Source organism: Lissotriton vulgaris, chromosome 2_1, assembly GCF_964263255.1.
Source record: "Lissotriton vulgaris chromosome 2_1, aLisVul1.2, whole genome shotgun sequence".
Taxonomy (NCBI): domain Eukaryota; kingdom Metazoa; phylum Chordata; class Amphibia; order Caudata; family Salamandridae; genus Lissotriton; species Lissotriton vulgaris.
In genome coordinates this window covers 1636473825-1636545913 of record NC_141687.1, presented here as the reverse complement: position 1 = coordinate 1636545913, position 72089 = coordinate 1636473825, and positions in this window count along the sequence as shown.

Here is a 72089-nt window from a genome sequence, read left to right as displayed (position 1 = left end):
ACCAAAAGCATGGGAACTGTCTTGGACAAGGCAGCTCCTGAACTTAAGCAGAATAAATCTTGGCTTCAACCTTCTAAAGGTTTTCGCAAATGCTCCAGCTGTCGAGCCTGTAAATTTGGATTAAATGCCACTAATTACTCTACTCCTTTTTGCACAGACGAAAGACCAATTAACGGGAGTCGGTTACAGTCAAACCTGACTACAATCACACCACATTACTAGCACAAAGAGAAGCTTGGTGGATCAAACATTTGCAAACACTGGTACCAGGTGAGCTTAATGATAGAATTGAACTTCAATGTTTCTTATGATTTCTTAGAGTACTGTAACAGTGTTGCTCAAGCAGTCGTATCCACATCAGCTCAGTTGTAAATGGGTTTATTTCAATGTCAACATCTGCATAATGCACGCATTCTCACTGTTTTGCATACTGTTCTATTTTTGACTTTGCCATCTGTATCTCAACTATTTCTTTTTGGTCACCACACATTTTATTTTTGTTATTTCCTTTCCAATACTGGGTCTTGTTTTCAATTCCACAACCACACTATAGTTTTATTCGTTGGTTATTCTAGCACAGGACACACTCCCTTCGGGTTTTCCATCTAGTCATTCACGGGTTCCATTCAGGCCACTTTGAGACACTACAATTAGTATCAGTACGCATCTAGTGAAGTTCCTTCTCCTTTCCGACGTGGCGGGCTTATCCAGTCCGCTTTCTATGTCTACCAATGAGACGCGTGTTACATTCCCATGTTCAAACGAAGTTGCTGTTCACTCGAAGTTAGACATTATTACAACATGGCGGACTCATCCAGTCAGTTTTCCATGTTTTCGGTAACCAGTTTCTCTACGCATCGAGTGATGTTACTTTACTTCTACGACATGACGTTCTCATCTAGTCCGCTTTCTATGTCTCCCGATGAGATGCGAGTTCATTAAAAACGGGCGTTTGAAATAGTTCACGATCGCGACTCTGGCTAACCGGACTTGTTGTACGAAGACACACTTCCCCTGCTGTCGGTGAGTTCCTATCTTTGTAGCATAAATCTGAGTTACACGGTGTACAAATAGTCGCCATGCAACGTCGTATATAAATGTTTACATCGTTGATCGTCTCTATTACAGATTACGATCACAGGCAAACTAATACATTGCCCTATGTGGACGTCCTCTTCAACTCCTTGGTGAGTTATCAATTCATGTTACATAGCTTGGTAACCAACAGATGTATTAACTTGTGATGAAACAACGCGTTGCCTTCATACTTATAGCATACATTATATTTATTACAGAAGACGTTCAGAAATTAGCCACAGTAGCATTGTTAGCAGGATTGAAATACTTGTCTAGAAGAGGAAGCGGTTTGTCTCTACGGTGAGTTTTAATTCAGTTGAGTTATTCCCAATACGATGGATACTAGTCTGATTTTTTTAGTTAAAACAATTAAGAAAGGGTTACTTGATATTTTAGGCTGACGAAATAATATCGAGCCTTGGACTAACACATTCAATTGGGATCTTTCCCGGAGCTACGTTCATCGCTGTAAGTTCTCAATTAGTAGACTCAGCTCTCACATTAATTGCTAACTGCAACCCTGTACCACGTAGTGTTGACATTGGTGTCTGTTTTTATTTTGGATAACCACAAAACGCATTGAGTTAGACTTCCAACAGGATTCCATATCTACCTGTCTCTTCACAACCTTACTTGGAAGTGAGTGCAATTTCGCTAGGAAGGCGCGTTGTGCTAATTGGTTTTTGAGTTGTAATATCTACGGTGGTGGTTCTGTTTTTTTCACACAAATAATTGACAATGAACAAGCATTCAACCCACACCGAGAAACCTTAGGTGGAGGTCTTTTTAAACGCACCAATTTTCCTTCTTCTTTTTTTTTACATTCAATTTATGTTTTGACCTAGAAGTAGGAACATCAGGCATTTATTGAGAACATCAAATGATGTTTCCTTCATGTATTTTGAATTGCCATTTTGCTAACTTCTATGTTATTAATAATATCATGTATATATGAACTGAGCCCCTCATGTAAAGCGTTGACAAAGTGTGTTATTTTTATTATTTCCACAGTGCCGCTGAAGAAGGGATTTTCCCGAAATGCATTGGGCTTGTTTAAACTATTTTCGGGTTGTGACAACAATACAATGGATTTATGATTGATTGACAGTAATGTTCATTTAATTCATGTGTAATAGTTGCATTACAATGAATTTGTTTTAGCACTAGCAAATGTTTTTGTTATTAATGGTTTTTATGTGTTAGTTTAAAATGCAAATGAACACATATTACAGAATCAACATTTATTCAAAAAGGGTAACTTTGATTGATTAATGGTGACTTATAACCAGTAATAGTTTAGCGTATTCATATTGACATACTGTACATTTAGTTGTGCGTTTTGTATACTAGTGGTTTTTCCACCAGAAGTTTATCCAATTACAACAGAGCAGGACTTATATCAACTGGTACTGTGCAAACCTCATAAATACTGTTTTGGCGCTGAGGAAGGCTGAAAAGCCGAAATTCATTCGCGGTGAATAAAAGTGTTTCCCTGGCTTTCCTCTGTGTGGCCTCTGCTCCGTCCGTGAGGAGGGAGTTGTTGCTGATATATATATATGGGACCAGCTGCGCGCTCACAAATGGGAGGGCCGACGGAGGTATAAAGGAGGGTGAAAACTCATTTCTGTTGTAAAGGTATCTGAAGAAGGCTAACAGTGCCGGAATGCATTATGCCGATTTTTCCATTAAACACAGACTTCCTCTGAATCCCCGCTGTGTCCTTCGATTCTTTGAAGTGAAGTAACCTGTATGTGATATATATATATATATATATATATATCTTGCCACAAGGTTGCCCTTTAGGATGTCACGCACCTCAGGGTTTCCGCACACTGAATCTCAGGAGGCAACACCGACAGCATGCCACACGCGTTCACTGAGCCATACGCGTTTCGAGCTTCTTGAGCTCTTGATCACTGGCAGGGAATGAGGCAAGAAGCGGTACTTTGCAGGGCGTGTTTGCACACCTGTCACCTCAGGCCCCGGCCCCTTCCTTCACTACTGAGCAAAATATTCCTCTAAAATCAGTCAAATTACGAATTCCGATTTACTCACCTGTTATCACGAGAGATGCCAGTGCTGAATCTTTGAGTCCAGGACGGACCCTGAAAAGTAAATGTAACTATACTTACAGTACCTTGATTTTCCTTCCATAGGCTAACATTGACTGGTTTGACTTGGAAATTTTACTAAGTTTGGAGTTTTGGAAATTTAAAAAATTCCTTAAAAATCAGCCGAACTACGGATTTCGATTTACTCACCTGTTATCATGAGAGACCTCAGTGCTGCATCTTTCAGCCCACTACTGATCCTCAAAAGTAATTCTAATCATAGTTACAGTAACTTGAATTTTATTCCATAGGCTAACATTGACTGGTTTCACTTGGAAAATTTTCGAACTGTGGAGTTTTGGAAGTTTAAAAATTTCTTCAAAAATCAGCCGAACTACGAATTTCGATTTACTCACCTGTTATCAGGAGAGACCTCAGTGCTGCATCTTTCAGCCCACTACTGATCCTGAAAAGTAATTCTAATCATAGTTACAGTAACTTGAATTTCCTTCCATAGACTAACATTGACTGGTTTCACTTGGAAATTCTTCTAAGTGTGGAGTTTTGGAACTTTAATAAATTTCTCTAAAAGTAGCCGAACTACGAATTCTGATGTACTCACCTGTTGTCTGGAGAGACCTCAGTGCTGCATCTTTCAGCTCACTACTGTTCCTGAAAAGTAAATTTAACTGTACTTACCAGTAACTTGAATTTCCTTCTACAGGATATCATTGCCTGCTATATAAAATATATATATAAATTAAAAAAATATAAAATAAAATTAAAAAAATTACAATTTCAATATTTTTAAAAACACTTTTTTTCAATTTATATTAAAAATATGTAATGTAATTTAGAAAATAAAATATCTAAAAATAAATACTTTAAAACAATTTAGTAAATTAGTACAAAAAATATAACAATTAATACATTTAAAAATTAGCATTTACAAAACCTTACAGCCACGTTATAGTTAGGAATTAGCATTTAAAAATCCTTAGAAATTCACTGAAAAAACCATAGGTGTCAGCCACATTATAGTTAGGAATTAACATTTAAAAAACCTTAGAAATTCACTGAAAAACCATAGGTTTCACACATGTTATAGTTAGCTGGACATTTCACTCATACAAAACAATTGAAATTCTCCCGTTATAGGGCCTCATTAGGATGGCGGACGGGCCGGCGTCCATCCGCCACCCCCGAGGTGGAGGGACCATCCGCAGGGGCAGCGGCGGTCCCTCCGGTGCAATTAGGATGTGACCGCCACCCTGGCGGTCACATCCTGGATCTTTAACCTTGCAGCGGGTGCTGCTTGAAGCAGCACCTGCCGCAAGGTTAAAAAAGCATGTTTTACATTTACATGCAGAAAGCGGCAGGCAACGCGCGGTGCCTGCCGCTTTGTGCATGTAAATGCAGGGGGGTACCATAGGTACCCCCCATGTGCACCACCCACCCCCCTTCACCCTGGGGGCCCGCAACGGGCCCCCAAAGAAAAGACTGTATGCATTGCTGCCGCGGAAAGGCATGTCCCTATGCAAATCCTAATATGGCTGGCGATGTCTGATAGACACCGCCACCATATTAGAGCTTATCCGCCGCGGTGGGAAGGCGACTGGGCGGTCTTTCCGTCCGCCGATGACCCCCCAGCATCCTAATCCGGTGGGGGGTCTTTAGAATCACCGCAGTGGTGAATCTGCATCTTCCGGGCCGGCGGAAGCCACCGCCGGCCCGGAGGATGCGGATTTACCGCAATCCTAATCGGCCCCCTAGTTAGTTCAGCTAACTATAACTCGTGCACCCGAAATGCACTGCTGATGACGTCACATATTACATCACTCATGACATGGTCAGTGACATCACTCATGGCATCTCAAATTACATCACTGATGACATCATCCAGTGAATGTGTGTTTTTCTGAAAAAAAAATATTTTTTATGTATGTATATCTAAAGGTGGATGGAAGAATAAATGGGTAAATAAGGGTCTGAATGGATTTTAGTTTGTAAAAATGATTGCATAACTGACTCATTAAGTGTATCTTAGTGAATACATGTATTAGCGAGTAATGTTTAAATATGTAAATATCTGTATCAGTGTCTCACTTTGTCTATAAGTAGCTGCATGGGTTGGTGAGCAGCTACATGAGTGTCTATATGGGTTATTAGTTTATTTTTTTAGTATCAGTATGAGTGTCTGTATGGCTCGGTGGGGGATATTACTTCGCGTATAAATGCATGAATGTGTGACTCACTGCTTGTATGTGTTTTGAAGACAGCATGTGTGCAGGACTGTATGGGTGGATGAGTGTGTGTATGGGTGTGTTAGTGAGTGAATGACTCTCAATAATATCTTTATAAGTAACTACATATGTTTTAATCTAGTATATGTGAGTATTGATATATATAAGTGATTATACGTGAGAGTGAGAGATTGGACGAGTTCCTGTATAAATAAGTATGTGTTTCTATAAGTGATTGTTTAAGAGAGTAAGTATGTGTATGTTTCTGTAAAAGTAAGTGTAGTGGTGTGTGTATAGCTGTATATGCAAATAAATGGATGTTTGATAGTTTATTTGCATGTGTGAGTATGTCTGTGAGTAACTCTATGGATGAGTGTCGGTGTGTAACAGGATGTATAGGTGTATGAGTACATATGATGAGTGGGTACATGTATGAGTGACCATATAGAACTGTTGGTGAATGAGTGGATGTGTATGTAGATTGTGCAATTACTGATAGGTTGTTGTAACTGGTATTGGTATCTCAATTTTTTTGAAAACTTTAGTTTCTATTTTTGAATGTGAGTATCAAGGGTTATATTACTTTGAGAGAGGTCTGCGACGCTTTCACAAGGATGATGTCATCAGTGATGTCATTTGAGATGTCATCAGTGATGTCATGAGTGATGTCACTGACCATGTCATGAGTGATGTATTATGTGACGTCATCAGCAATGCATTGCGGGGGGGCGAGTTATAGTTAGCTGAACTAACTATAACGGGGGAATGTCAATGGTTTTGTATGAGTGAAATGTCCAGCTAACTGTAACATGTGAGAAACCTATGGTTTTTACAGTGAATTCCTAAGGTTTTTTAAATGCTAATTCCTAACTATAACATGGCTGAAACCTATGGTTTTTTTCAGTGAGTTTCTAAGGTTTTTTAAATGCTAATTCCTAACTATAACGTGGTTGGAACCTAGGGTTTTTTCAGTTAAGTTCAAAAGTTTTGTAAATGATAATTTTTAAATGTATTATTTGTTATATTTTTATACTAATTTACTACATTGTTTTAAAGTATTTATTTTTAGATATTTTATTTTTTAAATTACATTACATATTTTTAATATATATATATATATATATATATATATATATATATATTACCTACTGGCGATAGCCAGTAGGTATATATAGTTAGGATTTTTTCTATGTCTAATAACTTTGGCGTTTGTGGACGGAATCGGCTGAAATTTTCAGGAAAATGGCACATTTTGTTTCTGAGCAGCCCCTGAAAATTTGGGGGCGTTTCGTCAAGGGGGGGCCGAGAAAAAAGGGGGGTCCCAAAGCGCATTTTTCCCATTCATTGTTCCATAGGGCGTTTGGCCTCACTTTTAGCTCGAACGGCTGAATGGATTTGCACGAAACTTGGCAAAATTGTAGGGACTGTTAGCCCGATGTGCCTTTGCTAGGTCTCAAGATATGTGCTCCAGTGGATTTTGAGAAATTAACGTTTTAAAAAACAGATATATCTGTGACAGCGTCCCGGGTAGCGCTCCGGTTCGCGAACTTTTCGCGTAACGGAACTTTGCGAAGCGAAGCTGATTGGCTCTCCGGTGTCTGTCAACATTCTAAACAGTCCGGAACGGCCGCCATCTTGTCTCTCGGTAGGATCGAGAGACAAGAGGAGGAGAAAAACGAAGGGGGAATTTAATGAAAGGGGGCAAGGTAGACCCTTCTTGACCCCCTAGGAATGATGTTGGGGTTATTAAAGGGTCCCGTGGGGCAAATAAAAAATAAATTAAAAAAAAATTGATTTTTTGCGGTAGAAGCGCTTCCCGGTTCGCGAACCGGGTCGCGAAACGGGAATTCGCCATTTTGTGTTTCGTTTTAATTAAATTACAAGATGGAGGAAAAACAATGTTAGAAGTGGGTATAAGGGAGTACGGGTGACGTATCCTGACCCCGTATGTTTTCTGAGGGTGGCTGAGGATGCTCATATATGTTGATACTTGTCTTCCAGCGGCTGCGCATGAGCGTTTTTTTTTTTTTTGCTGCGTGACGTCTGTTAACGTTCGTTTCGAAGGAAATCAGGAAGTGTTGACCGCCATTTTGACACTGCGAGTAAATATATTGTTAAAAATAATTGTTATAAATTAATCCGTATTGATGAACATTGTCTGCGCCATCTTGCTTTTTTTCCAATGCCACACTTTTGTCGTGCACGGCAGCTATTTTAGATGCCTTGACCAGACCCACTCTCTGCACGCCGCCGATCCTCAGCATGGCTCCCCACCCTCGCAAGCATCTCCCCCACGCACTGGTCACCCCCGCTCTCTCTCTCATGCATGGGCCATAAACCTCCCCCCATCTGCGCTGCTCTTCCCTGAGAATCACACCCGTGCCCGCCCGACACCTCCCTTTCACCCTATTCACTACCGCACCCTCTGACACTCCTCTTCCTCTGTGTCCGATTGTCCAGGCCGGTCCCAGGCAATCACCTAGCCCTGCGGAAGTAGTTTATGGCCCCAACTGTAAAGAATCACCCCTCTTCAAAGGAGTTACAGTGGATCAAGGCCCCCACCCCATAAGATCCGTCACACCACACGCCTTCCTACTATCTGATAACGATCCTGTATTGTGATTGGGGAGGGGATTCTCACTGTGAGGGTGTGTGGGACCGAGCCTGAAGCGGAAGATTCCAGGGATGCCTTTTTGTACATCAAAGTCTTCACAATTATGTGTCACATTAAAAATATATAGCACTCCAACAAAGTAGTAGGATTATAACACTTTAATAACTTATAAATATATACAACGCTCCAACAAAGTAAACACGTTAAAATAAAAATTTAAAACAAAGCAACAATGGGCTGCTGTGAGATGGCGTCAGTAGCGGTCTGTTGTGCAAATAGTCCGAAGGCAGCACAACGCGCTGAGATCTGGACGGCACCCAGGTGATGTCCTTTACTTGCCGCACTGGTCTTGGCATCCTACAATGCTGCGCCGAAAAACGGCGTGGGGCGCCCCGGGAGGGTAGGGGGGGGCGTGAACGGGCCTCCCCAGGTGGAGGCTCCTCTGCTGCAATGGGGTGCCCCTTTAGTGTTTCAGTTGCCATTCAGCGGTTTTCCGCCCGCTTTTGCTGCACTGTGCCTCGTCAGTAGTGGTCTGTTGTGCGAATAGTCCGAAGGCAGCGCAACGCACTGAGATCTGGACGGCACCCAGGTGATGTCCTTTACTTGCAGCACTGGTCTTGGCATCCTACAATGCTGCGCCGAAAAACGGCGTGGGGCGCCCGGGGGGGGGGGGGAAGGGGGGGTGGGAGGCTTAGTGAACGGGCCTCTCCAGGTGGAGGCTCCTCTGCTGCAATGGGGCACCCCTTTAGCGTTTCAGTTGCCATTCAGCGGTTTTCCGCCCCCTTTTGCTGCACTGTGCCTCATCCGCCATTCAGCTGTTTACCGCCCGCTCTTGCGGCTACAGCGTCTCGCCCACCATCCAGTTGAGTTGCGCCCGCTCTTGTGGCTACAGCGTCTCGCTCACCATCTAGTTGAATTGCGCCCACTCTTGCGGTGCAGCGATAGGCGGCTGCCACAGAACTCTTAAAATGGCGGCCGGCTCTTCGGATTTGGGCCTGGTCCACTAAAATGGCCCTGGGACACCTTGGAACTCGGACGCTTGTCTGCTAGGGCTTGGGCTCCATTCTCGAAAGCGTCCCCTCAGCCTTGAAGATTCTACAAAAGTCTTGGGGGCCCCCGAATCCTGCAGGCTTCCGGTGGGGAGCGGCTGCCATGATTGCTTGCGGAATGGCCACGACGGAGCTACGAGATGGTGGTGCTCTCATGCTGATGCCAGCTTCAGTCTGAAACATCCAGAAACACTGTAGACTATCAATTCGATGACCTCCGGTGGAGCCTCAACGTGACTCGGTAGGGAAGAACTTGCCCTCCCCTCTTTTGACTGATGGTTCTTGTTGCCTGTCCCCTCTGTTGTCATCTAACGGAACCTTTTTGGATTGCCGAGTGAGAAAAAAAAAGGTGGGGCTTTCATCGTTTGGGAAAAAAAAATGTTTTAATCCAATGAAAAGTGTTATTTTTAGGTCATATGATCAAGCATTTCATCATTAGGAAACCAAAAGTAAAATGAACCAATGAAAAGTTTTATAAACAAGTCACATGACCTGTTATGCGGCTTTGGGCTATAAAAAGCCTACAAAATCCGTTGGCCTGTGAGGCGGCGTCAGTAGCGGACCGATGTGCGAATAGGCCGATGGCAGCACAACGCGCCGAGATCCGGATGGCACCGAGGTGGTATCCAGCAAGTTGCCGCACTGGTGTGGCCATCCTACAATGCTGCGCCGAAAGACGGCGTGGGGTGCCTGGGGGGGGGGGGGGGAGCCGGCGCGAACTGGCCTCTCTCGCCTCCCCAGGTGGAGGCACCTGATGTGCAGTGCGGCGCCCCTTATCGTTTCACTCGCCGTCCAGCAGAGTTGCGCCCGCACTTGCTGCTACAGTAGGCCGAAGGCAGCACAACGCGCCGAGATACGGATGGCACCGAGGTGGTGTCCAGCAAGTTTCACTGGTGTGGCCATCCTACAATGCTGCGCCGAAAGACGGCGTGGGGTGCCCGGGGGGGGGGGGGGGGAGGTGAGGCGGCATAAACGGGCCTCTCCCGCCTCCCCAGGTGAAGGCACCTCATCTGCAGTGGGGCGCCTCTTAGCGTTTCACTCGCCTTCCAGCTGAGTTCTGCCCGCTCTTGCGGCACAGTGCCTCACCCTCCATCCAGCTGAGTTCCGCCCGCTCTTGCGGTACAGCGTCTCGCCCGCCATCCAGCTGAGTTTCGCCCGCTCTTGCGGTACAGTGACTCGAACGCGCCGAGATCCGGATGGCACCAAGGTGGTGTCCAGCAAGTTTCACTGGTGTGACCATCCTACAATGCTGCACCGAAAGACGGCGTGGGGTGCCCGGGGGGGAGGGGGAAGGCGGCGCAAACAGGCCTCTCCCTCCTCCCCAGGTGGAGGCACCTCATCTGCAGTGGGGCGCCTCTTAGCATTTCACTCGCCTTCCAGCTGAGTTCCGCCCGCTCTTGCGGTACAGTGACTCACCCGCCATCTAGCTGAATTGCGGCTACTCTTGTGGTGCAGCGATAGCCGGCTGCAACAGGACTCTCAAAATGGTGGCCAGCTCTTTGGATTTGGGCCTGGTCCACTAAAATGGCCCTGTGACACCTTGGAACTCGGACGCTTGCCTGCTAGGGCATGGGCCCCATTCACGAAAGCGTCCCCTCTTTTGACTGATTGTTCTTGTTGCCTATTTCTTCTGTTGTCATTTAACGGAACCTTTTTGGACTGCCGAAAGGGGTTCTGGTCCGACCGCTGGTTGGTGGAGACATTTTGACTATATCCTGGACCTGCCCGACCTCTGCCAAAATGGCGCCGGTATAAATGGACTCGTAACTCCGTGTTTTGTACTGGTTGCCCAACTTTGATATCACTAGATACGTATGCAGTTTTGAAGCACATGGCGGGCGGGGACGAGAATTGATTGAACATTTGGACATCCCTATTGATATTAAGTTCTGATGTGTTATTGATTACGGTTCTATTGAAAGTTCGAATTAACGTCACCCATGGTACTTGCCCGCAAATGTATATCTAGATAATTTTATTGTAACTGGCCCTGTCGTACTTTAATTATAAAATGTACGTCCACCGATTCCGCAAATGTTAGACACCTTAGTTCTTGCAACCAAATGGGTCGCCCGTTACGTTCTTTTACAGTGTAAATGTCCCCTCATCATATACGATTCCAGTTTGCTCCGTGGCCGGCCCACGTGGTTATAGGCCCGTATTTGTATACTGACATTTTCACAATAAAGGTTTTTAAAACAAAACATGGTAGTAGTACCTTTTTTGGTAAAGTTTTGAATAATAGCCACTGTTTTCGAATCAGTAAAAGGCAAGTGAAATAAAGCAGTCCAATTACATGACGGTTAAAAGGTATAATACGCAGGAACGCAGTAAGGATAAATGGTCAAGGGCTGTTGTGTTTTCCACTCCTGCAACATAAAGTGATCGATAAGAATCCTTTGCTTTACAAGTCAGAGTGAGAAAAAAAAGGTGGGGCTTTCATCATTTGGGAAAAAAAAATATTCGAAAGCAATGAAAAGTGTTATTTTTAGGTCATATGACCAAGCCTTTCATCATTAGAATAACAAAAGTAAAATGAACCAATGAAAAGTTTTATTAACGAGTCACATGACCTGTTATGCTTACGTTACGCGCTGCGCGCCGCACTCTGGATCGTTTCCGGGAAGCTGCGCCTCGCGCACCGGAGCACTTCCGGCGCGTCATATGAAGCATTACGCGACAACGCAGGTCCAGAATATAGTCAAAATGTCTCCACCAACCAGCGGTCGGAACACAACCTGTTTCAGCAGTCCAAAAAGTTCTGTTAAATGACAAGAGAAGGGACAGGCAACAAGAACTATCAATCAAAGAGGGGAGGGCAAGTTCTTCTCTACCGGGTCACGTTGGGGCTCCACCGGAACTGATCGAATTGGTAGTCTACAGTGTTTCTGGATGTTTCAGACTGAAGCTGGCGTTAGCATGAGAGCACCACCATCTCGTGGCTACGTTGTGGCCATTCCGCGAGCAATCATGGCAGTCGCTCCCCACCGGTAATCTACGGGAGTCGGGGGTCCCGGTGACTGTTGTAGAATCTTCAAGGCTGAGGGGACTCTTTTGGGAATGGGGCCCATGCCCTAGCAGTCAAGCGTCCGAGTTCCACGGTTGCCCAGAGCCATCTTTGCAGGCCAGGCCCAAGTCTGTGGAGCCGACCGCCATTTCGTGAGCTCCGTAGCAGCCGCCTGTCGCTGTACCGCAAGATTGGGTGCAATTCCGTTGGATGGCGGGTGAGACGTTGTAATAGCAAGAGCAGGCGCAATTCAGCTGGCCGAGCGAGGCACTGTGTCGCAAGAGCGGGCGCAAGTCAGCTGGTCGAGTGAAGCGCTGGGGTGTAGCAGAGAAACCTCAACCTGGGGAGGTGGGGGAGGCTCGTTCGCGCCGCCTCTCCCTTCTACTGCACCCCACACCGTCTCCTGGCGCAGGTATATGTGATGGTCGGACCAGGGCACCGCAGGACGTGTCTTCAGGTCAAACGGATTGTGGGACAAGGTGTGGAGCAGGCGCAATTATCTCGGGGGCCTCCGTCAAGCGGTTCAGGGAGGCACCGCATCACATTGTTTTCCAATGCAGTCAGGTCCACAAACAGCCCCCACTTGCTTTGAGAATAGTGAAGCTGCAGCAGGTGCAAATAAGCTTCAGACAGTGTTACAAGCGCTGCTCCGAACCCTCAACTATGGCACCCAACATCCAGGACTTATGCCATTTGTGCAAGGCAGTGACATCGAAGCATCTCAGGGACCAAGCAACATACCATATCCAGAGTCCTTCCCACAACCTCTGCCTTCCTTCTTACCTAGTTATTGTTCTTTCACTCCCACTCCAGGCTTTTAGTCTGTGGATGGAAAACCATGAACCTACACTAACCTATGAAAATCTTACTATTGATGGTTTATTTTGAGCCCAAAATACAAAGGCTTGTTTGGATCGATGTTGCAGCAGGCTGCCATGTAAATAGTTATTTAATAAAATGTTTTACCCTGTTACTTTGCTGGTGTGTTGTATATATTTATAATATTTGCATAGTGTTTGTCGTTATTTTGGGTGGAGTGGGCGGCGGAGCCGAGCTGTCTTGCAGCCATCAGGGTGTCGAGCTCAGTTCCTCTCACTAGTTTCGTATTTGTCATGAGGGGTTGTTCATAATGTTTCTATTTTAGCGAGGTCAAAAAGAGATCCCATTAGTGGCCTACTGATTTTGCTTGATTCCTTTTGTTTTTTAACGATTTTTCACTATCTGCAAAGACTAAACAGAGTATTGCGACTCTGTGCTTGTTTGTAAATAGAGAATGAACCAAAGAGAACCAATTCCAAAACAATAAATGCTAGGATAACAATCAATCAAATGGAGAGGGAAGCAGGCACGACGGATTACAAAGGGGGCAAAGGCCTGTGTTACCTACCCTTCACTATCTGCAAAGAGAGAATATTCCTAAAAGAAAAGAGATGGGGGGGGGCAGCGTTCAAAGCACATCAGCGTGCATAAATACGAAAATGTTTTTACCTACCACGTACTTGACATTTCACAGCTTTTGATATTTGCTATTAAAAAACCATTGAAATTCACTGAAAAAACCATGGGTTATAGACCATATATAGTTAGGGATTAGCATTTACAAAACCTTAATTTACTCGCACAAAACCATTGAAATTCGCATATATAGTTAGTTGCACTAACTATATATCGCGCACCCGCAATCCACTGCTGATGATGTCATTTGAGATGTCATCAGTGATGTCATTTGAGATGTCATCAGTGATGTCATCAGTGATGTCATCAGTGAAGTCATCAGTGATGTCACTGACCATGTCATGAATGATATAATATGTGACATCGTCAGCAGTGGATTGCGGGTGCGCGATATATAGTTAGTGCAACTAACTATATATGCGAATTTCAATGGTTTTGTGCGAGTAAATTAAGGTTTTGTAAATGCTAATCCCTAACTATATATGGTCTATAACCTATGGTTTTTTCAGTGAATATATATATATTACCTACTGGCGGTCGCCAGTAGGTAGTTATAGTTAGGGCCTAGTTTCCATAGGAAATCCTCAACATTCTATTTGGAATAACTTTGGCCCTGGTGGATGAGTCTTTGCGAATTTCTCAAAGAAGATGGCTCGGTCCGCTGCGCTCCTTCCCTGAAAGTTTGGGGGGGATTGGTCAAGTGGGGGCTGAGATATAAGGGGGGTCCCAAAACGTGTTTTCTCCATGTTATTTTCCATAGGACCTTTAGACTCGGCTACAGGTCGAACGGCTGAATGGACTTATAAGAAATTTGCCAAAACTGTAGAGTCTTGTTCGCAGATTACGCTTTTTTTGGAATGGTGTAAATCCGTTCAGTAGTTGTTGAGAAAATTAAAGTTAAAGTCAATTATATATCTATAGGCGCGCACACGTGCGCGCACCCAAGCGGCTGCGCGTGAGCGGAATTTTTTTTTGCTGCGTGACGTCTGTTAACGTTCGATTCGAAGGAAATCAGGAAGTTTTGTCCGCCATTTTGTCACTGCGAGTAAATATACTGTTCATTTCAAAGCGTTGAAACATGGAAAGGGGAGAAGGTAGAGATTGTCTTGCTGCGTAGGTTTTCTCGGGGTGTGCAGTAAGGCCCTTGAACGCGAAAAGATATATTTTTTTTCGGGAAAAAAATAACGGGGTGCGCGCACCCGGTCGTGCACACCTATTCACAAGAGTGTGAAAATGGAGATAAATCAGAAGTTTAAGTGCTTAGATATAAGGTGGCTCTGAAAAGAGCCCTTGTGTTAATTGAGTGTTTTCTGCATTTATAAGTAAGTACCGATGCAGAGCCTGATGTTGCAGAGGAAGATTCTGTTTCCCTCATTCGTGAAATGAACACCGTCTCTCCTATAGACGTCTTGCATGTGGTATCGCAAGTTGTTGTGGTAAATAGAACCCATGCTATAATCTCTGAGGAACGCAGAAACAGATTTATTTACATGTCTCCTTGCTTTCTCAAATTGTGCACAATGTTGATTGGACCAATTCCATTTCTGTCTTTGGCATACATTGGAATATACCAAGGCAGATCGAGGAAAAAGTGTCATCAATTGTCGAAAGGTGTCTTTTAGAAGCATTTCCAGACCTACCCCAGTGATTGTGCCTAGATCGTTCCCACCACAGTGCACAATTATAAGGTCTGGTTCTGGGAGATGCATAAAAGTTTTCACCAATGGAATCAATTGGTGACATTTCAATCCTCTTTTGGAAATCCATGTTATGTGTACATTTGGTAAGCTGAGGTTGCAAATTCGTCTGCTTACTGCATATTTTTCACTCCAGTGAATATAACTGTGTCCTATTAGCCAGACCTTCATTTTCAAGGGATTTGTAGTCGTCCTCCGATCGGTTGTGGAAGTGGAATGGTAGTAAGAAGTTGACATTCTAAATAAAGAAAAAGGAAGAGGCTGGGTGTGGTTTAAAAAATAAAAATGATTGGTTGATTGTAACAAGTGGAGATTGAACAGTACGTTCCATGTTAATGTTTATGTTAAACGAAAAGTACTATTGGGTGTGAAAAAACAAGATATGTAACAGAGCTGTGTATTGGCAGGAGTTTCTGGAGGGAAAATAGTGTTCTTAGTTTGTTGTAGAACGTTAAGACATGAACTTTTGACCTGTGCCTTCAGCAAGGTGCAGAATGAGGTGTAACCATGGAAACAGCCGGAGATGGCAGTTGGTGATGGGTTCACTCTTTGGTGCCTCTGCATCTGAGTCTGTTCTCTGGTGGCTGGCGGAGAACTGTTTGTTATTGTGGAGATGAAAGGGTGATAAGGAGAGAAATACGACAAAGCGTCTGGCCTGTAGAAGCGTGGGAGCAGTGATTAACTCTGAGTAAAGCGGAACTGTGTCGGTGCTTAGTAACAGTAAAAAAAAAATGTTAACAGTGGTATAACTGTCTTTACGGTGCGCGACCTACTAAGAAAGAGTTCACGGGCCGTAATTGGCTTGGAGGTTCTAGTATCAGTAAGTGAGCTCGAGAAAAGAAAACATTCAGGACTTTATTTATGAAGGCCTTGCGCCACCGGTGCGTTACTTTTTCCCATTTTAAAAAATGAGGCCCCGGCGGCGGAAGGTCTTTATAAATAAGGTCTTCAGTGTCTACAGTTAAGGTTATGCAGTGGAACCCATGAATAGTTTTTCAAAATGAAATCATTTCAGTTGAGATTATGGATTAAAAGAGAAACCGTGAATATTTGAAATGTTTATTTAGAAATGTACTGTTTTAAAGGCAAATCATTATGTAATATGAGTACAGAAATTGCAAAAAACACAGTAATTGGTATTGTCAGTAGTACATGGAATACAAACGCTATAGTTGAAGAAAAATGAATATAGTTGGAAAAAAACATTGTACACTCTTATAAGGAAGTATATTATATTTTAATAAATGGAAGAAGGTCTCTGGCCTTTCAGTTTAGGAACGATATATGAAAATGCAAGTGGTTATACATCATTACTTTATGAATCAGCTGTCAAACAACACGAAATCATAATGTCCATTGTTAGTAAAGCAAATAGGTCTGTTCTTCAAAAGAAAATATGGCAAAGAAAGTGAAGAATATAGAAAACGAAAAGGAAATGAGGACGTCAATGGCTTGTATAAGAGTTATTGAAGCATTGTTTAGGCAAAATAGGTAGATTCTGCTTGTAACAGGAAATCAGTTTTATCATTTGAAAGTATGTCAGCTATCCAATGGAAAAGAGTAAAGCAGTACTGATGATCTGTTATAATCGGAGCCTCTTTTACCATCAGAGGGCAGGTCGGTGGGTTTTCGATGTAGCTCGCTGTTAGGAAAGAGTTAACCGTCCATTGTGTAGGCAAAGTATGCAGCAAGTGCCTCTAACATGAAATCATTGTTATCATCTGAGAACATGTCAGCCATCCAATTGAGAAGATGAAAGGAGCATTCATGATCTGTCATTATTGGAGCGCCTTTTACCATCATAGGGCAGCTCGGTGGGTTTTCGATGTAGCTCTCTGTTAGGAAATCTTGCGCCGCTGCGAATATATGACAATGACCCAGAACTCCTTGTATCGCTGCAAAGGCCATAAACCCTCCGTTGTAACAAAGCTGTTCATGATCAAGTAACGGATTCATGAGGTGATTGTAATTCGGTTCAGGAGGTACCAAATTGCAGAGACATAAATCCAGGGCCCACGTGAAATCACAGCTCAGGTAATGAAATACAGGCTGCACACAGGTGAAATACGAATATCGAAATGATAATCGATATGAAGTATTCAAAGTTGAGAGTGGTATGGTGCCGTAGTACAGAAGCATTCTCTGTCGAAATAGTTCTAAGTGGTCCGGCTCGTTTGCGAAGGCAGGAGGGACATCCATTTTGAATTTCCCAAGATGGTAAAGGAAACGGCGCAGCACCGCTGGTTGTATAGCAACTCCACAGAATTAGGTCGCCGGCTATGCAGTGGAGAGGAGCAGAATGACTTGATACATTTTCTAGGAGTCTAGTCACTTATATTTTGCTTAGTGGTTATCAAAAAAGTAGCTTTTTTTGAACTGGAGGATGCGTTAAAAAATAAGGGAGTGATTTGAGGGAGTTGTAAAGCAAGGTCAATTTTTTTTACATCAATGATGTTTTCTGTGAATGTTAGCTTAGTGAAAGATATGTGTGTGAGCAGATGCAACGTTCAGTTTTAAATGTGACAATGGCGGTCTAGTTCATGTCTTCCCATTCAAGGTCGGTATTCGCTGCCAAATATAAAGATCAAGAAACGCATGCGTGGGGTACATAGTCTGCATTCTTAAAGGAAAGCAAATGAAGGGTTATTTTTACCGCGTTACCATTGTCGTTTAAAAAGTTATAGTGATTTCTATTATATGTTAAGAAAGTGTCACTGATGAAGACTGAAAATAAATCCTTATAAATGATAGGGACTGGTGTATTTTAGAAAAGGTGTGTAACATTACATGAATTGTGGAAAAAAAATAATGTAATTGAAAGTGTATAGTTTGAAAATGAAAAGTAGAGGTTTATAGTTCACGTTTTGAAAACAGTTTTAGAGGGTCAGATGAAAGTGTATGGTTTGAAAATGAAAAGTAGAGGTTTATAGTTCACGTTTTGAAAGCAGTTCTAGAGGGTCAGATGCATGATAGATTTATAAAAAATAGAACATGTTTTTAAATAGTATTATGGAAAAAATATGTGCCTTTATGTACTATTTACATTATCTGCCTGTTGCGTATTCTTTGAGTTTTAGTAATCCTGTGTCTTATAAGTTTTCTAGGGGCGGTTTGAGGTTCATGTTGGGTTTGGGCAGGGAGGGTAGGTTGGGGGTTTGTAATAGTGGGTCCGGGTGGGGTGGAGTGCGGAGTTTAGTGAAAAGTGAGGGGGGCGGGGAGTTACGGTGTTTGGTAATGGAGCAGAGTCAGAGGACGCCACATTTGTGTTATGGGGTGCCACGGAAATATGTATTTATTCTCAGAGATTTATTATATTAAGGATATATATCAACATGGTGGCTCTTGTCGTTTTGTGGTTCTGTGCATGTTTATAATGCTGGCCCTGTAGTTTTTGTTTATGGACCTTATTACGACACACAGGGGAGCTACGTTGCACAGTTGGAGATCAGAGACTTAGGAAATAAAACTTCATAATTGTAAGGGCTCTAAGCGATAGAAATCGCCCGTTGTCGGTGTAAAAAATATCACCGCTATTGGTGGTATTTTCTACGGTGTTAGTGCTCGAAGGAGAATAGTAACATATATGTGAAAGCAAATTGTGTAACAGGCTCAGCATTTCACATTATCGCGTGAAAACAAAAGTTGCTTTTACATAGCAATAAGTCTCTTATAATTAAGGGACGGAGTGTATATAGTGCTATTTAGTACTCTGCTATGTGATTGATGTCGAATATTTCATAAGAGGAGGCTTTAAAAGTTTTTCGATAAACTAGTTTTCTAGGGAAGTGGGTGGAGTGTTCCGTGTAAATTGCAGAATAGAAACTAGTAAGAACCAATTGGAAGTGTTGTTTTAAAGTCACATGACTGCACATGCGTGTCTCGACGCCTGTACGCGATAGGTGGGTGCGCGCACCCGGTCGCGCACTATAAGAAAGCGGCGAGAAAATATCAGCTAATATGCTCTTGAAGCTTGTTTTGGTACAAAGAGTTAGTTCTGAAAAGAATTTTTTTTTTTTTTTTTGGGAAACAAGTGTTATGATGCTTTTGATTTCTTAAAGTTGCTACGACATTTTTCAGTATGTTATACTATCCAAATAAAGTGAAGAAATTTAACTTTTCTTGGAGCATTTATGACTCTCAATTTTGTGTTTAATTAGAGTAAAGCGTTGCTCTCCGTATACAAGAAGTTCTCCACAGTTGTTGCATTTTATGTGCACCTTCGCCAGACATGGTTTCAAGTCCATTTCAGCACTCGATGGAGATACAGGTCGTCCACCGGAAGATGTGCTGATTACTTCTGATGGTAATACCGTGGCCTCCGTTTTTCTTGTCAAAGGTGGTCGCTCATTTTCTTCAGATTCGGAAGATGAATGCGGAACGGTAGCCATCGTACCGAAGTCTTCGGGAAGATGTTCGACGTTGTTGTCTCTTGAGAGTAGAAAAGAAAGTGATGGAAGTGGGTGGAGTGCTGCGTGTAAATTCCAGAATAGAAACTACCAAGAACCAATTAGAAGTTTCGTTTAGAAGTCACATGACTTCACATGGAAGTGTCAGGTCCTGTACGCGATAGGAGGGTGCGCGCACCCGGTCTCGCACTAAAATAAAGCGGCGAAAAAACATCTTATAATATGCTCTTGGAGCATGTTTTGGTGGAAAGAGTTCTGAAAAAAACTTTTTTTTTTTTTTTTTTTTTTGGAAACAAGTGTTTTGATGCTTTTGATTTCTTAAAGTTGCTACGACATTTTTCAGTATGTCATACTATCCAAATAAAGTGAAGAAATTTAACTTTTCTTGGAGCATTTATGACTCTCAATTGTGTGTTTAATTAGAGTAAAGCTTTGCTCTCCGTATACAAGAAGTTCTCCACAGTTCGTGCATTTCATGTGCACGTTCGCCAGATATGGTCTCAAGTCCATCTCAGCACTCGATGGAGATACAGGTCGTCCACCGGAAGATGTGCTGATTACTTCTGATGGTAATAGCGTGGCCTCCGTTTTTCTTGTCAAAGGTGGTCGCTCATTTCCTTCAGATTCGGAAGATGAATGCGGAACGGTAGCCATTGTACCGAAGTCTTCGGGAAGATGTTCGACGTTGGTCTCTCTTGAGAGTAGAAAAGAAAGTGATGGAAGTGGGTGGAGTGCTGCGTGTAAATTCCAGAATAGAAACTACCAAGAACCAATTAGAAGTGTTGTTTAGAAGTCACATGACTTCACATGCAAGTGTCAGGTCCTGTACGCGATAGGAGGGTGCGCGCACCCGGTCTCGCACTAAAATAAAGCGGAGAAAAAATATCTCATAATATGCTCTTGAAGCACGTTTTGGTAGAAAGAGTTAGTTCTGAAAATAACTTTTTTTTTTTTTTTTTTTTGGGAAAGAAGTGTTATGATGCTTTCGATCTCTTAAAGTTGCTACTACATTTTTCAGTATGTAATAGTTTGAAAATGAAGTGAAGAAATGTATCTTTTCTTGGGGCATTTGTGACTTTCAATTTTGAGTTTAATAAGAACGAGGCTCTGCTCTCCATACAAAAGAATTTCTCCACACTCGTTGCATTTCATATGCACCTTCGCAAGATATGGTCTCAAGTCCATCTCAGCACTCGATGGAGATACAGGTCGTACACCAGAAGATGTGCTGGCCACCTCTGATGGTAATAGCGTGGCCAGGGCTCTTGTCGATGCTTTTGCATAATGCTCAGGATGCCTTTGTTTAACATGCCGCTGCATGGTGTGTATAGAAAAGGAATATTTTTTATTTGGATTTCCCCTTGAGAGCTCCGAATTGCATATCGTGCAGGTTACTTTTGGCGCATTCACTTTCTTTTGATCTTCAGGATAAGTAAAAAATTGCCAAATGAAAGATTCCTTTTTTCTTCTTAACGGTGGTCGCTCATTTCCTTCAGATTCGGAAGATGAATGCGGAAGGGCAGCCATTTCAGCAAAGTCTTCCGGAAGATGCTCGACGTTGTTGTCTCTTGAGAGTAGAAAAGATTGTGAGGAAAGTGGGTGGAGTGCTTCGTGTAAATTCCAGAACAGAAACTACTAAGAACCAATTGGAAGTCTTCTTTTCAAGTCACATGACTTTACATGCGCTTCTCAGGACGTGTAGGCGGTGACACTATCTAGTTATGAACATGATTACATACTTAGGAACTAGCATTCAAAAAAACTATGAAATTCACTGAAAAAACCATAGGTTTTACACACGTTATAGTTAGGAAGTAGCATTTGAAAAACCTATGAAATTCACTGAAAAAACCATAGGTTTGACACCAGTTATAGTTAGCTGGAAATTTTAGTGACATAAAACCAATGAAATTCCACGTTATAGTTAGTTGGACTCACTATAACTTGCGCGTGTAATGCACTGCTGATGACATTACATATTACATCACTCATGACATGGTCAGTGACATCACTCATGACATCACTGATGACAGACCTCCTTTAAGTGTAATGTAACCCTTAAAACACATATTGGAAAATAGAAATTAACATTTTCAAAAAAATGGAGATACCCATACCAGTTACAACAACCAATTCAGTAATTCCACCATCTATATACTCATTCTCTCATTCACCAACAGTTCTATATAGTCACTCATACATATACTCACTCATCATATGTAGTGATACACCTATACATCCTGTTACACACCGACAATCATCCAAAAGTTACTCACACACATACTCACAGATGCAAATAAACTGGAAAGGGGCGACCGCTCGGTCCCCCCGAACGTATGGTGGAGTACCCCGATCCCCCCGGGAAGCCATTTTTGGGCGGGAGGCGAGTCTCGGCTGGTATGCCCGAAGCGGCGTAGCCGGGGCGCGCCTTTTCCCGCCCAAGAGGGGGTTGTCCTAGACACCTACACTGCTGGCCACGCCCCGTAGGCGGATTGGAGGAGGGTCCACGCCCGCCCGAAGAAGGATAAAAGGAGCAACAAGCCAAGGAAGCATCCTCTTGTTCCTGTGCTCTGAAGCTGCACCTCCCCGTTGCACGTGAGCTCGAGACGGAACGAAGAGCCAATTCTGAAAATTTGTAATTTTGTGTTTTCTCTTTTAGCGCTTCGAACTTTGGTTCCAGGACCTTTCGGTCGACTATCGTGAAAAATGCCGGGCAAAAGGGTCGGAAAGAAGGTTAGCACCGACCAGATGCTTCGTATGCTGGTAAAGGACATGGCGAACATGAAGAAGCAGATGGCGGCCATGAACGGTACGGGCCGGCCTAAGAAAGTCATCGGACCAGCATTGCCGGGGGTAGTCCCTGCCGGGAGAGGTAAAAGGGCCAGGAACAGGGCGGCTGGGGATGAGGCACTGGTTCCCGAGTCTCCTCCGGCGAGCCCGGTCAAGCCAGTAGAGTCCCCAGTTCCGATTCCGGACGCAGGACAGCCGATCCCTGTCGTAGTGACACCTGTGAACGAGGGGGATATGCCACCCGAGTTGGCCGCCCAGTTGGCGGCGTGGTTGGGCAAGAATAATGAGGGTGCCATAGCTCCAGGGGATACGGCCGAAGAGGCCAAACTAATAATGAAGCAGTTGCGGCAATCGCGAGATGCTGCGAAGGCACCTTGTCCTTTTGTTCCCCCTCAGGTTCCCGCGGAACAACCGTCTTCGAGCGTTGGAACAGCGGCTGCAGCGAGTTCAGCTGATTCGGGTAAGAAGCCGTTGCCAATGGCGGGGGAGGGGTCGTTACCCTCAAGGAGGGAAAAGGTGGTGCAACATATCCCGTTGGCCACAAAGGAAATGATATGGGTGGATAAATATGTGAACATATTTTCGCTATTGACTGATCATTATGAAATAGAACACGTTAAAAATCAGAAGGAATTGTTGCATCCAAGTGTATGGTGAGCAAAGATGGCGGGTTTCAGAGTTGATGAGACAATCGCTAATTGGGCCAGGGCTTTTGGGATGTTCACTGCAATCATGGGGGAGCGTAGGCCCGAGGTGTTGACTGAATTGGCTTGTTACCAGACACGAATAATGGAGTTTTATGAATCGTACGATGGTGATCAATGGTTGGGTTATGATAACAAATTTCGTAAGGCCAAAGAGCACGACTCATCCCTGACGTGGGATTGTTTCGACTCCATTTCCTGGCAGAAACAGGTTAGGTCTAACCCGGCAAAGCAGTCTTCGTTTGGCGGGAATGGGGCGGAGCCTTCCCGCCATTTTCCGTCGGTGCCCTTTCGAGCGGGCACCGGTAGTGATCAGCACACAAAAAGTAATGGGAACTCTGGCAAGAAAGGGGTCTGTTGGAGCTTCAACAGGGGTAAGTGCACTAGACCACAGGGGACGTGCAAGTTCAGGCATGAGTGTGCAGGGTGCGGACAGTCTTCACACCCCGAGAGTTCATGCCGAGCCAAGAATGGCGATACAGGGGGCAGAGGCGGCGCCAAACAGGTCTAATGATGGCCGAGGGGCGCTGCTACCTACTCCCATCGACATCATGGCAATTATCCCCTGGCTGAACGAATACCCTGATCATGTCTCCGCTGGGGTGTTGAGAGACGGTTTCTCATGTGGTTTCCGCATCCCGGCGGGGGATTTTCGGGGGGAAGCACTGTGTAAAAACCAACTGTCGGTGCAACGGAATACGGTTGTAGTACGGGCAAAGATTGCAAAGGAGGCGGCCCGAGGTCGGGTTGCGGGTCCTCATGCGAACCTGCCTGTTCATAATTTTGTTTGTTCACCGTTGGGTGTAGTCCCCAAGAGGGACCCAGGTGAGTTTCGGTTAATACATAACTTGTCCGCTCCTAAGGGTCTTTCCGTAAATGATGCGATTGACCCGGGAGTTTGTTCGGTGCGGTATGCTTCCTTTGATGAGGCTGTCGCCATGTTGAATCGCCTGGGGCCCGGAGCGCTGATGGCAAAATCTGATATCGAGTCAGCGTTCCGGTTGCTCCCGGTACACCCGCAGGATCAGCGTCTGTTAGGTTTTGTGTTTCAGGGACGCTATTTCATGGATAAATGTATGCCAATGGGTTGCTCCATCTCTTGTGCATATTTTGAAAAATTCAGTAGTTTTTTACAATGGGCGTTCACCAGAGCCACAGGCTTTACGCAGGTTATGCATTACCTTGATGATTTTCTGTTTCTGGGGGCAGCCGGGGACACGGAATGTGCGCAGGCTTTGAGTAAATTTTGTGATCTCATGAGAAGATTTGGTGTGCCATTGGCACCAGGCAAGACAGTGGGGCCGTCTACTTCACTCGAGTTTCTGGGTATTGAGCTCGATTCTGAAGAAGGATGCTTCCGGTTGCCTAAGGAGAAGGTGTTAAAATTTAAGGCCTCGCTCGAGACATGTATTGGCGAGACGAAAGTAACATTGCATCAGTTGCAGCAGGCTGTGGGTCAGCTTAATTTTGCCCTTAGAGTGATACCAATGGCTCGCCCCTTTTCTCGCTCTATTGCTCAAGCCATGGTGGGCCTTAAGGAAGGGCATCACCGCACAAGACTCTCGGCAGAGGTTCGCCAGGACATGCGCATATGGTTGGCATTTCTGGCGGATTTTAACGGTCGTGTCCTGTGGAACAAACCAGCGGTTTCCTCCGAGGAGCTGGGATTGTGGACCGACTCGGCAGGGAGTGTGGGTTTTGGCGCCATTTTTGGTAATTATTGGTCGGCACAAAAATGGCCGGCATGGTGGCACGAGAGTGGGCTCACGGGTAACATTGGGTTTCTTGAACTGTTCCCTATTCTAGTGGCCCTGAAGACATGGCCAGAGGGGTTTCGTGATCGCACTGTGGTGTTCTGGTCGGATAACATGACCGTGGTGGAATGTGTTAATAATCAGGCAGCACGCTGCAAATTGATCTTGAGATTGATGAAAGAAATTGTCCTGCTATGTATGCAATTGAACGTTCACTTTAGAGCAAAACATGTGCCTGGGGTACTGAACCAGGCGGCTGATGCACTCTCTCGTTCCCACATGCAGTCCTTCCGGGGCCATCTGCCCTCTGCGGACTTGGTGGCGGCACCATTTCCCGAAGTTCTCTGGTCTCTCGGTGCCCCGGATTACAAAACCTCGTGGGAGAGAGTCTAGCCCCCAGGACAAGGAAGGCATATGAAGGGGCGTTCCGTTCCTATTGGGCATTTTTGGGTCCAGCTAGGGGGGAGCATTGGGGGCAGGAAGAATACGTCCTGAAATTTCTAGTATCATTGCATCAGGCAGGCCGATCAGTGGCAACAGCCAATAGACACCGAGCCGCCATTGCGTTCATGGCGCAGGCTCATGGCATTCAGGACCCCACAGCATCCTTTCTGGTAAAGAAGGCGCTGCGCGGGTGGCAACACCTTGAGGGTCGTAGAGCGGACGAGAGGCGCCCGATAGGGTTCACAAGGTTGTCCCAGTTAATGGCCGTACTCCCTGCAACTTGTTCATCTCAGTCAGAGACAGTGTTGTTCCGGGCCGCTTTTGCATTAGCATTCCATGGGGCTATGCGGATAAGCGAACTGGTAGCAAGGAACAAGCAGGATACGGGGGGAGGTCTGTGTCGAGAACACACCCAGATTAAGGGTGACACGATGGTAGTCACTATAGCCAAGTCCAAAACCGATCAGGGAGCGATCGGAGACAGTGTGGTTGTTCAGCGCATGCTAGGGTCCCACATGTGCCCAGTGAAATGCGTAGAGGAGTACTTAGCGCAAAGGGCGGCAGCATGGGGGGGGGCTTGCTGAGACATACCGACGCCACCCCGCTGACCAGGTTTCAGTTCCAGCGGGTGTTAACAATGGCAATCGCGGCAGCGGGCTTGAACCCGAGCGATTTTGGGACCCACTCATTCCGGATAGGTGCTGCTACAGAGGCTACAGCCAGGGGTTTGAGTGTGGACAAAGTGAAACAGTTGGGGCGTTGGTCCTCGAATTGTTATAAGAGGTATGTGCGGTTGCACATGTTGTGAAGCTAATGTCATGCACTCACGCTTCTTGTTTTCTGTTTGGTTTTCAGTTTCGCGAGCAGGCTTTGCGGGGCGGACTGTGCAGTTGACCCGACACCTGGGGACCAGCGGTCAAAGATCACCGGCTGAGGAAAGAGTGGTGTGGGTCGTCAGCCACTCATACGTGAGGCGCGCCGCAGACGTATTCAAAGCAGGTGACATGATTCACATGGCTGGGAATACGGGTACAGGGTGACCTTCTACGGAAGGGGCGGGCTCTGTATTGACCAGTTTCCAACTTTTATGGAGGGTTTGTTAGGGCGGACAAGGTCACCGCCATCTGTAATCATAGTGCATCTTGGGGGCAATGATTTGGTGACCACTGGTCGACGAGTACTTCTCGAATCAATACTATCCACAGTAAGTTGGTTGGCGAGAAGGGTTCCGGGGTGCACGATTGCATGGTCCCACATGATTCCGCGGAAGGTGTGGCGGGGGGCTATTTCTGTGTCAGCTTTAAATCATTCGGTGAAGAAAGTGAATAACAAACTTGGTAGGTTGTTCCGTACAGGTACATTGCATTCTATTCCTCATGGATGTATCAGGGGGGACCATATGTATCTGGAGGATGGGGTCCATTTGTCCCGGGAGGGGAATGCTTTACTCATAGGAGACTTCGTAGCTTGGTTAAAGAGTTTGTGCAGCCATGACCTTTAAGTAGGAGTTTTGTGGGGGGTCCGGATAGCCGGTCAACTATCCGGCCTGTGGCGGTAAGGTCATGATCGGTGAGCAGTAATTGGAAGATCCCTAGAGGTGGGGCGTCACCCATTATGGATGGGAGCGCCCGGGGGGAGGTGGCCATTGGCCCCTCAAACGGGGAGGTGGTCCCCTCTAAGGATGGGGACGCCGAAAGGGAAGGCGGTCATAGGCCCCTCCCTGGGGAGGAGGGGCTACGGGCCCCTCCTGGGAATTTCCCGGGGCCAGGACATCTGCGACGGCAGATGTGGTAAGCAGTGTGGGGTGGGAGGGGGGTCTACGCTACCTTCTAGACACCTCACACGAGTCCTCGGACGACCACTAAGATGGCGTCGAGTAAACAGGGGCCCCCATTAAGACAAGGGAAATTGGAAGTTGGCACAGAGGTACAGTCCTCTGTGCGCCCGCCCCTCACAAGTGAGGGGGGAGTTCTGGTATTAGGGATCTGACACCGGTTACGACCTTGCCGTTGGCCCGTAATGTTAGGATGTACAATTTCAATTTTGAGAAATGCATTTACAGGATGTTTTAGTATCGGCTAGGAGAACATTTGTATTAGAGATGTGTTAAGGTTAGCCAAGAACATCGTAATGTGTAAATGAAATTGTACATGATATGAAACTGTTTATTTTAATGTTTTAATTTTGTTTCATATTTTAATAAATACGGCCGGGAGGGTAACTCCCTCCCGCCTTCCAAAAGTTCAGAACCGTTTCCGTCTTCCCATTCTTGGGGATTGTGTTGAGAGGGGGTGTCGGGTATCCCAACCATATGGAAAGGGGCGACCGCTCGGTCCCCTCGAACGTATGGTGGAGTACCCCGATCCCCCCGGGAAGCCATTTTTGGGCGGGAGGCGAGTCTCGGCTGGTATGCCCGAAGCGGCGTAGCCGGGGCGCGCCTTTTCCCGCCCAAGAGGGGGTTGTCCTAGACACCTACACCGCTGGCCACGCCCCGTAGGCAGATTGGAGGAGGGTCCACGCCCGCCCGAAGAAGGATAAAAGGAGCAACAAGCCAAGGAAGCATCCTCTTGCACGTGAGCTCGAGACGGAACGAAGAGCCAATTTTGACCCACCCACCAGCCCCTGATGACAGCGATTTGTTTGAATAAAGTCGAGTGACATGATATTGTTTCTTTTACAGGTTGTTGTGAATAAAGTTGGTAATTTGGTATGTAATAAAGTGGTTGCTCTTTCAGCATGTATTTCGGCAAAGTAGTGGCACCAGAGTTAAATGTGATGCTTAGTAGAAGTTATACTTTGAATTGCTCAGTATAATTGTCTTTTTCATCCTCTTTAGTTTAAAAATGTCGTATTTAGTTTTGGTCGGGCGGTAAGGTCATGATCGGTGAGCAGTAATTGGAAGATCCCTAGAGGTGGGGCGTCACCCATTATGGATGGGAGCGCCCGGGGGGAGGTGGCCATTGGCCCCTCAAACGGGGAGGCGGTCCCCTCTAAGGATGGGGACGATGAAAGGGAAGGCGGTCATAGGCCCCTCCCTGGGGAGGAGGGGCTACCGGCCCCTCCTGGGAATTTCCCGGGGCCAGGACATCTGCGACGGCAGATGTGGTAAGCAGTGTGGGGTGGGAGGGGGGTCTACGCTACCTTCTAGACACCTCACACGACTCCTCGGACGACCACTAAGATGGCGTCGAGTAAACAGGGGCCCCTGTTAAGACAAGGGAAATTGGAAGTTGGCACAGAGGTACAGTCCTCTGTGCGCCCGCCCCTCACAAGTGAGGGGGGAGTTCTGGTATTAGGGATCTGACACCGGTTACGACCTTGCCGTTGGCCCGTAATGTTAGGATGTACAATTTCAATTTTGAGAAATGCATTTACAGGATGTTTTAGTATCGGCTAGGAGAACCTTTGTATTAGAGATGTGTTAAGGTTAGCCAAGAACATCGTAATGTGTAAATGAAATTGTACATGATATGAAACTGTTTATTTTAATGTTTTAATTTTGTTTCATATTTTAATAAATACGGCCGGGAGGGTAACTCCCTCCCGCCTTCCAAAAGTTCAGAACCGTTTCCGTATTCCCATTCTTGGGGATTGTGTTGAGAGGGGGTGTCGGGTATCCCAACCATATATTGAACATCCATTTATTTGCATATAAAACTATACACAGACTACCACGTTACTTCTAAAGAAACTTATACATACTTACTCTCTTAAACAATCACTTATAGAAACACATACTTATTTAAACAGGAACTCTTTCTATCTCTTAGTCTCACATATACTGACTTATATATATCAATACTCACATATACTAAATTAAAACATATCTTGTTACTGATAAAGACACTAGTGAGGCAGGCATTCATTCACTAACACACACATATACACACTCAACCACCCATACAGTCCTGCACATATGGTGTCTTCTAAACACATACAAAGAGAGAGTTAGTCATTCATGCATCTATGTGATTAGTAATACCCCCACAAAACCATACAAACACTCATACTGATACTAAAAAAACATCTAAGAACCCAAATACCTACACATGTAGGTACTCATCAACCCATGCAGCCACTTATTCACAAAGTGAAACACTGATACATATATTTAAACATTTAAACATTACTCGTTAATATATGTATTCACTAAGGTACACTTAATAAGCCAGTTATCCAATCATTTCTTTTTGAAAAAAACATTCATTAAGACAATAATTTAAACATTTATTCTTCTCTCGACTTTTACATATACATATATAAAACATATTTATTTTTTAGAAAGACACACATTCACTGGATGGTGTCATAAGTTATAGTGAGTCCAACTAACTATAACGTGGAATTTCATTGGTTTTATGTCACTAAAATTTCCAGCTAACTATAACTGGTGTCAAACCTATGGTTTTTTCAGTGAATTTCATAGGTTTTTCAAATGCTACTTCCTAACTATAACGTGTGTAAAACCTATGGTTTTTTCAGTGAATATATATATATATATGCACTGAATTGGTACAAGAATCCTCTAGAGTAATAGTCACCTACAACAGACAGCATAAGGAGATTCGTAAGATTTTCAGCCGCAACTTGAACTTAGTAACCGGGGGATCCGGTTATTGGGAAACTAGTGGGCAGAAAACCCGAATTTTCCTTCAGGAAATCTATCTCTATGGCCGACAGATTGGTTAAAAACCATTTGGATCAGCCATCTTCAAAAAATGTTATGGCTCTCAGTAAAGGTTTTCTAAAATGCTCAATCTGTAAGGCATGTAAATATGGTTGTAGCAAAACGCGATACCTGACACCCTTCAGAGCTGAACCTATATCCATCACTAAACTACTTACATGCAAGACTGAGTTTGCGGTCTATGTGCTGCAGTGCCCCTGTTAGCTTCGGTATGTGGGGAGTACCCGTCTACCGGCTCACAGGCGGATACTGCAGCATATAAGAGCAATCAATACCAAGGACCAGTCATATCCCGTAGCTCGTCATTTTGAGAGTACTCATGATAGTGATCAGAAACATCTTACATACTATGTCATCGATAGTGTTTTGCCCCTGAAAAGAGGGGGCAATAGGGATGCACTCCTTAGAGTACTGGAGACTCGCTACATCCTGGAGTTAGACAGCCGTACCCAGGAGGCCTCAAAGCCAGCGAGGATTTATATACGTGTTTATAATAACATTACTGTAAACAGATATATTCAACCAACTCTATACCTTATTGTTAGGATTCTTGAGTGATAATCTGTTATTCAATTTATACATAGAAAAGTCCTTGTGGACGATTATCCTATGCAGTCCTAATTAGTTTGCCCTGTTGTTTTGCTGTCTAGTATCTAATATTAAAACTTAAGTTCTTAGGTAGGGGCTCCTACCCTTAAGATTCATTGAAACAAGGAGAAGTAAATCTTTTTTGAAATTTATGTTTATGCACTAAAAAGCACTTGCACTTTTTATGAGAATTTTGCACTATGTTACCATTGCTGCTCCATACCATTCTATTGGATTTAATGATGTCTAATGTTTACAATATGTGAAATGTCACATTGCACAAAGCACTCCTGCTTTTAGGAAACAGCATAGTTTATTTTGACTTGTGAATATTAGTGGTTTTATATATATATTTATTTATTTATTGATGTAAATATGTATAGATATTCATTACCATTGCGATATGTTGCACAATTTCATCATAATATGCACAAAATGAAATTACCCACTAAGAGTTTTATTGTTTATTGTGAGAATACTATTTACTTGTATATAGTCTTCTTTCTGTTTCCTCAAACAGGAGCTTGTTCTGAATAATGTGGGAGGCGGTGATACTAAGTCCGCCCTTTGTGTTTATTATTTAAGTCCAATAGTGGTATTGCAACCTTACCATGTGACCAAGACTGTAGAGACAGTCGAAACGCGTAATGGTTTTGTTTGGCACCAGAACTGGGTTCGACTCTTCGTTCTTAATCCAATTGACGTACTAATTGGGGCCGCAGGCTGCGCCAGACGAGTTTTGTTCTATATATATATATATCTATATATCTATATATCTATCTATCTATATATATATATATATATATATATAGATAGATATATATATATATATATATCTATATATATATATAATTAGATATAGATATATATATATATAGATATAGATATATATATATATATACCTGGTGCCGTCTGTGATCCAGTGGTTCAGGATTTCTCTTCGATATACATATATATATATACATTGCGGCATTCGCCCTGCCCGATATCGGGCGTGTCATCTACTTAAGAAAAGAGACTTGCATCAGCCACTAACAGTTCATCTTTCCCTGAGGAAGAAGGCAGGACCTTCGAAACGCGTCGGATTTAAAAAGGGATGAACTTTGGCCTCTGGAAACATCAGAGGTTCCCTCCTGTACCTTGAGCGAATCAGCGTGCTGCTGCAGAATAAAGCATCTGGAATGCAATCCCCGTGAGTGTGGTGTGTTCTTCGAACAGTGAGCTGTAATATGTATATATATATATATATATATATATATATATATATATATATATATATATATTCACTGAAAAAACCATAGGTTTCAGGCCCTATATAGTTAGGAATTAACATATAAAAAACCACTGAAATTGCTCCTATATAGTTAGTTGAACTAACTATATATTTCGCGCATTCACAATCCACTGCTGATGATGTCACATATTACATTAATTGCAAGTTTATATAGCGCTAGGATCGACTCCCGGAGGAGTATCTCCGCGCTTCGACCGCTGCGAAACCCTTCCTGGCTTCCCTGAGAGATGGTCCCTTAATGAGTATCTCCAGGGTGAGACCAGGCATCCCCGGCGGTCTGGTGGGGCCGTTAGTGCAGATGAGGCAAGCTTATGCCCAGAGTTGCCGAGTGTGATCGCTGATCAGAGTGGGCACCGAGGCGAGAGAATTATCGAGTCCGCTGACCCTGGTCCAGAAACCTGCCGCGTCGGGAATCGAACCCTGGTCCCGGGCCGTCCTCTGCTCTCGGGTCTGCCGCCTCTAACCAGTGAGCCATTCATGACATGGTCAGTGACATCACTGATGACATCACTGATGACATCTCAAATGACATCACTGATGACATCACTGATGACATCTAATTTGACATCAATGATCACACCACTGATGATATACTTCATGTGATAATACAATGCTCCTCCTTACACTCTAATATAACCTCTGTTACACCTAGTGTTAAATACAGAGTATCATTTTTGAAACCATTGACACACGAATACCAGTTACTACATACGCACTCACTGATTCCTACGTCTACACACACATTCACTCATTCGGCCATACAATCACTCGTACATACAGTCACTCATTATTACAACACTATCATATGCACTCATACACCTATGCAGACACTCACACACTGCCACTCATCCATGGAGTTACTCACACACCTAGTCAGTCCTGTAAAGAATCAATCACACTTTGATTTCTTCATCTATACAGTTAAACACAGAACAGCTTACATTTTCAGAGATATACTAACGCATACTTACTCACTTATACAATCAAATCCTTCATCCATACTCTTATACATCCACTCATTCTTCAATATGTAAAACATATTTAAACTTTACAAAAACACACAGACACTGGATGATGTCATCAGTGATGTCATTTGAGATGTCATCAGTGATGTCACTGACCATGTCATGAATGATGTAATATGTGACATCATCAGCAGTGGATTGCGAATGCGCGAAATATATAGTTAGTTCAACTAACTATATAGGAGCAATTTCAGTGGTTTTTTATATGTTAATTCCTAACTATATAGGGCCTGAAACCTATGGTTTTTTCAGTGAATTTTCAAGGTTTTTTAAATGCTAATTCCTAACTATATAAGGCCTAAAACCTATGGTTTTTTCAGGGAATTTCAATGGTTTTTTATATGTTAATTCCTAACTATATAAGGCCTAAAACCTATGGTTTTTCAGTGAATTTCAAAGGTTTTTTAAATGCCAATTCCTACCTGAATAAGGCCTGAAACCTATGGTTTTTTCAGTGAATTTGCAAGGTTTTGAAAATGCAAATTCTATTAGCGGATAACGTTTAAATATGTTAATATCCTTGTGGGACCACCTGAGCAGCCCTAGGGATCCGATTTTTGGAGCGGAGCAAGATGCTCTCTGATTGGGCCGTATTTCTTGCCTTCTGCCCCCCTGATTGTGCCGTATTTCTTGGCTTCTGCCCCCCTGATTATGCCGTATTTCCTGCCTCATGCACCCTGATTGTGCCATATTTCTTGCCTTCTGCACCCTAATTGTGCTGTATTTTTTGCCTTCTGCTCCCTGATTGTGCTGTATTTGTTGCCTTCTGTCCACTAATTGTGCCGTTTTTTCTTGCCTTCTGCCCACTGATTGTGCCGTTTGTCGGGCCTTCTGTCTCCTGATTGTGCCATTTTTTGTGCCCCTGCCCCCTGATTGTATTATCTTTGCCAGTGTTGGTTCGCTGCTGGTATTGCCTTTGTCTGTGTTTTTGTTTTGCTGCCGTTATTGTCTTTGCCTTTTTTTTTCTGCCGTTATTGCCTTTGCCAGTGTTTGTTTGCTGCTGTTATTGTCTTTGCCAGTGCTTGTTCTCTGCTGGTATTATCTTTGCCAGAGCTGTGTGGGCTGTGGGAGCTCTGTGGGCTGTGAGAGCTGTGTGGGCTGTGAGAGCTGTTTGGGCTGTGAGAGCTGTGTGGGCTATGAGAGCTGTTTGGGCTGTGAGAGTGTGGGCTGTGTGGGCTGTGAAGGCTGTGAGAGCTGTGTGGACTGTGAGAGCTGTGTGGGCTGTGTGGGCTGTGAGGCCTGTGAGAGCTGTGTGGGCTGTGAGACCTCTGGGGCTGTGAGAACTGTGTTGGCTGTGAGAGCTGGGTGTGCTGTGAGGGCTGTGAGGGCTGTGTGGGCTGTGTGGGCTGTGAGGGCTGTGTGGGCTGTGAGAGCTGGGTGGGCTGTGAGAGCTGTGTGGGCTGTGAGAGCTGTGTGGGCTGTGAGCTCTGCTTCTTTTGTCCCTCGGTCTACCTAGGCGGGCTGTGAGAGCTGTGTGGGCTGTGAGAGCTGTGTGGGCTGTGAGAGCTGTGTGGGATGTGAGAGCTGTGTGGGCTGTGAGGACTGTGTGGGCTGTGAGGTCTCTGTGGTCTGTGAGAGCTGTGAGAGCTGTTTGGGCTGTGAGAGTGTGAGCCATGTGGGCTGTGAGAGCTGTGTGGGCTGTGAGAGCTGTGTGGGCTGTGAGAGCTGTGTGGGCTGTGAGCTCTGCTTCTTTTGTGCCTCGGTCTACCTAGCACAAGATGGATGCCAACACTTCCTGGTTTGTAGTGTTGACAGCCAATGAGCATGCAACTTTCTCTGGAAGGCATGCTGATTGGCTGGCACTGTCTATCAACACTCCAAAACAGAAACAGTTGGCAGCCATCTTGTGCCTCAGTAGACTAAGGCACAGGAAAGCAGGAAAACAAATGTGTAGAATTCAAAAAGGGGGCAGGGTAGAAGCACCCTGACCCTCTAAGCCTGCTCAGGGGGTCCCACAAGGACCCCCAAGGCCTCTAAAAATTATTATTTTTTTTTTAAATCGCGGGGTGCTCGCACAGTGCGCACACGGTGCACGCACTGTGCGCGCTTATAGATATATAATTGATTTCAACTTGAATTTTCTCAGCAACTACTGGAGAGATTTACACCATTTAAGCAAAAGCGTGATCTGCGAATCAGACTCTACCATTTTGCCAAATTTCTTGTAATTCCGTTCAGCCGTTTGGGCTGTAGCCGTGTCTAAAGGTCCTATGGAAAATTGCCTGGGGAAAACACGTTTTGGGACCCCCCTTTTTTCTCGGCCCCCGCTTCATGAATCCCCCCGAAACTTTCAGGGAAGGAGCGGAGCGTAACGCACCATCTTCTTTGAGAAATTCACATAAATTGATCAACCGGCGCCAAAGTTATTCCCAATAGAATGTTGCGGATTTCCTATGGAAACTAGGTCCTAACTATATATACCTACTGGCGACCGCCAGTAGGTAATATATATATATATATATATATATATATATATATATATATATATATATATATATATATATATTATATATATATATATATATATATATATATATATATTATATATATATATATATATATATATATATATATATATATATTTCCATACATTTGGAGTCGCTTTCAGGCACGCTCTCTGCGGGTGCTTACGAGGGGCTCAACCCTGTAGCCCAAGGCAATTTTCAAAGACAAAATACGTTGCACTCAGGGATTCTGTGATTCCAATAGTTTAATTGCAGAACAGCACTACTCCACCAACGCGTTTCGACCTCACAGGGTCTTTTTCACAGTGAGTTGGTCATGTTTATTTTTTATTTTATACTCTCTCCATCCTCTGCCTATTATGATGCATGATAGGAGTTTAAGTTCTTTTTAAAAACATCATTTGTTTCTACTGTTTCAAATCATGGCATTAGCATTTTCCATTTCAATTTTAGATTATTTGACATAGCCATTCTTTGCGGAATTATTTTTCTGTGCTCCCAAATCAGAAACTTATATAATTATACAATCATTATTTAATTCAATTGAGTATTCATGGAGTGGTGGGGCTTTCTACCACCAGTATTCTGATTTTTAAAGAATCTTATTAAGTAAATGGGGGTGTCTTGTTATAGTACCATCATTTTTCCAAATCATTGCTTCACCATTGTATAATACCGGCAAGCATATGGCTGCCGGTTATTATCTTTAATGCAACCTGCATCGAGTGGGTGCAATGCACCACAGAATTTATTTATTTATTTATGCCTGAATAAACTTGCACTACTACTAAATCCTCGTTTAGTGTACGTGGGACCACATTACCATATTCTCAAAGTATATAGAATATGCCCTAGCCATTTTTCCATTGGGTGTATGTAATTAGACCATTTTCCTTCAATTACCCATCCTGAGGGACTCCTCATTGAGAAACACATCCAGGATACATATACTGTAATTAGGATGGATTATTTCTGGACACAAGATATGTGTAGTCTTAACTGTGTGTCTAACATTGGACCCTATTGAATCCCATTCGGGACGGAAATACAACCGGATTTAAGATTGGTTTCCCGGTCAGATTTGGTCACTTTAGCATGATACACTTGCTCTGACAGGGCTTGTATACTTAGCATTATTTTTCTTTCTTTTTTACCTATCCCTTTTTCCCTAGGATCTTCATGCTTTGAGTATAGGTATTTTGTTTTTTATTACATACCTTCAGGTACCAGGCAACATTAAGGGGGTGTTGTTATGTTAAATTCACTTTAGCAAAGTCACTGTTGACTGATTAGGTTCCTATGTTACAAGTAGACTCACAAGGAACAAGCATGCCTAAACTCTGGACCAGTTTATTTTATCTAAGAGTGTTATTATAATTTTTCTTAAAATACATTAGTTTGTCACTGAACAACCGAGGTGATGCATTTAAGACAGCATGGGTTTCAACAGGCTCTAGTAGGCAACATGAGCCGATCCTTCAAAGTTAGTCTGTCACAATGGGAAACTGCCATTGGATGCTGTTGTTGCATACCTTTCTTTCACAATTCTGTACTATTGTTTGTTTCTTAGCCCTGAAGAAGTCACTGCTCACAACCGCAAGTGCGACAAAACACATGTTGGCTAAGGCTGTTGTGAATAAACTGAAGGGCATGTTCCAGCAAAGAGTTGAGCTTTTGTCACACCTTTATTGATATAATTAATATATTGTTAGGGGGTGCAGGGGCTGTTGTTCAGTTTTACCAGTGGATATGTACACGTTGGGGAGGAGGGTGGCTCTCCCTACCCTTATTCACCGCAATCCTCACTCAGTAATAGAGTATACTTACCAGCGTACTGCCCAGGAGCGCCAATACCCTATGGAACAACCTACCAAGCAGTTTCATGCTTCTGAAACGTTCCACAAACCAGTTGCAAAATGATAGATAATAGAAGTTACAGAATAGTTCAGTTCAGACTTACTTTCACTTTCAGGTAACTGCTTTCAAAATACTGCACATGCCTTAAATGAAAAATAAATGCAAGTTAAACAAATTGTGTGAAATGCACTATTTTACATTTTGAAACATTTATTGACTAATGCAATCACAGCAGATGTTAGTGAGTATAACCAGAGTGTCACATAGTCAAGTCAAGTCAAAGTCAAAAGAAGTCTTTATTCGATTGTTCATCTTAAAAGACATGCTACACATCCAACATTATATCTCAGTTTCTAAAGTGCAAGGATAATTAGTAAAAAAAATAATTTATTATGAAGTTAAAAACATGACTAAGACAGAATTAAATCACTTATACACGACTTCAATTACAGATTTAAAAAGTTAAACATAATAAAAAACAGTTATTACAAGGTATCACAGTCTAACTCAGACCTTGTAGATTATTTAACTGGGACCTTGATGCGAGTTAATCAACCTCAAGTGTAGAATCCAAGCCCAACCAAGGTATTTTGCAACCCCTATTACTATCAAGGGCGATATACATCAGATTTTAAAGTTCTACAGGCTGTAGATGCTGAACAAGTGCCCAAACGTCTACATAATGGGCGCAGCCACTTTTTTCTAGGGGCAACATACAGGGGGCATACAAAGAGAAAATGACACACACTTTCACCCTGCCTGGTACGCAGTGGGCAGTGCTCTGGCCCTCCCTTACCCAATGATGTAGTTAGGCACCTCAGTGGTAACGAGCCAACTCTCAGTTTATGGAATAGTTTGCGATCCAGGGGCTTGGTGATGACATCCCAGTACTTTTCAAGGGAAGAGACATCCTTCAGAAGAACAAATGTCGTTGTAAGGGAACTTCCTGTCATTTCCGAATGTCTTTTACCAACAACCCATTCCCAATAAAGATTTCTCAGCTCTTTTTTGGGAGGGAAGGTGGCCGAGTCAGGGCTATGCCATAGTTCACCAAGCCCCATGGCGCAAAGAGTAGATCTTACCCCTTTGAACCATCCTATATTGTCAGAGCCCAGGGTATCCCTTACCTCTAAACATGCTTTGGCATAAAGCAATAGCTCTGGTGTGGTCCACAGACGCTGCCAAAATGCTAGGGGTCTGAATCTCGCTAGGTCTTCCACTGGTTGGCACCCTAAGTCGTACAGGAGCGGGATGCGCGGAGTGGATTTCGGTAAACCAATCGCCGCCCTGAGAAATTTATTTTGGGCTACCTTTAGGGGATCCAGATTGCTGTAGCCCCAAAGCTCTCCTCCATACAAAACAGAGGGTAACATTTTTGTGCCATAGATTTTCATGAGCGGGGACATTGGCCGGGTGTAAGAACTTTTATGTTCTTTGAGTAGGGCTCCTCCTATTTGCGCATGTTTTAGTGCCAGGAGCTCGACTTGCGGTTTCCAACTAAGGTTTTCACTAAAAGTGACACCTAAGTATGTGAATAACGTTGTCTGCTCAAGGGTGGTACCACCCATTGTAACCCTGGCAGCAATTGGAGTTGGTCCTCTCGGCCTGCTGGAGACCCTGCCTCGTCTTAGATATTAACAGGGTGTCGTCCGTGAACATGAGCAGAGGTACTTTCATCCCCGCCAGTGTAGGAGCATCCATGGGGTGGTTCACAAAATAATTGGTGACCCCATTAATAAATAGGGAAAACAAAGTAGGGGCCAGAACACACCCTTGTCTAATACCTTTGGCAACTGGAAATCTATCCGTAACCTCCCCGGGCTTACCCCAACGTACTTGTGCAAAAGTGTGGGCATGTAAATTCACTAAGAGTCGCACAAGAACAGCAGGCATTCACATTTTCAATAGGCATTCCCACAGCTTGGCCATAGGGACGAGGTCAAATGCGGACCTTAGGTCCACGAAGGCTGCGTATAGCTTGCCCTTGCCAAAAGCAACTGTCTTCCAATATAGGAGCACAAAACGGAATGCTTGGTCAAGAGGGCTTACATGGGACTGGAAACCTGCCTGCAGAGGTGTGAGAATGTCAAAATCATTAATCCATTCCTGGATCCTACCTAATATGAGGCGGGCTGTTATTTTTTGCACCGCATCGATGAGGCTGATCGGTCACATAGTCAAATCCTAGTTGGCACAGTGAGGATTAGTAACTTGGGCATTTATAGTGCTACGAGGTACCAGCCTGTGACAGAAAGCCCTGTGAATATCTAACTTATCATTTTTTTAAATTGCATTACACTCAGTACAAGATAGTCTGCTGCAAAATGTGCAAAAAGATTTAGCATTTAAGATACAACAAATGCTTTCAAAATATATATATTATTATTAAGTATTTAGACTGTACCTACTGCAAACATTTTCCATTGACCAATAGGAGGACACACTCATGAAATCAGCTGATAACTCCCTTATATTGAATTTTTGCATTTGCAAAAGGGACAATTCTCATAATCGGTCCGTTTGCGGATGCAAAAAATGCTTTTTACATGTATAAAACCCTATTTTGTGATTCAATCGCAAAATGGGTTTGCGATTAAGTATTTGGAAGGGGTGTGTTTAGGGCGGCCCTTCTAAATACCGAATTGCTGCGGTATGTATGAATGTTTTGTGATCGTAAATGTGGTCGCAAAACATTCGCATTTACGACAAACTTCACGGGCTGCATTTAAAAAAAAAAAAAGATTGCTTTATTTGCTTTATTTAAAAGCAATCACGGTGACCCCACCAGGCCACCATTCTTGTGATTTTAGCGATTCCTAGAGGGGTCGCAAATTGCAACCTACCTCATTAATATTAATGAGGTAGGTTGATTTGCAACCCCCTACGAATTGCTATATGAAATTCTTGGAGTTTCATACATTTGTAATATCGATTACCTAATTGCAATTCGCTGAAAATCGCAATTACGAACGTTGATACCTGTGGCCCTAAATCTTTCCCACCATGAAGCCTCAATGACTCCATCGATCAAAGCCATTTTCTGGCCCCCAAACTTTCTTTACATTTACTGATAAACCAATTGCACACATTTACATTTCTTTCTGACCGCAGACACCCTTGAAAGAAGGCTTGTTTCCTATTTAGCTATTTGTCCCTCCCTTGGCTTCACAGCACAGCCTTCCATTTCAGCCGAGGCATCTAAATTAGCATTGTTAATTTGTTATTAGGTCCATCATGTATTGCCAGTCAAACATGGCTCTTGTCCGTTTCGTGTACATTTTCAGCCAGGCTCGCATGGGAAGCTCGAGCTTGTGGTATAAAGTGTTTCTGACATTTTGCTGTTATATTTGCTTTTCGTTTGTTTTTCATGGTATAATTTATTCTATTTTATTCTTATATACTTTTTCTGCAACATATATTTAAATAGCACTCAGTGCACTTAAGTTACTAAAACCGTAAATGCTGGATCTTGCCATTCTCCCATAAGTATCTATTATGGCACAACATCATTAATGCATGCATGCAAAAAACATTTTTGTCTTCCGCGTCTATCAGAACATTCTTGTTATTTTTGCTTTTGTTTCTCACTCGAGAAGCAGAGAGGGGGGTGATCAGTGTTTGCAGTGTGCTAGTGTGGTCTGACTACCAGTCCTGTTATTTCATCCTTTTTGGGACTGGAGTAATCCAAGGTCTTTTAATTTTTCTAAAATCATATTTATAATATATTTACATAGAGGGGCTTCAGGCACCTCTCTTTATCCGTTGGTCTGTTGTCTGTCATTCATGTTTTGCTTCTAATACTTTAGCATGGGGCAATGGGGCAGCCTACTTAAGCCACTGACTAACTTCAGTTTGAGTGACTGCATTTTCTTTTTCACAAAGAACACATCCGCACACGAAGTAGTTCCTCTCAGTGCCATTGTTTTGTTTTTAGTTTATAATTACTTTAGTGTTGTCTGTGTGTTTAGAGCCTAATGTGATTGCAAGAAGCTTTTGATGCGACCACAGGGCACATTCCAGCTTTATTAGATGCCATCTGCTTCTAATTCTATTGTAAATTCATTCAGAGTGCCTTGTTTATCTGACTGCTGCTATTTCACATCAGCTTACTTCTTTCCTTTTTTCCTTATATTTTCCATCTTTGCTGTTTCCTTTCCCTTTTTATTCTTCTTTCCTTTTTTCTTTCGTTCTTTTTCCTTCCTTTTTTCCTGCCTTTAACTCACATGAACTCTGAAAATAAGCCAGTGTGCTCCCTCTTTCCAACCTTGCCTTTTGTTCTTTCTTTCCATTCTTCCTTTCCTTTTTTTTCTTTCCTACCTTCTTTCCCTCCTTTTTCTTCTATCTGTCTTTCTTGCTTTCCTTTTCTTTCATTCCTACCTTCTTGCTGTCCTTTCCCTGCTTTCCTTCTTTCGTTTCTTCTTTCTTTCCATCTTTCTTTCTTTCCTTCTTTTCCCCTTTCATATTTTCTTTTCTTTTTTAGTTGCCTCTTCCTTTCCTACTTTCTTTTCTTTATACTATCTTCCCTTCTTTTTCCTTTCTTCTTTTTTCTTCCCTTCCTTCCTTCTTTCTTTAATTCTATTTTCCTTTTTTTCCTTCTTTTTTCTTTTCTCTATTTTCTTTCCTTCTTTCTTTCCTGTTCCCTTATATTTTTCATATTTTGCTTTCCTTTCCTATTTCATTATTATTTCTTTCCTTCTTTCTTGTTCCTTCTATTTTCCCTAATTCTTTTTCCCTCTTTTTTCCTTCTTTCTTTCCTTTCTCTGTCCTAATTTCTTTCAATTATTCTTTCTTACCTTCTTCTTGTGTCTTCTTTATTTCCTTCTTGTTTTCTCCTTTTTTTCTTTCCTCCTTTTTTCCTTATCTAGTTCTTTCCTTTTTTGTTTTTCTTTCTTTTGTTTTTTCTTCTCTCGCCTTCCATTTTTCTTTTTGTCTTTTCTTCTTTTTTCCTGGCTTCCTATTTTCTTTCCTTCTTGTAACATTCTTACCTTCTCAAAGGCAACAGGCTAGCAGCCAATGTCAGACCAATTGGTGGTTTAGGTCTTTGTTAGCCAAGACCTTTTTATGATACTAAATGTATGTGTATAACATACTTACTGCCAGGTTTGAGAGAATCGTGGCTGTAATTAGATTGTGCGGAAGTAAAAAGCAAGTTGCCAGTTCTGTATTGCTAGTGGTTAAATCACGGGAAATCACAAAAACTAAATCTGGAAATGAATGCCCTAATCAGAGAATCAGAGAACAATTTAGGCTGGCCTCAATACTAAGGCAAAGGGAAATCAATAATCTAAAACAGGTATGTAAAAGGAAAATGGTATCAGAACGTAGAAGGGTCGAAGACTCAAACTGGGTTAAACAGCAGAAGAGGCCCATAACTGCATGCTGGCACCTCCTTCTAAATTAGTTTGGTTTAAAAAAAAATTGCTTTTTAAAACAATTTTTAAATATATTTTAAAACAGTATTGGTTCATTATGCATGTTTCCAAGCACTTGCACTTTTTTTTAACCCTTTTTGCTGCTAGTAATTGAGTACTGTATGTTGAAATTGTATATCTTTGTTTTACTATGAGCCTTTAATTTTCATGCATTCTTTATAATGCTAGCTATTGTGTATTTCAACTTGAATTTTATTACTCTGTTTTTCTGCGAAATCTTTTTAAATATTCCTGCACTGTCATTATGTTGCTGGTTATTTCGTACTGTATTTTGAATTGACAAATCACCACTTTTTACTATATGTTCTTAATTTTTAAAGTTTCCATTGTAGTATTGGATTGTAATCTTTGCAAAAGGCCTCTAAGTATTCAATGGTGGTAATCTGATTTGGGGAAACAACCTTTACAAAGCAACTTTTACAACGCACTACCATTACAACGAAACTTTTACAACGCAACATCCATTACAACGCATGCATTTACAACACAACCATTACAACGCATGACACTACAACGCACACCACTACAACGCATGCCATTACAATGCAGTCATTACAACGCATACCATTACAACGCATAGCATTACAACACATAGTACCCTTACACTATCCAACACTTACCCTACTGTTGCACCCCCAGGAGTTAGAATAGTAATTTTTACCCCTACACTATCCAACACTTATCCTACTGTTGCACCCCCTGGAGTTAGAATAGTAATTTTAACCCGTACACTATCCAACACTTACCCTACTGTTGCACCCCCTGGAGTTAGAATAGTAATTTTTACCCCTACCCTATCCAATACTTACCTTACATGCAATGTAATGTTATGCGTTGTAATGGTATGCGTTGTAAATGTAGTATGCGTAATAGTGGAATGTGTTGTAAAGGTAGTTTCAAAGAATTCGTTGTAATGGCATGCGTTGTAATGGTATGTGTTGTAATGGATGTTGCGGTGTAAAAAATGCGTTGTAAAGGTAGGCGTTGTAAAAGTATGCTTTGTAACGTCATACATCCTCTGATTTGTTATGGATCAATCCACTTGGCACTCAAAAGGTTCCTGGAATGGTTTATGTGTATATGCTCTTTCACTGTTTTTATATGATATGATGAATTTATGGAGAGTTATGTTGATTTTAGATGTATCTTTTTCACTTTATGTGGAACTCTTCAGAGTCCCAAATCATAATAAATTAACGTGAAACATACTCACCTATAGGCGTTTTCAGACAGACTTCCTCCATTAGTCTTTCGCTGCAGAATTCACATTTTACTTCCACCCACTCAAGCATGATTAAGGGGCAATGTGTCAGTCCATTTCAGCCATTGGCTGACTTCAATATTATTTATGGCATGCTTCCCTTTCACAAGGAGCACATTTGCACACAAAGTAGCTCCCTTCAGTGTCAGGAAATAAAAATGGTAATGGCTGCTTTTTTGAGACCAAATACATTTTTGCCTTTAGCCTAGATTTAGATTAAGGAGGTGCCAACAGTTTCTTAAACTGTGAAGTTGTACAAAAATTGATGACAAAACAAGAATTGCCAGACCTATTGGCTTTGCTAATGCTTGTTGGTTAATGCTTTATGACCAGCTACTGGAGTGGGGTCTGGCATGCAAACCATACAGATGAAACTCTCTTGCTCTCCAACGGATTTCACTATGTCCCTCAGTACAGTACATTGTTGTGTGCGAGGTCTTTCCAGGCCTCTGGTAATGACAACAGCGTAAAAGGGATTCGTGAGAGGTTAAATTCGGATTGACAGTGGAATTTTGTTAAAAATATTAATACTGTTTTCAGTTGAACATTATATTGTATTTTTAATTATTAATATTGAACCCTAATAATTATTTAGGAAAAAGTAGGATATTTTGTATTTTAAAGCACACTGGGCTAAGAACTTGGAGGAAAAGATAGTGGAATTTTACATGTGAAATTACTGGAAAATCAACAAATGTAGTAAATCATTATGGGCCATATGTAGGTAAAACATGAATACCGATTCCTTAATACGGAAATTTACCGATTCGGTATTAAGGAATCGGAAAATGTGATGTAGATAAAAAAATCGGTAAACATTACAGAATCGTTAAAAATCAGTAAAAAATACTGATTCAGAACGAATCGGTAAAAAAAAATACCGAAAAACCAATACCGAATCGGAATTACTGAATTCATCACCGAATCGGTCAATACCGATTCGGTAATTTAAAAATTCGTAATTCGATGAATCAGCCAATCCTGTGTCACCCAATCAGCTCCCAAACAGAAAGTGGCCGCACCCAGGCAGCTGCACAGGACCTGGAGCTTACTGTGAGGCAGGCAGGTGAGCTGAGGAGCCAGCAGCAACAGAGCCTCACAGCTACAAAAAAGAAATAAATAAAACAAACTGCATTGAAATGGCAAGCCAGGACAGGGAGAAGGAGGGAAGTGAGAGGAAAAGAAAGCTGAAGTTCAGTGACAAGGAGCTGGAGGTACTGATCCAGGATGTCAGTCAGGACCATCACAGGCTTTTTGGTAAGCAGTCCCTCTATGTGCCTGAGTCTCAAAAGAGACAAATCTGGATTGGCATACAGGACAAAATAAATGCCATAGGTGTGACCCAGCGTACCATTGAGGACATCAAGAAGAGGTGGTACAACCTCAGGAAGACGGCGAAAGCAAGGATGGCAGAGAGGCAGAGGCAGGCTGGCAAAACAGGTGTAGGAAAGAACAGACCACCATCACCAACACCACCGGAACTGATGGTGGAGTCCACCCTCCAGCCGGAGAGTGTGAGTGGTGTGGGAGACGCAGACAGCTCTGCCAGAGCAGCAAGGAAACAAGGTAAGACGCATGTCCAGCATACTGTGCTACCCTCTCCCCAACCCCAAACCCCATAGTGGCATAGGGGCTCCCACTCCACTCCATGTCTTACTCATTACCTGCTATGCATTGTGGGAGATGTAGTTAGAGGAACTGATGAATAGGACAGTCAGGGTAGATCATTGCACAGGGAGGTGGCACACATTAACAAGCACATGCACAGGATGGAAAAGGGCATCAGTGCAATGGGAGACAACATGTGTGAGAGAATGCAGAGAGTAGCAACCTCTGTGGACAACCTCTGCAGCCAGCTGGAGCAGGACCGTCTTGGCAGGCGCAGGGAGAGGCAGAAGCTCCAGGCCTATACCAAGGCCGTGAACTGGCTGGCCACTGCAACCTCACTGATGTGTCGCAGGTCCATCGTCATGCAGGAGGAGATGGTGCATTGTAGCAGGGATGTGGCCAGGGGCATGGTTTCAATGACCTCTGCATTAGAGCTCCTGCAGAATGCGAAGACGGCCACAATGGAATGGGGGGGACAGTGAGGAGGCTACCAGCGGTGGTAGCATTATGCCCTCTCCCACCGAGGGCAGGAGGTGCAGCGAACGCCACGGCGCTGCGTAGGAACAGTCTGACACTACAGACAGTATTGGCAGGGAACGTGCACATGCAGTGCGTGGACGCAGAAAGTAGGGACCACTGCCTATTGCCAAACATTAGATGGGTGATGTAACTCATGTCCAAATGGACACTGCTTACAATACTTGTGGTGTGCTTATTAAATACCATTACATAAAACTGTTACTGGCTCTGTCTCGTTACTCACTCAGAAATAGTTTGACGTTATCTCTCCCCGTCTCTGTCTCCCATCATGTTCAACTGCAACACCAGCTGCGCAGGGCTCTGGCTGAGGGTTGTTCTCGTCCTCAGAGTCAGAGTCAGTTAGTTCCACTGCTGTTTCTTTTTTTGTGGCCAGATTGTGTAGCATTGCACATGTAGCAATAATTTTGCAACATTTGATGGGGCTGCACCTCCACTTTTGTGGAGGCAACGGAATCTGCTTTTAAACAGTCCAAAGGTGCGCTCCACCATGTTGCGTGTGCTCTTATGTGCCACTTTGTATCTCCTCTCCCTTGGGGTGGTTGGGTTGAGATATGGTGTGAGTAGGTAAGGCCGGAGGGCATATGCGCTGTCACCTAAATACAAAATAAAGTGCCATTAATTTGTGTGACCAATAGCTTGAGCCAAGGTGTACATCAGGGTGTGTCACATTGATTTACCTAGTAGGTATCCTTCTCCAAATTTACCAGTAGCCAGACGTGTATGGATACCATTGTTCCGGAATATGTACGAGTCATGGGTACTCCCTGGGAATTTGAACACGATGTCAGTTATGATGAACTTGGCAACACATATCACCTGCACATTAATGGAGTGGGTGGATTTGCGGTTGGTGGGCAGATTGGTATATGGGTCCCATCGACGCAGCCAATGACGTGTGGGAACAGCACAAGTTGGTAGAGATCCAGCTTGGTCCTCTGCAGCTCCGCCTGTGTACTGGGGAAGGTAATGTAATGTTCCATTATGTCCATCATGGCATCCAGGAAGGTGTTGAAAAAACAGGATAGACAGCTCTGTGACACACCACCCACTGTGGCTATCACACCCTGGAAACTTCCTGATGCCAGGAGGTGCAGGCAACAGAGTACCTGGACATGGGTGGGTTTTGCGTGCACCCTTGGTGTTTGATGCTCAAGATAGGGTTTTAGGTCCTGTATTAGGTCAAGGATGGTGTGTGGGTGCAGCCTGTACCTTTCTTGGATTTCTGGTTCAGTCAATAGAAACAATGTGATGCGCAGTCTGTACACCCGCTCTTCCCGTCCCCAGATCCTCACTCCTGCTGCTCTCAAGCGTAGCCGCCTTGCTATGAGGTAGAGGCCTGCCATTGTGTTCACTCTGTTGCATTTTGGGGCTGTTTTTATGCACTGCACCTGATTACCATCTGCTCAGGATAAGTGGTAAATACCGAATCGTTATTACCGATTTTGGTCAAATTCGGTAATACCGATTTTTGCTACATCACATTTTGGGGTTTTTACTGATTCGTTATTTCCGATTCGGTATTCATTGTTTCGGTGTTCTCCAATTGGTAAATAAGGAATCGGTAATTATTTACCGATTCGTTATTACCGATGCCATTCGGTAATGCGTATATCTCACAGGGCTAAATACTGGTCGGTAAAGCCGAAATCTACCGATTTTCGGCTTTACCGACCGGTATTTGGATACCTACATATGGCCCTATATGGCAGTAACATTGATGTGAACTGGAAAGAAGTTAAATACTGATTTATAAGTGGAATATGGGAGGTCTCTCTCAAGTAGGTTTTTGGTAAAAGGAGTAACATGTAGTGTACTTTTGGGTACAGGAACATTGATCAAAGAGGAGATAACTTATATACAACTTTATAGTAGATTAGATGTACCTCTCCCCAAGATGCATTTGAAAATGGATGCCGATGAGGCATTTTTAGACAACTTAATTTCTGCCAGTGCTGGAAATGAAGACCAATCAACACTGGACACTCTGCATTACGGTGAGAATGTGGGCATGATTGGGACATGATTGGGACACTCTGTTGGTGAAATGTAAAGATAGGTACCATTTATTTCATTGCAACTTTAGTAAGATCACTTTTCACCAATGCAATTAAATCATTAATGTTGCAGGCCCAACACTTTAAAATAATTCTGATATGATTTTAAAGAAAAGTGGCCACACCTCTCAGGAGGGTGGCTTTGCTTTTATTGGGACAGCACTGTTGTTCCTCAGAATGGCACTCACATATTTATCGGGCAAGGCCACTAGACTCAACATGCCTGCCATTCTTTGCATGGCAGTTGGGCTGCCATAAGTTGTTGGATAGTACCAAAACTTCTCAACAGGGCTGCAATATATTTCATGGGATTGGGCTAACACTTCTCTGTAGGACTGACGTGCTATTCATGGCAGTGCCAATACTTCTTACTACAGCTTCCATGATCTTATTGGAGAAGCCCCTCCAACACTTCCCTGTAGGCCTGTCATGCTTTCACTAGACAATACCCGCACTTAGCAGTTGGGGACTGGTGTGCCGTAATGTCATTGGTCAAGCTCCATTAGACAAGTCTTGTCGCTGAGACGATGGACATGTGCCATACAGGGCTCTGTGTGTTAAGGGTGCACACATCGCAACTGGTCTTCCCACGTAATCCTGTGATACCATGGTTCTGTTTAACGTTCCAGTAATTCATTATGGTCAGTAAATTGTTAACTTGCTGTATTTAGACTTTTACTGGAAAAGATTTATGTTAAAAGGCAATTTCTGTCTTCAGTATTATTTTGTTGCCTTAACCAATGCTTGCTGGTTTGCTGCCATGAAGCAATCTTTGTAACTACGTTCTTAATTTATCGCGTGGGCATTTTAAGAGACATCCACGTGCAGATTATTATAATGTTCGAACTGCCGTGAGGGGAGTCTATTTCATGAACACTCGCTAACGGCTCAGCGCTTTGTCTCTTGTTGACGTTACGACAAGCGCTTCAGTCCTGCAACTCCGATGTTGATTCTGACCTTGTAATAGGCCCCTTCCCTTCATTTCGAGTTTTCCAAACCGTCACCCGTCATCAAATCCCTACTTCCATAACCCGCCTTCGAGTTTCTGTTTTTGTTCCTTACCTGATTTTCGTCCGTCTGGGTGAAGAATTGAGGATTTCCTGATGAGCGACGAAGGCTGATGACGACACGTCTTCCTCGACAGAAGGCAGACCGGAGACATGTCTTCTTCGACAAACTTAACTAAAAAGCGAAAAAGGACAGTAAGATTTAATTTTGAGAAGGACAAATGTATATAGTTTTTGGGGTCGCGCTGAAGCTAAACAAGCCTTGATTAAACAATCCAGGCTTCATTGACTATTACCGATTGTGTCGAGACAACTTGTGAAGTTAAACAAGTCTTGGCAAAAGCAATCCAGTTTCTCATTGAATCTTATTGTGACATTGAATACAATTGAGTCAGCTTGGTAGACACTCAATAGTCAAAGTTTGCTATTGGATAAATAGTTTTTTCTGGGGTTTAAATAGCCTTGTGTTCATTAGCAAGTAACCAAGAGTATAGGTTGCTGGCATTGTTCTTTTTTCTTTCTTAAGTTTCAGAACCCCATTGAACAGAAAACAAACTGGGATTTTCAGGTATGTGCATGTGCATGAGTTTTCAAGTGAAACCTTAGTCTAACTAATTAACATACTAATCCCCAAGTTTTTAAAAGTACAGTATTGAATTATCTCAACTTTGTTTTAAGGAGGCAAGCTAAAGTTTATTGACGGCACTTGACTCCTGAGTCGGTAAAGTGTGAACAAAGGTCGATAATTCTAATGGTTAGTATTCTTAAAGTGATGTTTACATTTTAAGAAGACAATGTTGATTAAGAAGGAGAGTTGTTGATTAAGTGTACTGTACTACAGGATTACGTGAGACCAGGATTGCGTGATTTCAAAACTACGGCCTGGAACACTTTCAAGAGAAACAGCAGCTGGAACCAGTGTTTGTTGCTGTTGTTTGTTCCTCTCTCCACTTCCCCTTTCCCTTGGGGAGTAGTTGACATAGTTAGAGTTCCCATCCTGATTGTGTTGGTTGATCCTTGAGGGAGTTGAGAGTTTGCGGCGTCAAGAGGAAACAACTGGAGTGACTCTCGTAACTGCACAACACTGTGTTTGACCACTTGATCACGGTTTGAATCTGGCATTTAGCTGTTTGTCCTCATGAGGTGTATGAAAACTACAACTGAATCGGGTAACAAAATATCTGTTACATGTTGTTGGCTCCCAGGACCCCTGGGAGTGTGTGTGCACTTTCCAAATGCACATTCAGTCATGTTATCCGTCTTCAGGAGCTCCTATTCCAGCCGGTATCATTGCCCCAAAGCCATTACCACTCTGACAAGCTGTGAACAACATTTTAGTTTGAAGCAGGGGATAGATTTGTATAAAAGTGACACTCAGCAATGCATTTATATACGGTTAAATTATGCATCCATTTTAATTTGCTGGATTGCTGTCATTTGGTATGTTCAGTGTCACTTGTGCTCAATGGGAAGGACACAGTTGCTGATCTGGAAATGTTTGCTTTATGGTATGGAAAAGGTCCTAAACTTTCATTTGTACATATCCATTGTGATTTATTGTTCTTTTGTTTTTAACTAGCCGAACATTTAATTTAATCAATCAATCAATCAATGAATCAGGGAATTGTAAGCGCGCTACTCACCCGTGAGGGTCTTAAGGCGCTGGGGGTGTGGGGGTGCGCAGATCTGTTCAGCCGAAGAGCCGGGTCTTGAGGGTCTCCTTGAAGGTGTTCAGGTTTGGGGCGAGTCTGATGTCTGTTGGTAGTTCAATCCAAGTTCTAGCTGCAGTGTAGGAGATCGGTCTTCCACCTGCTCTGACTCTGTTGATGCAGGGGGTTTCAGCCCGTGCGAGGTTGGCAGATGGGAGATTTCTTTTGGGTACGTGGAACTTTATTCTTTCGTTGAGGTATTTGGATCTGTTGTTGTGTAGGCATTTGTAGGCGAGGGTGAGGATTTTGAAGGTGATTCTCTTCTCTACAGGGAGCCACTTTAGTCTCCACAGGTGTTGGCAGAGGTGTTTGTTCAAGGGGATGTTGAGGACGAGTCTGGCTACGGTGTTTTGTATTGTCTGAAGTTTGCAGAGAAGGGACTTGTTGATACCGGCGTGATAAGTAAGTGGGTGACTGTCTTCCTTAACTCCGGGGGGATGCATTTGAAGATCTTTCGAAGGATGCGGAGGGTGTTGAAGCAGCTGGAGGTGACGGCATTGACCTGTCAATTCATGGTGAGTGATGAGTCAAGTATGATGCTAAGGGTTTTTGGTGTGGTCTGTGGGGGTAAGTGGGCTTCCGAGGGGGGTGGACCACCAAGTGTTGTCCCATGATGTAGGTGTGGTTCCAAAGAAGAGGACTTTTGTCTTCTCTGCATTGAGCTTTAGGCAGCTGTTGGCCATCCAGACTACGACGTCTTGCATTCCTTCCAGGAAGTTTAGTTTTTTGGTAGTGGGGTCTTTGATGAGGGATAGGATGAGCTGGGTGTCGTCTGCGTAGGATATGATGTTGAGGTCGTGTTGTCGGACGAAGGCTGCAAAGGGGGCCATGTAGACGTTGAAGAGTGTCAGGCTCAGTGACGACCCCTAAGGGACTCCACAGGTGATATCTGTGGTGGCGGAGAGGAAGGGTGGCAGTCTGATCCTTTGGGTTCTTCTGGTGAGGAACAATTGGATCCAGTCCAGGGCGGTCCCTTGTATGCCAGCTTCCTGTAGTCTGGTGACTAGAGTGTGGTGAGAGACAGTGTCAAAAGCTGCGGACAGGTCCAGGGGGATGAGGGCTGCGGAGTGGCCTTGGTTCAGGAGGGCGCGGATGTCATCTGTTGCAGCGAGTAGGGCGGTCTCGGTGCTGTGGTTGCTCCAGAATCCGGATTGGGATGGGTTGAGGACGATATTCTCTTCGATGAACTGTGTAAGTTCTCTGTTGACAGCTTTCTCTGCTACTTTGGCAGCGAAGGGGAGGAGCGAGATGGGCCGGTAGTTCTTGAGGTCGGTGGGGTCAGCGGTGGGCTTCTTGAGCAGGGACCTGACTTCTGCACAATTCCAGCTGTCTGGGAAGGTGCCTGTTGTGAAGGTGGCGTTGATGATCCATTGTAGTTCTGGCACAATGGTGTTGGTGGCTCTGTGGTAGATGTGCGGGGGCAGGGGTTGGTGTGGGCTCCAGAGTGGATGACTTTCATGGTCACTGCGGTGTCCTCGGTCGTGATTGGAGTCCAGTAGGTGATGGTGGGTTGGCTGGTGTCTCCTGGGGGCGGGTGGCTGTGTCTTGCGGATGGTCGACAAAGTTGTCGTAGAGTGTTCTGATCTTGAGGTGGAAGTAGGTCCCAAGCTTGTCACAGAGATCTTGGAATGGGGTGATGTCGCTGGCTTCGCTGCTTGAGTTGGTGAATTCCTGAATGAAAGTGAAGAGTTCCTTGGAGTTGGTGGCGTTGGTGAGGATTTTGTTGTGGATGAAGTACATTTTGGTTGTTCTGATTTGTTTGTGGTAGTTTTTCATGGCGTAGTTGTTGGTTGTTTAATACGATGATCACTTTACTTTCCTGCCCTGTCCGGTACCTAGGGAGTCAAAACGTCAACCTGGGCTGGCCTGGCAGTATTGATTCCCTCGCCCCATGGCTAAAGCTCAAGTCTTTCTCCCAGAATCCCTTGCTCGACCTCCTAAAAGGGCAGTGGCCAGTGGTTCAACCTTCCGCTAGAGTAGCATTGCAAAGTGCTGGGCCCTCCTTACGCAAGGGTTTGCTGCCTCCACTCAGAAGAATACAAAAAGTTGTAGTATTAGGTCAAAGGTGCGCCTGGTTCAAGTTATGGCAATTCATCAATAAATAAATAACCCCATGGCCTCCTACTATGGCAAATACCCTACACTCCTTAAATCGCACACTATTTTTATCGCACAGCATTTTGTACACATATTTCATTTTTTCATTGTCTTCCACCCTATTTGTCTCTCTCCTTTCACATTTCTTTGAATGATTGCGACGTGTTGAACGCCGTAACAGACTGCCGGTGTCTCTCGAACATGTTTTCAGGTTTCCTCAAAAGCGGCTTACTCCAAACTCAAAATAAAGAAAGAAAAGACCTGCGAGGCACGCATTTTACATATACAAGTGCAGCAGGCAATGGTGACGAGTCTGACAAGGACTTTGGTTGAAAAAACTGAATTTTCCAATGCCGGTTTGATTTGAGCGTTTTTCAAGAGAAGCTTTTTGGTCCTGAAGAGAACTCTACATCCAACAAGAGTTCGAAACGCTTAGATCATTGTTTCTGGCGTAAGAATATTTAAAGCAAACTTGAATTATGTATAAAATAATGAAGTGTTGATATTGGTTTTTCTATGGCATTGTTCAAAAAAGATTGAACTGCAACTATATTGTAAATAAGTAATTCTAGGTGTTAATGGAATGTATGAGTTTTGGAATGTTTAAAAAGAGGTGATCGTGAGGAGTGATAGTGTACTATGAGAGATTGAGAGTGTGCATGGGGAAACCATGAATTTATATGTAAAAATGTAAATGTTTTTCAAAATCAAAAAATTGTTGTGTTGATATATAAAAAATAATAAAACAGATTGATTCTGACAGAATTAGTAGTAGTCTTCAGCACATGTTGTTTAGAGTTTCAATATGGCTGTATTGATCAGATTATAAATAAAGGAACAGTATTGGCATTTGTGTTGTTAAATTAATATAGCATTTGTAAATAAGGCCCCTTTACATGCATCAGTTAGGGCCGATTTCAATGCAGTCAGAATGGGTCGACCGCTGTTCGGAGCCGTTCTGACCGCACCGAAATGTCCCGTTTGGATTCCTTTCATTTTGATGGGGCCAGTTGGAAAGGAATCTGAACCAGATTTCCGAATGCCCTCTGACGGGCTGAGAGAGCCCGTCTGTCATTCAGAAGGCCTTCAGTAATCCCTCAGGCGGCTCTTTCAGCCTGAGGGTTTACAATGGCAGATTCCAACAGCCTTTCTGTGCTGGCCTTTCCGACACAGGAAGGCTAGGGAAATCATATTTTGGGGGCCCCCAGCATGCCCCCATGGGTGCAAGGCATCCGGATTGCGGCATAGGGGGCACCCTGTTGATCCATGCACCCAATGTCAAGCACCGGAAGGTGCCTGTCACAGGGTGCAGGGATGAACGATACCTCTGCTCTTTACAATGAGAGCATGCATTCCGGTCGGAATGCATGCTCCCATTGTTCAGAATAGGAATGCGACCAAACAGTGTTCAGTCGCATCCTAATTGCTGGGTTGGGACCGACAACAGGAGGTTGTTCAGTCCCAGTTCCCAAACGATGTCCATAGCGTGAAAGGGCCATGCAAGGGGTGCTGCTGTGGGCGTTCCACCGCAACACCATTTGCTTTTGATGCTGCCCCATATTTGCAAGGCGGAATCCAGCTGAGGCAGAGCCAAAAACTAGTGCCATGCAAGAGCGGGTGTTAGAATGGTGAAATGAGAAGAAAAGTTTTATTAGTCCTCGTTTTTCTGTGTGTTCATTCTGCAGCAATAATAGAAAGAGCGAAATAGCACATATAGAAGTAGCAAATCGTCATTATTTAATGATTGCTTATGTGCAGGAAGGGATACCTTTCTGCACATAAACAATATTTAAATAATGCCGATTTGCTTCTTCTATATGTGCTGCATTCTGCAGCACATATAGAAGTAACAAATTACCATTAGTAATATTCATATGCAGGAAGGGGCATCTTCCTTCACATAAAGAATCATTTCCTGCAATGCGTTGGTGCTAGGCAGTTAAATTTAGCGTTAGCACTAGGGAAAGCACAGGGGTGTGCCGTATTCTTGTAAATACAGCGCATCCCTGTATTTTGGAAATGCCGAAGCGCAGCATTGTTAAATTTGGCGCAGCTCCACGTTCTGACATTTTCTCAGACATCTGCCTCATGGTGTATGTTGAATAGTCTTTTGCGATAGAAGAAACTCTTATGTGCTCAATGCTAGTTCACATTCAAACCCAATATCAGAACTAGTCTGCCCAGTGGCCTGTTACATTAGGCAGACAACAAGGCCCTGGAATTTGGTATGCTGGCTTTAGAGGCAGCTATTAAAAGGGGTGTTAGTGACATCATTTTTACTTTTTACTCTGTGATGTGGGTCTTTCCCTGATAATCGCTATTTGCACAGCAATGAGAATTTTCTCAGCTTGAGCAAAGCTTTCTTCTTTTGCTACATACAAGTGTGATGTGTATGCTAAGTGTATGGTTTGACCCTCTTAGTACACTATGTATATGAAACCTGATTAACATTAAAAATGTTAAAATTTCTTTTTTACCAACTAAACTGTGCAGTCGTGCCCCTCACTGGTGTCTCTCCACTGTGTTGCTCCCTGAATCTGCCTGAATTACGGCTGTGATCTGTGAGTGTAGTCTCCAATGGTCCGCTGGTGCCCCTTCGGCTTTCCCGGCCACTGTTGTTCTTTTTTCGACTTCCAGGCTGGCTGTGGGATCTCATTGGCTGTCTCAGCTGGCGCAGTCCTAGGCAGCTGTTCCCACTGCTCAGGGGAGAGCCGTGTACTTCACGATGGTTGCAGCGGCCACGCATAGGAGCACCGCCGCGCTGTGTACCACAGCTCTCCTCTCATTGTTAGAAACTGGTGTGGAGCAGAGGCATTGAGGTATCCTGCAGCACGGTCACATGGGAAGTCTGCGCGCTTTGGGACCTGTCTACCTTGTAAACCATCCTCTGAAAGTTCAACATGCAGCCTTGGCTTCAAATCCCCTCTGACCTAGGATTTTTGAGGGGAAGTCTACAACAGGATCAAGTAGTCAAAGCTGTTTTATACTTAGGCCCTCTTTTCAAGTTGGTGCCTGGAATAACTCTTGATTGAGGGTAACCCCGTTGGGTCTATGGTGCATGACTTAAGGTCCGGGTTCCTGTTTTTGGGTATTTTGTGCAGCACCAACCCAATACTCTGGATTCCCTTATTGTGGTGCAACTGAAGGGCCACTAAAGGCTTCTAAGGGCAATAAGGGTACTGGATCCCTAATTTTTTGCCCTGGACTTCAGTGGGCAAAAGACTGTCTGAGTGGTAAGAGGAAGTACTAGTCAAGGACGTCCACCAAAGAGAAAAGGTGGCTGTCATCAACAGTCACGAAGTGGTGAAAAGAGCCATTAGTAATTTATTTGTTTAATTTAGAAGAAATTGTGTGTGTTGTGAGAAGCGGAGATGTCGGTGATGGCTGCCTCTTAACAGGAGTGGTGAGGCGGGTCAGAGTTCAGGTGGAGGAGAAAAAATAACCAAATAAATAAATAAACATACCTTCTCTGCTGCGGCAGCCACCACCGCACCTCTCTCCTGCCGCCACACACTTCTCCTCTGCCTGCTGACAGCTGTGGGAGCACACAGGCTTCCGGACTCTCCCAGCCAATCATGATGCTGCCTGAGCAGTGTCTTGATTGGTCTGAGTGGCCTATTTGGCCGCTCAGGCAGTGCCTGGGGAGGCTGGGCATGTTTTCCACGAGACTGTGCAAAACATCCCAATGGAGTACATGCCTAATGCGCATCACAGTTTGGCCGGCCCTAGAGGGCCTGTCGAGGCGTTATGTGCACGTAGGGAGGGAGTGCATACCACTTCTGCTCCCTCTGCAGTGAGTCCACCCCGCCCGAACTGGCTTGATCCAAGAAAAATAAAATGATAATAACTTCTTGTTTCTATCATTTTACTGTCACTGTCACTATCAAATCAATGTTTATTTAGACCTCAGTCTTTTTAAACAAATATAAAATCAAATTACACAGATTAAAACATCTCAGTTTGTACATTCTCAATGTTAAAAAATTAATACGTATTCAGTGAGTGGTCCAAAATTCGATGCTCATACTCGGGATAACGATTTACAAAAAGGGGGTGGTGATGAACAGAGTGTCTGAGTTAAACAGACCACTCTTACCCAGTCCAAAGATCAGGGCTTGATCCATCACCGTTATTTATCTCACTGCCCCATCCCAGCTCAGAACCTGGCTATATGCAAATCAGTCTGTCCCTGGCCCAGTGCATCATGGGAACAGGGCAGACTAAACTACCAAGCCAATTCTTCACCAGAAAGGAGACAAGCTACCGGGGACCGGTTTCTGGCATTTCAGCCTTCTTCGGCCCGGCTTGCTTGAATCCTGATGGAGCAGTGAGAAAGGGACTCATGTCTGAGTATACCCTGCCACACCTATAGTGGCCAAAAACGATTTACAAAAAGGGGGTGGTGATGAACAGAGTGTCTGAGTTAAACAGACCACTCTTACCCAGTCCAAAGATCAGGGCTTGATCCATCACCGTTATTTATCTCACTGCCCCATCCCAGCTCAGAACCTGGCTATATGCAAATCAGTCTGTCCCTGGCCCAGTGCATCATGGGAACAGGGCAGACTAAACTACCAAGCCAATTCTTCACCAGAAAGGAGACAAGCTACCGGGGACCGGTTTCTGGCATTTCAGCCTTCTTCGGCCCGGCTTGCTTGAATCCTGATGGAGCAGTGAGAAAGGGACTCATGTCTGAGTATACCCTGCCACACCTATAGTGGCCAAAAACGATTTACAAAAAGGGGGTGGTGATGAACAGAGTGTCTGAGTTAAACAGACCACTCTTACCCAGTCCAAAGATCAGGGCTTGATCCATCACCGTTATTTATCTCACTGCCCCATCCCAGCTCAGAACCTGGCTATATGCAAATCAGTCTGTCCCTGGCCCAGTGCATCATGGGAACAGGGCAGACTAAACTACCAAGCCAATTCTTCACCAGAAAGGAGACAAGCTACCGGGGACCGGTTTCTGGCATTTCAGCCTTCTTCGGCCCGGCTTGCTTGAATCCTGATGGAGCAGTGAGAAAGGGACTCATGTCTGAGTATACCCTGCCACACCTATAGTGGCCAAAAACGATTTACAAAAAGGGGGTGGTGATGAACAGAGTGTCTGAGTTAAACAGACCACTCTTACCCAGTCCAAAGATCAGGGCTTGATCCATCACCGTTATTTATCTCACTGCCCCATCCCAGCTCAGAACCTGGCTATATGCAAATCAGTCTGTCCCTGGCCCAGTGCATCATGGGAACAGGGCAGACTAAACTACCAAGCCAATTCTTCACCAGAAAGGAGACAAGCTACCGGGGACCGGTTTCTGGCATTTCAGCCTTCTTCGGCCCGGCTTGCTTGAATCCTGATGGAGCAGTGAGAAAGGGACTCATGTCTGAGTATACCCTGCCACACCTATAGTGGCCAAAAACGATTTACAAAAAGGGGGTGGTGATGAACAGAGTGTCTGAGTTAAACAGACCACTCTTACCCAGTCCAAAGATCAGGGCTTGATCCATCACCGTTATTTATCTCACTGCCCCATCCCAGCTCAGAACCTGGCTATTTGCAAATCAGTCTGTCCCTGGCCCAGTGCATCATGGGAACAGGGCAGACTAAACTACCAAGCCAATTCTTCACCAGAAAGGAGACAAGCTACCGGGGACCGGTTTCTGGCATTTCAGCCTTCTTCGGCCCGGCTTGCTTGAATCCTGATGGAGCAGTGAGAAAGGGACTCATGTCTGAGTATACCCTGCCACACCTATAGTGACCAAAAACGATTTACAAAAAGGGGGTGGTGATGAACAGAGTGTCTGAGTTAAACAGACCACTCTTACCCAGTCCAAAGATCAGGGCTTGATCCATCACCGTTATTTATCTCACTGCCCCATCCCAGCTCAGAACCTGGCTATATGCAAATCAGTCTGTCCCTGGCCCAGTGCATCATGGGAACAGGGCAGACTAAACTACCAAGCCAATTCTTCACCAGAAAGGAGACAAGCTACCGGGGACCGGTTTCTGGCATTTCAGCCTTCTTCGGCCCGGCTTGCTTGAATCCTGATGGAGCAGTGAGAAAGGGACTCATGTCTGAGTATACCCTGCCACACCTATAGTGGCCAAAAACGATTTACAAAAAGGGGGTGGTGATGAACAGAGTGTCTGAGTTAAACAGACCACTCTTACCCAGTCCAAAGATCAGGGCTTGATCCATCACCGTTATTTATCTCACTGCCCCATCCCAGCTCAGAACCTGGCTATATGCAAATCAGTCTGTCCCTGGCCCAGTGCATCATGGGAACAGGGCAGACTAAACTACCAAGCCAATTCTTCACCAGAAAGGAGACAAGCTACCGGGGACCGGTTTCTGGCATTTCAGCCTTCTTCGGCCCGGCTTGCTTGAATCCTGATGGAGCAGTGAGAAAGGGACTCATGTCTGAGTATACCCTGCCACACCTAGAGTGGCCAAAAACGATTTACAAAAAGGGGGTGGTGATGAACAGAGTGTCTGAGTTAAACAGACCACTCTTACCCAGTCCAAAGATCAGGGCTTGATCCATCACCGTTATTTATCTCACTGCCCCATCCCAGCTCAGAACCTGGCTATATGCAAATCAGTCTGTCCCTGGCCCAGTGCATCATGGGAACAGGGCAGACTAAACTACCAAGCCAATTCTTCACCAGAAAGGAGACAAGCTACCGGGGACCGGTTTCTGGCATTTCAGCCTTCTTCGGCCCGGCTTGCTTGAATCCTGATGGAGCAGTGAGAAAGGGACTCATGTCTGAGTATACCCTGCCACACCTATAGTGGCCAAAAACGATTTACAAAAAGGGGGTGGTGATGAACAGAGTGTCTGAGTTAAACAGACCACTCTTACCCAGTCCAAAGATCAGGGCTTGATCCATCACCGTTATTTATCTCACTGCCCCATCCCAGCTCGGAACCTGGTTATATGCAAATCAGTCTGTCCCTGGCCCAGTGCATCATGGGAACAGGGCAGACTAAACTACCAAGCCAATTCTTCACCAGAAAGGAGACAAGCTACCGGGGACCGGTTTCTGGCATTTCAGCCTTCTTCGGCCCGGCTTGCTTGAATCCTGATGGAGCAGTGAGAAAGGGACTCATGTCTGAGTATACCCTGCCACACCTATAGTGGCCAAAAACGATTTACAAAAAGGGGGTGGTGATGAACAGAGTGTCTGAGTTAAACAGACCACTCTTACCCAGTCCAAAGATCAGGGCTTGATCCATCACCGTTATTTATCTCACTGCCCCATCCCAGCTCAGAACCTGGCTATATGCAAATCAGTCTGTCCCTGGCCCAGTGCATCATGGGAACAGGGCAGACTAAACTACCAAGCCAATTCTTCACCAGAAAGGAGACAAGCTACCGGGGACCGGTTTCTGGCATTTCAGCCTTCTTCGGCCCGGCTTGCTTGAATCCTGATGGAGCAGTGAGAAAGGGACTCATGTCTAAGTATACCCTGCCACACCTATAGTGGCCAAAAACGATTTACAAAAAGGGGGTGGTGATGAACAGAGTGTCTGAGTTAAACAGACCACTCTTACCCAGTCCAAAGATCAGGGCTTGATCCATCACCGTTATTTATCTCACTGCCCCATCCCAGCTCAGAACCTGGCTATATGCAAATCAGTCTGTCCCTGGCCCAGTGCATCATGGGAACAGGGCAGACTAAACTACCAAGCCAATTCTTCACCAGAAAGGAGACAAGCTACCGGGGACCGGTTTCTGGCATTTCAGCCTTCTTCGGCCCGGCTTGCTTGAATCCTGATGGAGCAGTGAGAAAGGGACTCATGTCTGAGTATACCCTGCCACACCTATAGTGGCCAAAAACGATTTACAAAAAGGGGGTGGTGATGAACAGAGTGTCTGAGTTAAACAGACCACTCTTACCCAGTCCAAAGATCAGGGCTTGATCCATCACCGTTATTTATCTCACTGCCCCATCCCAGCTCAGAACCTGGCTATATGCAAATCAGGTTGTCCCTGGCCCAGTGCATCATGGGAACAGGGCAGACTAAACTACCAAGCCAATTCTTCACCAGAAAGGAGACAAGCTACCGGGGACCGGTTTCTGGCATTTCAGCCTTCTTCGACCCGGCTTGCTTGAATCCTGATGGAGCAGTGAGAAAGGGACTCATGTCTGAGTATACCCTGCCACACCTATAGTGGCCAAAAACGATTTACAAAAAGGGGGTGGTGATGAACAGAGTGTCTGAGTTAAACAGACCACTCTTACCCAGTCCAAAGATCAGGGCTTGATCCATCACCGTTATTTATCTCACTGCCCCATCCCAGCTCAGAACCTGGCTATATGCAAATCAGTCTGTCCCTGGCCCAGTGCATCATGGGAACAGGGCAGACTAAACTACCAAGCCAATTCTTCACCAGAAAGGAGACAAGCTACCGGGGACCGGTTTCTGGCATTTCAGCCTTCTTCGGCCCGGCTTGCTTGAATCCTGATGGAGCAGTGAGAAAGGGACTCATGTCTGAGTATACCCTGCCACACCTATAGTGGCCAAAAACGATTTACAAAAAGGGGGTGGTGATGAACAGAGTGTCTGAGTTAAACAGACCACTCTTACCCAGTCCAAAGATCAGGGCTTGATCCATCACCGTTATTTATCTCACTGCCCCATCCCAGCTCAGAACCTGGCTATATGCAAATCAGTCTGTCCCTGGCCCAGTGCATCATGGGAACAGGGCAGACTAAACTACCAAGCCAATTCTTCACCAGAAAGGAGACAAGCTACCGGGGACCGGTTTCTGGCATTTCAGCCTTCTTAGGCCCGGCTTGCTTGAATCCTGATGGAGCAGTGAGAAAGGGACTCATGTCTGAGTATACCCTGCCACACCTATAGTGGCCAAAAACGATTTACAAAAAGGGGGTGGTGATGAACAGAGTGTCTGAGTTAAACAGACCACTCTTACCCAGTCCAAAGATCAGGGCTTGATCCATCACCGTTATTTATCTCACTGCCCCATCCCAGCTCAGAACCTGGCTATATGCAAATCAGTCTGTCCCTGGCCCAGTGCATCATGGGAACAGGGCAGACTAAACTACCAAGCCAATTCTTCACCAGAAAGGAGACAAGCTACCGGGGACCGGTTTCTGGCATTTCAGCCTTCTTCGGCCCGGCTTGCTTGAATCCTGATGGAGCAGTGAGAAAGGGACTCATGTCTGAGTATACCCTGCCACACCTATAGTGGCCAAAAACGATTTACAAAAAGGGGGTGGTGATGAACAGAGTGTCTGAGTTAAACAGACCACTCTTACCCAGTCCAAAGATCAGGGCTTGATCCATCACCGTTATTTATCTCACTGCCCCATCCCAGCTCAGAACCTGGCTATATGCAAATCAGTCTGTCCCTGGCCCAGTGCATCATGGGAACAGGGCAGACTAAACTACCAAGCCAATTCTTCACCAGAAAGGAGACAAGCTACCGGGGACCGGTTTCTGGCATTTCAGCCTTCTTCGGCCCAGCTTGCTTGAATCTTGATGGAGCAGTGAGAAAGGGACTCATGTCTGAGTATACCCTGCCACACCTATAGTGGCCAAAAACGATTTACAAAAAGGGGGTGGTGATGAACAGAGTGTCTGAGTTAAACAGACCACTCTTACCCAGTCCAAAGATCAGGGCTTGATCCATCACCGTTATTTATCTCACTGCCCCATCCCAGCTCAGAACCTGGCTATATGCAAATCAGTCTGTCCCTGGCCCAGTGCATCATGGGAACAGGGCAGACTAAACTACCAAGCCAATTCTTCACCAGAAAGGAGACAAGCTACCGGGGACCGGTTTCTGGCATTTCAGCCTTCTTCGGCCCGGCTTGCTTGAATCCTGATGGAGCAGTGAGAAAGGGACTCATGTCTGAGTATACCCTGCCACACCTATAGTGGCAAAAAACGATTTACAAAAAGGGGGTGGTGATGAACAGAGTGTCTGAGTTAAACAGACCACTCTTACCCAGTCCAAAGATCAGGGCTTGATCCATCACCGTTATTTATCTCACTGCCCCATCCCAGCTCAGAACCTGGCTATATGCAAATCAGTCTGTCCCTGGCCCAGTGCATTATGGGAACAGGGCAGACTAAACTACCAAGCCAATTCTTCACCAGAAAGGAGACAAGCTACCGGGGACCGGTTTCTGGCATTTCAGCCTTCTTCGGCCCGGCTTGCTTGAATCCTGATGGAGCAGTGAGAAAGGGACTCATGTCTGAGTATACCCTGCCACACCTATAGTGGCCAAAAACGATTTACAAAAAGGGGGTGGTGATGAACAGAGTGTCTGAGTTAAACAGACCACTCTTACCCAGTCCAAAGATCAGGGCTTGATCCATCACCGTTATTTATCTCACTGCCCCATCCCAGCTCAGAACCTGGCTATATGCAAATCAGTCTGTCCCTGGCCCAGTGCATCATGGGAACAGGGCAGACTAAACTACCAAGCCAATTCTTCACCAGAAAGGAGACAAGCTACCGGGGACCGGTTTCTGGCATTTCAGCCTTCTTCGGCCCGGCTTGCTTGAATCCTGATGGAGCAGTGAGAAAGGGACTCATGTCTGAGTATACCCTGCCACACCTATAGTGGCCAAAAACGATTTACAAAAAGGGGGTGGTGATGAACAGAGTGTCTGAGTTAAACAGACCACTCTTACCCAGTCCAAAGATCAGGGCTTGATCCATCACCGTTATTTATCTCACTGCCCCATCCCAGCTCAGAACCTGGCTATATGCAAATCAGTCTGTCCCTGGCCCAGTGCATCATGGGAACAGGGCAGACTAAACTACCAAGCCAATTCTTCACCAGAAAGGAGACAAGCTACCGGGGACCGGTTTCTGGCATTTCAGCCTTCTTCGGCCCGGCTTGCTTGAATCCTGATGGAGCAGTGAGAAAGGGACTCATGTCTGAGTATACCCTGCCACACCTATAGTGGCCAAAAACGATTTACAAAAAGGGGGTGGTGATGAACAGAGTGTCTGAGTTAAACAGACCACTCTTACCCAGTCCAAAGATCAGGGCTTGATCCATCACCGTTATTTATCTCACTGCCCCATCCCAGCTCAGAACCTGGCTATATGCAAATCAGTCTGTCCCTGGCCCAGTGCATCATGGGAACAGGGCAGACTAAACTACCAAGCCAATTCTTCACCAGAAAGGAGACAAGCTACCGGGGACCGGTTTCTGGCATTTCAGCCTTCTTCGGCCCGGCTTGCTTGAATCTTGATGGAGCAGTGAGAAAGGGACTCATGTCTGAGTATACCCTGCCACACCTATAGTGGCCAAAAACGATTTACAAAAAGGGGGTGGTGATGAACAGAGTGTCTGAGTTAAACAGACCACTCTTACCCAGTCCAAAGATCAGGGCTTGATCCATCACCGTTATTTATCTCACTGCCCCATCCCAGCTCAGAACCTGGCTATATGCAAATCAGTCTGTCCCTGGCCCAGTGCATCATGGGAACAGGGCAGACTAAACTACCAAGCCAATTCTTCACCAGAAAGGAGACAAGCTACCGGGGACCGGTTTCTGGCATTTCAGCCTTCTTCGGCCCGGCTTGCTTGAATCCTGATGGAGCAGTGAGAAAGGGACTCATGTCTGAGTATACCCTGCCACACCTATAGTGGCCAAAAACGATTTACAAAAAGGGGGTGGTGATGAACAGAGTGTCTGAGTTAAACAGACCACTCTTACCCAGTCCAAAGATCAGGGCTTGATCCATCACCGTTATTTATCTCACTGCCCCATCCCAGCTCAGAACCTGGATATATGCAAATCAGTCTGTCCCTGGCCCAGTGCATTATGGGAACAGGGCAGACTAAACTACCAAGCCAATTCTTCACCAGAAAGGAGACAAGCTACCGGGGACCGGTTTCTGGCATTTCAGCCTTCTTCGGCCCGGCTTGCTTGAATCTTGATGGAGCAGTGAGAAAGGGACTCATGTCTGAGTATACCCTGCCACCCCTTGTTGTAAATATTTTTGTCCACCCTAAGCGTGGAAGGGTATACTCAGATGTGAGTCCCTTGCTCATTGCACCATCAGGATTCAAGCAAGCCGGGCCGAAGACGGCTGAAATGCCAGAAACCAGTCCCCGGTAGCTTGTTTCCTTCCCAGTGTAAGAATTGGCTTTTGTAGTTTGGTTTGCCCTGTTCCCATCATGCACTGGGACAGGAACAGACTAATTTGCATACAGCCAGGTTCTGAAACTGGGATGGTGCAGTGAGCTAAAAAACGGTGTTGGATCTAGCCCTGATCTCTTGACTGGGTGAGAGTATTCTGCTTAATTCAGAGACTCTGTCCCTCACCACCCCTTGTTGTAAATATTTTTGTCCACCCTAAGCGTGGAAGGGTATACTCAGATGTGAGTCCCTTGCTCATTGCACCATCAGGATTCAAGCAAGCCGGGCCGAAGACGGCTGAAATGCCAGAAACCGGTCCCCGGTAGCTTGTTTCCTTCCCAGTGTAAGAATTGGCTTTTGTAGTTTGGTTTGCCCTGTTCCCATCATGCACTGGGACAGGAACAGACTAATTTGCATACAGCCAGGTTCTGAAACTGGGATGGTGCAGTGAGCTAAAAAACGGTGTTGGATCTAGCCCTGATCTCTTGACTGGGTGAGAGTATTCTGCTTAATTCAGAGACTCTGTCCCTCACCACCCCTTGTTGTAAATATTTTTGTCCACCCTAAGCGTGGAAGGGTATACTCAGATGTGAGTCCCTTGCTCATTGCACCATCAGGATTCAAGCAAGCCGGGCCGAAGACGGCTGAAATGCCAGAAACCGGTCCCCGGTAGCTTGTTTCCTTCCCAGTGTAAGAATTGGCTTTTGTAGTTTGGTTTGCCCTGTTCCCATCATGCACTGGGACAGGAACAGACTAATTTGCATACAGCCAGGTTCTGAAACTGGGATGGTGCAGTGAGCTAAAAAACGGTGTTGGATCTAGCCCTGATCTCTTGACTGGGTGAGAGTATTCTGCTTAATTCAGAGACTCTGTCCCTCACCACCCCTTGTTGTAAATATTTTTGTCCACCCTAAGCGTGGAAGGGTATACTCTGATGTGAGTCCCTTGCTCATTGCACCATCAGGATTCAAGCAAGCCGGGCCGAAGACGGCTGAAATGCCAGAAACCGGTCCCCGGTAGCTTGTTTCCTTCCCAGTGTAAGAATTGGCTTTTGTAGTTTGGTTTGCCCTGTTCCCATCATGCACTGGGACAGGAACAGACTAATTTGCATACAGCCAGGTTCTGAAACTGGGATGGTGCAGTGAGCTAAAAAACGGTGTTGGATCTAGCCCTGATCTCTTGACTGGGTGAGAGTATTCTGCTAATTCAGAGACTCTGTCCCTCACCACCCCTTGTTGTAAATATTTTTGTCCACCCTAAGCGTGGAAGGGTATACTCAGATGTGAGTCCCTTGCTCATTGCACCATCAGGATTCAAGCAAGCCGGGCCGAAGACGGCTGAAATGCCAGAAACCGGTCCCCGGTAGCTTGTTTCCTTCCCAGTGTAAGAATTGGCTTTTGTAGTTTGGTTTGCCCTGTTCCCATCATGCACTGGGACAGGAACAGACTAATTTGCATACAGCCAGGTTCTGAAACTGGGATGGTGCAGTGAGCTAAAAAACGGTGTTGGATCTAGCCCTGATCTCTTGACTGGGTGAGAGTATTCTGCTTAATTCAGAGACTCTGTCCCTCACCACCCCTTGTTGTAAATATTTTTGTCCACCCTAAGCGTGGAAGGGTATACTCAGATGTGAGTCCCTTGCTCATTGCACCATCAGGATTCAAGCAAGCCGGGCCGAAGACGGCTGAAATGCCAGAAACCGGTCCCCGGTAGCTTGTTTCCTTCCCAGTGTAAGAATTGGCTTTTGTAGTTTGGTTTGCCCTGTTCCCATCATGCACTGGGACAGGAACAGACTAATTTGCATACAGCCAGGTTCTGAAACTGGGATGGTGCAGTGAGCTAAAAAACGGTATTGGATCTAGCCCTGATCTCTTGACTGGGTGAGAGTATTCTGCTTAATTCAGAGACTCTGTCCCTCACCACCCCTTGTTGTAAATATTTTTGTCCACCCTAAGCGTGGAAGGGTATACTCAGATGTGAGTCCCTTGCTCATTGCACCATCAGGATTCAAGCAAGCCGGGCCGAAGACGGCTGAAATGCCAGAAACCGGTCCCCGGTAGCTTGTTTCCTTCCCAGTGTAAGAATTGGCTTTTGTAGTTTGGTTTGCCCTGTTCCCATCATGCACTGGGACAGGAACAGACTAATTTGCATACAGCCAGGTTCTGAAACTGGGATGGTGCAGTGAGCTAAAAAACGGTGTTGGATCTAGCCCTGATCTCTTGACTGGGTGAGAGTATTCTGCTTAATTCAGAGACTCTGTCCCTCACCACCCCTTGTTGTAAATATTTTTGTCCACCCTAAGCGTGGAAGGGTATACTCAGATGTGAGTCCCTTGCTCATTGCACCATCAGGATTCAAGCAGGCCGGGCCGAAGACGGCTGAAATGCCAGAAACCGGTCCCCGGTAGCTTGTTTACTTCCCAGTGTAAGAATTGGCTTTTGTAGTTTGGTTTGCCCTGTTCCCATCATGCACTGGGACAGGAACAGACTAATTTGCATACAGCCAGGTTCTGAAACTGGGATGGTGCAGTGAGCTAAAAAACGGTGTTGGATCTAGCCCTGATCTCTTGACTGGGTGAGAGTATTCTGCTTAATTCAGAGACTCTGTCCCTCACCACCCCTTGTTGTAAACATACTCAGGATAACAGCACATTATAAAATTATATAATAAAATATTCTTTAAAATAACCTAATACAAAGGTAAAATTATTTAAGATCACTACACATTTCAACTAATTTTCTCTAAAGTAACTTTTGATTTCTTTCATATAGTTCCCCACTGCAATCGCTATGTCAAGATTTGGCATTTCTGTTAACAGTGCTACTGCATTCATCCGGTGCTTTATATCATATTTTAAAAATAACGGGCGGAGATAACATTTACGCTGCTCTAATAATATTACACAATCTAGCATAATGTGCAATATGTCTCCTTTAATACCCAAACTACATTTACAATAGCCATCACAGTGTAACATTATTTTTTTTAGTTCTTCATTTACTAGCCAGGGGTTTATACCTATTCTCAGTCTTAAAATATCCTGTCTATACTAACAGTTGGGTAAGATATCCAGGTAAGGGAACCAATTTTCTTTTCGCCATGACTCCCTCATTGATTGCACCATTTTTTTCTTCTCTAAGTATACCATATCTGCCTGTCTTGAGGCTCATTGCTCTAAGTTCAACCATGTTTCCCGCTAAGGTAAAGGACCTCTGCTCCATATAGTATTTGCGGGAGGATCATTGCTCTAAAGGCCTTTAACAGCGGTCTGTGTGACATATCTCCTTAATCTCGATTGAATTTCTTCAGACCACAGATCGATGTGAAGGCCTTTTTGGGCTTCTAGGTGGGTTTGCCACTTTAATGTCCTGTTGAACCACACCCCCAAATACCGATATTAGTTCACAATTTCCAATTTGAGATCCCCTAACACCCAGCTAAAGCTAGTCTCTTTTTTTCCGAAGCATAAAATCTTAGGGCTCGATTAGGATGGCAGTGAATCCGCATCCTCCGGGCCAGTGGAAGCCACCACAGGCCCGGTGGATGCGGATTCCCCTCCGTGGTCCCTGTAAACACCACCCGCCAGATCAGGATGGCGGTAGGATCAGCGGCGGACGGCAGGTCCATACGCCGCTGATCCGCGGGGTGTAGCCTGCTATTTGGTGGCGATGTCTGCAAGACACCACCAGCCAAATTAGGAAGCATGTGTAAACATGATTTTCCGCGGCGTTTTTTTTGCCGTGGAAAAGCATGTGGACCTTTTCTTCTGGGGGGCCCTTGCGGGCCCCCAGAGTGAAGGGGGGGTGGGGGTGCACATGGGGGGTACCTATGGTACCCCCCTTCATTTGCATGCACAAAGCGGTAGGCACCGTGCGGTGCCTGCCGCTTTGTGCATGCAAATGCAAAGCATGCATTTTTACCATTGCGGCGGGTGCTGCTTGAAGCAGCCCCCGCCGCAAGTTAAGGATACAGGATGTGACCGCCAGGGTGGCGGTCACATCCTAATTAGCATGGAGGGACCGCAGCTGCCCTTGCGGACAGTCCCTCCACCTCGGGGTGGAGGACGGACGCAGGTCCGTCCACCATCCTAATGACCCCCATAGTTTTTTCCATATTTACAGTTAAAAATTTTGCATTATAATAATCTCTAAAAACATTTAATTTCCTTTGTAGGCCAATTTCGGTCTGATCTAAAATCACCAAATCATCTGCATACAACAGGCAGGAAATTTTCTTACGATCCATTCTCGGGCTTGCACTTCTTTCAACCTCTAGAGTTGCCGGTAAGTCAGCCAAAAATATAGCAAAGAGCAGGGGGGCTAGCACACAGCCCTGTCTGAGGCCGTTCTCGATTGCTATTTTTGGAGTTAGTGACCCTTCTGGGTCCCTAATTACTTGGGCCCAATTACCGCTGTGTAACTCTTTTATTATCCTCAGCAAACCCGCGGGGATCTTTTTTATTTTCTAGGGTTTCCCAGAGGCAGTTCCGATCCACTGTGTCGAACGGGGCTCAAAAGTCAACAAAACAGCAGCACAGCTTACCATTTTGTTCCATTTACCTGGGTGCCGCGGCCCACAGGGCAAAACAATGGTCGACAGTGGAATGGCCTTCCTTAAAGCCCCCCCCCCCCTGTTCAGTTGGTACTATTGTGAACTCCTTTCCCCAGTTCTTTAATCTAATCAAAATTATTTTTGAAAACACTTTTTCCCCTATATCTATTAGGTTAATTAACCCATAGTTTTGTGGTGCATTCACATCCCCTTTTTTGTGTACTGGCCTTATTACTGCTCCCTTCCAGTTCTTAGGTATTTTCCCTCCTTCTATGATTACCAGGAACATCTGAGATAGGAATTTCTCCCACCACTTAATCTCATATTTTATCATTATTGCTGGGAGATTGTCTGGGCCTGCGGCTCGTGTTAGCTTTAAATTAGCTATTGTATTTTTTACGATCAATTCTGTAAAGTCTAGTTTTAGATCTTCTACTAACCCTGGCCATGATTCTAGCCCTTCTTCTACTAAATCTCTCTGTGGGCCATACATTTCCTTCAAATACTTCTCCCAAACTGCCTTGTCTACCACATAATTCATTGCCCCGCCTGGGTGGTCGGCTGCTGTTTTTACGAGTTTCCAGAATTGTTGGAAATTCTTCGATTCGATAGTTTGCGATACATTTTCCCAGCATTTATTCTTATAAGTTCTTTTGGCCTTTGCAAGTAACTTTTTATACTCTCCTTTCAATTTTTCAAGGAGCCTTTGTGTCTTCTGATCGTATTTCTTTCTGATCATTCTGGTTTCTTTCCTAATTTCTCTTTTTTTCTTCTGACAATCTGCAGAGAACCCTTTCGGTCGTCTTGCTTGGATTATATGTTTGTTTATTTTATCTCTTTTTAATGCGATTCGAAGACATTGGACCGCTTGTTCTATTTTTTCCTCAAACCATTCCCGGTTTCGGGCCGGTATTTCCCACAAAGGTATCTTCTGTTGGAGTCTTCCTAGTTTTTCTATGTACTCTTCTGATAGTCTTGTGGTCACTCTTTTAGGGTATTCGACTTGTTGTGCGATAACTTTATCACACGGTTTCGGCCTTCCTCCCTAAATCGTCAACTGCAGAGGATTATGATCACTCTCTTCTAGCTGGAGTATCCTAAATTTACTTATAAGAGGGAAATTCGAAGCAAACATAAAAATATAGTCTATTGGGCAGTTTTGTGTGCCTATTTTATATGTTTTCTTTGCTTGGCAATCTGATTCCAATCTACCATTCAAGCAGAACAGACCCTTCATCCCTAGGTAGTTCCAAGCATTTCATCCCGTCTTTGGGGTTCACAATCTAGAAAGGTTGCCTCCTTTATCTCATATGCATCCAGTATATCCCTATGCCAGAGGTCTACCATCTTTGGGCTCAGATTATGGTTGAAATCCCCCATTATGAAAAACATATCCGTCTCGTACTTTCCGCATAGAGAATCTATATCATTTTTAAAATGCTCCAACTCACTTTCATATGCCTTAATATTTTCCCATTGCATGTACACATAAAAAATTATTACATTTTCATACTTTTTATCTCAAACCAGCAGGGACAATCTGCATACCAAAAGCCATTTACATTTCACATTTAACTGGATCACGTTCGTTGCTATTTTTGTTGACACTAAGGTCATAATCCCCCCGCCAGGCGTCCGAACCTCTGTTTCATAGCCGGGCGGTGGAGCTTGTGGAAGCCATCAAATGTTGGGGTTTCGTCACATAGCCAAGTTTCTTGCACACACATAATTCCCATTTTTTTCCTAGCTCGCATATACGTTCCTGTTTTGCTCTACCACCCAGGCCGTTTACATTCCAGGATAAGAAGTTAAGGCTATGCGACACCCCCTCATCCTATTCTACCTCGCATAAACCTCCATCTTCCCACATACCTTCTTTATACCACTGGGAGGGACCTGCAGGGCTGCTTCTTTGACTCCAGTTGTCCCATGAATTATCAGTTACTGAATTATTCACTACTATATTTAGCATACCTCCCTCTCTTCATTATTCTCCATAAGCCTCACCTGTCTCTTCCCAAGGCCTGCATGACATTTAAGGAAGTCTCTACCTGATTGTACCTGTTTTTCCAGATCTTTCTCTGCGATTATCCGTATTCCTTCCTGCTCTATCTCAGCCTCCGCTTTCCAAATTGCCAATTTTACCAAATCTGAGTAGACAAGGACTCTTGTGATTTCCTTCCCATTTGTATCTTCTACGAAGCCCACTTGTCTCAGATCTTGTGTACCTATTCCTCTCAGACTTAGGTATTTTGAGAATGAGAATAACATTTGGGACCTATTTAAGAGTTGGATCTTCCATGTTTTCTTCCCCTTTTTTTGAATTGGTTCAAGATCCAGCCATTTATTACTTCCTAACTCAGTACCGGTCATCTGGGCTTCTACACCTATCTGTCTGCTATCTTTCCATCTAACGTACTCCAGATGGCTTTTTACTCCTGTTTTATCAGGTTGCGGGGCTACTTTTCCTAAGGGGCTGTTCTTCTGAG